The following is a 72,089-nucleotide window of genomic DNA, read 5'->3' as shown; positions in this document are numbered from 1 at the left end:
ACATTCTTATCCACAGTTCAATGACCATCATTATGAGACCAAGTTCAAGAATTCGACCCTTCATAAAATCTAATGGTAACATGTGATTGGAATGATTGCAAAATCTTTTGTAGATTTTCCAACTCACGTCTCAAAGTTCAAAGATAGCCTGATATGCCTTAATTTTTTTCACATCATCATGCTCGTGCCACCCTAAACCCTAAAAGTTTTTAGAGCCAGTCTCTTACTATATTTAAATCTGTCCCTCTCTTACTATTATTTAAGATATTATTTAAGTTTAATATTTATGTTTAATATAAACTTATAAATATTTAAATATTAAATAATACTTATTATTATTTTACAAATAAACTATAAAATACAATTAGATTAATAATAAAAAATCACATTAAAACTATATTATTATTAAGTTTAATATTGAAGTATAAATATAAAACTTTATGTTTAATATTTCTATCTAACTGAACTTCTCACTCTTAATCTCTCTCTTTCTCTCTCTCTACAAAAGTTATTTTTTTCAATTATTTATCTAGAAATTTTTTATTTCATGGCAACAAGTTCCACAAGTTTAGTGCACTATTTTATAAATAACTTGAGGGGAAAAAATTGCGCAAATTAAAATATATATAATAACAAAACATAATCATAATTGCTCGATAATAATAATTGGGGAAAAATTAGTGCGAAATAACTTGAGGGGGAAAAATGCACGATAATCATAAACATAAAAAAAAATTCATTCTAAATATTATTTGCCTTCAACAATATTGCCAAATTTTTTCATGTCAACATTTCAACAATATTTAAACATCAAATTTTTCAACATATCTAAAAAAAAAAATTCAACAAATATGCACATACTTATAAAAAAAAATTTCAACAATGCACATCTTATAAAACAATCATGTCAATATTCAACCATTATGCACATACTCATTCTTTAGTGCAAAAATTATTTTTACTGAATATTAAAAGATCTTAAAAGTAATTATAAATACTAACCTTAATTTACTCAGTCTTCCCTTAAATCAACTTCAAACAAACCAACATTCTATTCTCTACTTCTTGCTATTTATAGAAAAAATAAAGCATTAAAATTTTTCTTCCCCTTTCGCTGAGTGCTTCTACGACGAACCAAGTGCTTCACGGGTAACAATTCCCGTAATTAATTTCCCTGATTCTTGCATGGCGTCAACAATGAAGAAAAGTCATGCTCGACTCATTTACGCCAGATTTCTCACGTGTAGGGGTCTGGCAATGAAGAAAAGCACAGTTCATTTTCCTTAAAACACACATGTCCTTACGTTTTATATGGAAAACGTGAAGCTCTCCATCGCATTTTCTACGAAAAATGCAATCCTCCTTGTGATTTTCTTTAGAAACGGATCTCTTCACTTTTCTGTCCCTTTTAAATTTTTTTAATTTTCTGCTCCTATTCTAAAACATTTATAATGTGTCCTTTTAAAAATTTGCCTATATAGACTCAATACCATTAGTGTGTAGGTTTTCAGCTAATGGAGCTTACATTTGATTAGACTTAAGTGATTTAATGAATTTTATTTTGATTTGAGTCATAATTATGAATTGATAATTTAAACATTTAAATGATTTTTAATTATTTTAATTAATTTAGTGAATTTTAATTTAACCTGATTTATAATGATGAAAAGTATATTATATTCTAAAAGTGTTTTTACTTTTATTTTTATAAAATTATAAAACTTTTCTTTATTAAAATAATTTATGTATTTTCTTTAAAAAAAATTTTATATAAATTTTAATATTTTTATCAACTTTTATTTTATATATTAATATATAAATATATACTATATATATATAATATAATATATTATATATATATATATATATATGTGTGTGTGTTGTCCTGTGTGTGTGTTTATGCATGTGGTACTGTGCGAATGCAGCTTTTATTATGCATATTGAAATGAATTAATAAAATCTAAAAATAATATATTAATAAATTTATTTTATTTGTTTTAAATATTATATTATATAATTTTTAGTTCTTTCATGAATATTTATGATTTTATAGCAATTTTATGAATTTTTTAAATTATTAAATATGCAAATAATATTAATATATTCTAAAATATATATTATTTTTATTTTGTCATTAAATAAGTAAAACTATTTTATATTTTGCAATTTTGCTTTGTGGATTAAGATGGATTTAAAAATAATAATATTTATTTATTTAATATAGTTAAACATATTTATTAGCCAATAAAGGTATGATGATATCCTAAGCATTTGATAAAGAATAGATGGGGGTCATAACCTTTGACATGATTGATGGACACTTGGCAGCTCCATACTAGTGTTGATGTGGTAGCTAGGGCAAATGACTAAGATTATAAGCTTAACTTTAGATCTTGGGATTTTAATTAATGTGATTGAATAAGTATTGTTGATCTTATCTAATTATCAATGGCTCTGATGTTATTAATTCCTAGTAAGGAATATGTATATTAACATAACATTAAATTAGGAAAAGGGTCTAAAATGATCAACTCATACAAAGCAAGATGATGGTATCCTCTAATATATTGCGTGCAAGGTGTGTATGTTAAAATGCCCCTTCATATCAGTTAGGATTTTAATGAAGAGTGGTTAACTAACCAAAGCTCAATTTTGATTGTAATGCACTCACATAACCTTTTCTTATATGGGATGAGGACGTACTGAGAATCTTGGGCATTGCCTCCAAATAGATGAACCAACACCATTGCTAAAGTTCATCAAAGCTCATGGATCTCACATGCAAAGGAAATAAGAGAAGCTAGGAAGGGTCTAGGGACACTTAGAACTTGAACATGAAGTTATTAATATCACTTCTCTAACCTAGAGCCCATTACAATTAAGGAATTTATAAAGAGCTTATTGATAAATTAGGGTCCAATAAAGTCTTTCAAGGAAAATAACAACTATGGGGAGCCCACTAGGGTATTGTTAAGCATCCTAGGTCATTTTAAGAGTATAATTAAAAATGCATTGATTAAGTTAGCCTAATCTTGTTGGGACATCTCATGCACTTAATGGTTGAATTCACATAGCTTGTAATGAACTCTAAAGGTTCATCGGAAGCCCTGGACTAAATGACAAAGGCTAAGAAGCTTTGAATTGTGCAATACAAATTCAAATTGAGGACATGGGCTTCTCTTAGTCACCCAATCTAACTTAGATCCTCTTGGATTCATATAGGAAGAAAGTTTACTAGATCTATCTCAGCTTATAAAGGTCAAGGCTAAAATGATTATATGCCTAGTATAATTAATAATATAAATTTTATACTTAGTTGGGTTTAAGTCATCATAGGTTAAATTGGGTTAAATCGCCTAAGGCTGTGCTTAGTGAGTCCAAGAGTTTAATGTTTCATTTTTGCACTTAGATTTAGGCTTTGTTTGTTTGAGCTTTTTTTTGTCTTTTCCGTTTTTGAAAACGGAGGAATTTTTTTGTTGCTGTTTGGTTTGTCGAATCACGTTCCCAATAACTCCTTTTTTTCATTTTTCTGCTGTTTTGAGAAAGCTTTTTACATATGCTTCTCCGTTACAAAACTCCATTTTCTGAACTAATGTTTTTTAAAACTGTCTTTTACAAAAGCACCAAAAAAACAAATGAAGCCTTAATTAGTTTACATTAATTTAAACCTTATATTGAATTGGGCTAAGGTTGGGTTTTATTGGGCCAAGTTGGATTCACATAGGTCCGCAGAAGATGAGCCTTAGGGCTAATCTAAAGTTAAATTAGACTCAATGTGGGATTATGGTTGTTAGATGAGTCTTAGGGCTAAGTTAGACCATTAAGTTAACTAAGACATAGGTTAGATAAACCTTATGGTCTAGAATGTGTTTAGGTTAGGGTTAACCTTGTGTAGTTCCATTAGGATTCCAAATTAAGTTTAGTGATAAAGTCACCTAAAGTCTAAAGAGATATGAGTTTTAGTCCAAAAAGATAAACCATTATAAAATTTAAGTTAAATTAGGATTCAATAGAGTTTCCTAAGGTTTGTGGTTTTAGCAACAAAAGACCAACCCTCAACCACTGCATCTTAATCATCTCAATCTTCACGCCAAACTGAATAAACTAGTCATTCCACAACTATTGTTAAATCATAATTTCTTTAGGTTTAGTTTTGCACTTCTCATTTCATAATATCTTACGTTATATTTACATATTATGGTATGTTTACTCATCGAACATAGAAAAAAACATTAACACATGATTATGACTCCTTCGAGGTGCAGGTAACTATGACAAAAAATAAGAGCTTGAGATGTATTTGAATGAACCCAAGTTGGATAGGAATAGTGAGTTAGATATTCTGCAATATTGGAAAGTAAATCAATACAGATTTCATCATATCTCAAGAATGGCTCATGATATTTTGCTCATTTCGATCTCTACTGTCACATCTGAAAGTGTTTTTAGCAATGGTTGAAAACTTCTAGACCAATATAAAAGTGCATTGAAATATGATATTGTAGAAGCATTGATTTGCACAGAAGATTAGTTATACAATGAACACGATAATAAATTTGTAATACTACACATTTAAGGTTTAGTTTTGCTATAATTTAAATTTTAAAGTGAGCTTTCTATTAACCTATGCTACTGTTGTGGTTATAGATACAAAAGATAATGAGCTTGATGCAGTGACAAATAACATCATTGGCTTAGGTTTTGAGGGAAATTAAATGTTAGATGTGAATGATTCAGTGAATTTATCTTAAATAGTAGCTATATATTTTTTGGAAGTTGGAACAACTAATATCTTATATATGTAATTTGTAAACCTATGAAGATGCAGCTCAGTAGCTGCTTGTGGTTTTTTTGTGTTGTTACTACTTCTATTATTACTATTCTATTTATGGCTTGTTACTGCTTGTAGGTTTTCTATTTCAGACTTTCAGTCTTAAGGTTTTCTGGACGACACGATGTGCAGCTGCTATTTTTTGGTTTTCTATAACTCTATTGATTGGAAAAAACATTGTACTAGTTTTAGTGGTTTGTTATGCTCATAGGTTGAGAAAATGGTGTGCTACTGATGTTGGTTGGAGAAAATGACTTGTGGTCAAAATGAGTCTTTAGTTGTTTGAGACTATGAATCCTGATATAATGATAGGTTTTGTTATTTTTTTGTTTCTTGCAACTGGTTTTTCTGACCTTATTTCAGTTATTTGGCCGGTAGGCATGCCATAGACTGGCTTGGAGCTTGGGTCTTGTTTTATGGTTCTATTTGGTTTTTTATTGTTTTTCTCATGTTGGTAGTTGGTTGGAGAATTGGAGCTAATTGAGTGATGGGGTTATTGGGTTATACTGGTAATATGATTGGAGTGTTGGACTTCCGACTTCTGTTATTAAACTTATTATGCAGTAACTACAGTTTTTGTGGTCTTTTCTTTTGATGATGAAGATTTTCTTTTTTTAGATGGCAATAATGAAGAACCTGGTGAATTTATACAATAGTAGCAATACAAAAATATAGATGCAACCAGGTTATAAATTGGGGAAAGGGGATTTATTTGCAATGGGCATATAGTACTTCATTGAATAGATACTAAAATTATTAATTCCATATTCCTAATTTGTAATCTTGGAGGGGTCATTTCTTGAAATTATTGCAGATGCGATTCTTTGTTAGGTTCATCATGAGCTAGCTAACACTCTAACAGTCTAACACAATGAGGCTTGGTTGTGGCTTTTATTTATTTTTATTGTAGGTTCATTGGTGAGATATTCAAATGACTGACTACACATGCAATTATTCAAAATCATAAATTCGTTTGTATTTGTAAATTGTAATGTATTTTTGTATTTACAATTTCAGAAAATTATAATGATTTTGAAATTTGTATAAATGTATCGTGTAATGTATTTTTAAAATGTAAAGTATTAATAAAATTTTAATTTCTTTCATTTATTTTTTATTGCCTCATTGAATTTTGATTTTTTGAATTTATACAATGTTCCTTTTTTTAGATTTTAAAATTTGCCAAAAAAAAAATAAAAATATCGGGTTGGCAGGTCATGTTGACCTGACCCGGATTTAGCCCGAGTTTGGTTCGGGTTCAGTAAATGGACCCGTATAGCTAAATGGGTTGAGTTCAGGTCAACCCGTTTAGCCTCGGGTCAGTTCGGGTTTGACCCAAACCCAATCCGTTAACCCCAATTGAAACCCCTACCTTTTGGTAGTGCAAAGATAACCTTGATGGAGTTATGTTCATTTTGACTTATCCTTAAGAGAGACATTGCTTATAATATTGATTAGTATAATACTTTCGAGTTGGATAAAGTACAAAACATATTGTGTAATTATAGCACTGGAACAACTAATATCTTATATATGTAATTTGTAAACATATGCAGAATGCAGCTCAGTAGCTGCTTGTGGTTTTTTTGTGTTGTTACTACTTCTATTATTACTATTCTGTTTATGGCTTGTTATTGCTTGTAGGTTTTCTATTTCAGACTTTTAGTCTTAAGGTTTTCTGGACAACATGATGTGTAGCTGCTATTTTTTGGTTTTCTATAACTCTATTGATTGGAAAAAACATTGTACTAGTTTTAGTGGTTTGTTATGCTCATAGGTTGAGAAAATGGTGTGCTACTGATGTTGGTTGGAGAAAATGACTTGTGGTCAAAATGAGTCTTTAGTTGTTTGAGACTATGAATCCTGATATAATGATAGGTTCTGTTATTTTTTTATTTCCTACAACTGGTATTTTCTGACCTTATTTCAATTATTTGGCCGGTAGGCATGCCATAGACTGGCTGGGAGCTTGGGTCTTGTTTTATGGTTCTATTTGGTTTTCTTTTGTTTTTCTCATGTTGGTAGTTGGTTGGAGAATTTGAGCTGATTGAGTGATGGGGTTATTGGGTTATACTGGTAATATGATTGGAGTGTTGGACTTCCAACTTCTGTTATTAACCTTATTATGCAGTAATTGTAGTTTTTGTGGTCTTTTCTTCTGCTGATGAAGGTTTTCTTTTTGTATATGGCAATAATGAAGAACCTAGTGAATTTATACAATAGTAAAAATACATAAATATAGATGCAACCAGGTTATAAATTGGGGAAAGGGGATTTATTTGCAATGGGCATATAGTACTTCATTGAATAGATACTAAAATTATTAATTTCATATTCCCAATTTGTAATCTTGGAGGGGTCATTTCTTGAAATTATTGCAGATGACGATTCTTTATTAGGTTCATCAAGAGTTAGCTAACACTCTAACAGTCTAACACATTGAGGCTTGGCTATGGCCTTTTTTTTTAGGTTCATTGGTGAGATATTCAGATGACTGACTACACATGCAATTATCAAAATCATAAATTCGTTTGTATTTGTAAATTGTAATGTATTTTTGTATTTATAATTTCAGAAAATTATAATGATTTTGAAATGTGTATAAATGTATCGTGTAATGTATTTTTAAAATGTAAAGTATTAATAAAATTTTAATTTCATTCATTTATTTTTTATTTCCTCATTGAATTTTGATTTTTTGAATTTATACAATGTTCCTTTTTTAGATTTTAAAATTTGCCAAAAAAATAAAAATATCAGGTTGGCGGGTCATGTTGACCTGACCCAGATTTAGCCCGAGTTTGGTTCGGGTTCAGTAAGTGGACCCGTATAGCTAAATGGGTTGGGTTCGGGTCAACCCGTTTAGCCCCAGGTTAGTTCGGGTTTGACCCAAACCCAATCCGTTAACCCGAATTGATACCCCTACCTTTTGGTAGTGCAAAGATAACCTTGATGGAGTTATGTTCATTTTGACTTATCCTTAAGAGAGACATTGCTTATAATATTGATTAGTATAATACTTTCGAGTTGGATAAAGTACAAAACATATTGTGTAATTATAGCACACATTTTCTCATTCCCACATGCTTTAAGATCTTTACATGGAATTTACCCTGAGAAAATCTCACATTATGTAGTAATTTTACTCTATTAATTTTGATACTTGATGTTCATTAGAAGATGATACTTCATTTCTTATTATAAAATATATGATGCATCTCACATAGTGTCCATGATACTTTAAGAAGTAATTCATTCTCATGGTCAACTAAAATGATTGTCTTTGACCAAGATGCATGATGAGCGCATTTCTAGAAAATTCTACATAGAAAGTTTAATATAAAACTTTTATTCTCTACAAATACTATCCACAAAATGGTGGTCAAATTGAAGATATTAATAGAAGTATAGGAGATCTATTTAGGTGGTTAGTGTTAACCATATTACCAATTGATATATTGTTCTTCAAATGAGAGTTATCCTATAATAATTTTCTTAATTGGTTAACAAGTATATAAGTACCTTTAATGTTGTCACTAAGTGTAAATTATGAAAACCTACTGATCTAGTAGACATGTTTTATATAAGTTTAGTGCATTTAAAACTTCCATTGTTCAAAATATAATTTACACCATTAAATTCAACATAAATATATATTTAGCTATAATAAGTATTAAATTGATGTTTATGCATGTAGGCAATACATTGAATTTAATAATAGAGATTTGGGTTAAGAAGTTAACTCTCATGAAATAAGAACCTCATAGAGTTGTGAGGAAGATCAATGATAATGCTCATGAAGTAGATCATTCTATGAATTTTTAAATCTCACCAATGTTCAATGTAAGATTTAGCATAATGTTGTTGGAATATAACATATATTTTGATTCCTTATGTGTATAGTACTAACATGGAAGTTATTACTCGATCAACACCTTTGCCAACCTGTCACTTAAGATCCCACCTTTTGGAACATATTTTGGATAAATAGCTAATTGCCACATTAGATGGAGGAATGAGAATCCAATGATTTTTGGTTTGCTATTGAAACCTCTCACCTCTTGACTGATTGATGTTTATGAGTAGCAATAATTAACATTTGTAGATGTACTTATATCTTCATACTCTAAAGAAAAATCTTTCGGGACAATGATATGCTGATGTGAATCTTAAGATATATATATATGTTGACATGAGCATTGTGCTAGCCTAGTCATTCCCTTGCCTTAGTTTAGCCCATTGACTTTTTAAACCCCTCTTAATCGCCCATTGACCACCACATCACCATTTAATTTATCTTATCGCTTAGTCATTTTGTTCCCTAGCCACCCTACATAACTTGGTCAGCCCCTCCCACTTTTAGTCTATCATGCATTTAATTCAAAATCAAAGAAGTCATTATGTTGACTAAAATCCTAAGTGCTTAACTTGGAGTGGGTTGTAATTGAGTCGAGTTATTGCTTAATCTAGCCAAATTTATTTATTTTATACTTAGGTTGAACTCGAGCTTGAGCTCATTTGCTAAGCTCGAGCTTAGCTTGAGTGAAAATATATAAGTTTCGAGTAGGGCTACAAACGAACCGAGTCGAGTATGTGAGTGTTCATGTTTATGTTCATTTAATATCAGATTGTTCAAGTTTGGTTCATGTTTGTTCGAGCTTTATTGTTTGTGTTCATGTTTGATTCATTTAAATTAATGAGTGTTCATGTTCGGTTCATGTTCATTCATTTAGTGCTTATCGAGCTTTAAACAAACAAACATGAATGAGCTATAAATGAGCTTTACTTTTAGATGTTCATTAACTTAACTAACGAGCTTTATCAAGCTTCCTAACAAACGATTACATCGAGCATGTTCGTGAATATATTTAACAATTTTTTTTAACTATCAAACAAACATGTTCATGAACATATCTATGAACAAACACATTTATAATAAAAGCAATTGTCTATGTAACAAAGGCAGTGATTTATAAGCAAATCTTATCTTCACAGAATTTTCCTAACAGCAACATTAATAATGGCAATGATTTATAAATAAATAGCCATAGAAAGCTACAATTACTTAGATAGCAAGTTATTTTTGTCGAGCTTATTCACGAGTTCAAAATCGAACACGAATTGAGCTTTTATCGAGCTTCTATTCAAGCTTAATGTCGAGCTTGTTCACGAACTTCAAATAATGTTGTTCACGAACATAAATGAGCCGAACGCAATAGTGTTCAAGTTTGTTTATTTAAGAATTGAGTATTTAAAATATTGTTCAAGTTTATTTGTTTAGTTAATTAAACGATCACAAAAGAGCTTTAATCGAACTGAACAACGAGTAGCTCGTCGAACGTTTGGTTCGCTTGCAGCCCTAGTTTCGAGCTCAACTCAAATGCTCAAGTTTAATAAAAAAGCTCAAGCTTGACCCATTTTTTAGCTCAATTTATTATTTTAAAATATGAATAATGAACAATTAATTATTTTAATAAAAATATTGATGTGTCAATTATTACTAATCATGCTTACTCAACAACCTAGGCCAAGCTAAGCTCAAGCTTGAGATTGTATACTATATATTAAGCTCAAACTAGAACTAGTTGCTCAATAAGCTTGACTCGTGAGCACGTTAATGAGTAAAATTTAAGCCGACTCACAAGAGACTTGGCTCACTTACACCTCTAACTTGGAACTTTCTAGAAGTTCTTGGTAACTATGGTAAACCCTTTGAAGCCCTCTCGACAATTCATTTCTCCAATTTTTCATGATTGACTAATCCCTTCTCCTTCATTTTCCATGGTGTGGCTCACTTGATGGTCTTATTTGTATAAATCATATCATTTGTACGATGGGATGATGATTGACCTTCAGAAGAACAACTTAAGTTGAGAGTTCTAAATCATTAAAAGGGACTTTCAAGGAAAGAAGATCCTTGAAATGAAGACTTGTTCCTTTAAGCTTACTTCATTTATCTCCACTTAACCATGAATTCACAAGAAAAAGAGGAGAACGAAATGATGCATTTTTTATTCAAATTCAATATTAATCAATTATTTAATTAAAAAAATCTTATTTATAAGTAAAAATATCTTGAATTTAAAAAATTAATTTTAATTCAAATTTAAATAAATCCCCAATAACCCTATCATCTAATTTTAAAAAAGAAATAATCCTAAAATTGAGTACTTAAAACTTAAATAAAATCCTTTAAAAACCCAAAAACACTAAATTAACTTAAAATTAAAATAGATTAGTCTTAATACAAGTCTTTTACTGCATCATTATGCATGCAATTGTACGAAATTGATGTCAAAAGCGTAAATTATTCAAAATAATAAAGTTTCATCCGAGCATTCAAGTATTTCATTCTGGTTAGCCATTATGGAAGAATGCAAATCACATTTAAATTAGACCCGAGTTATCAAAAAAATTACAAGCATGCCTAGCTAGCATCACACCCCCTTTCAAAAGCGTAAATTATTCAAAATAATAAAGTATCATCCAAGCATTCAAGTATTTCATTCTGGTTAGCCATTATGGAAGAATGCAAATCACATTTAAATTAGACCCGAGTTATCAAAAAAATTACAAGCATGCCAAGCATCACACACCCTGGTGAACTGACAAAACTGCCCCTACATGATATGTTTTGAAAAATAATCTGTATTGTTTTTTGTACAAATTCTTCAATGGGAGCCATTAGCAATCTTCATCATTAGCTTAGTGATGACATGGGTTAATATTCCAATGGGGCAGGAAAGAAGGCACAAGGTGACCGAATGCCGAGTCTCCACATTGCTCTTCAATCCATCGAGAAATACCTGTCTGGCAAAATAATTACATAAATTAAAACAAACAATTGAGCTCTGGAACGCAGGAAGAACAAAACAGTCAAATACATTCACCAAGGCTTCGTTTGGGACGGATTTCTTACTGCTTCTTAAAGCCGTTTTTTAGCACAAAAAATTTATAAAAACGGCTTTAAGAAGCAGTAAGAAAGCCGTCCCAAACGAAGCCTAATTAAGGTTTCCGGGACAACTTTCTTACTGCTTTATGAAGTAACTTTTTCATATAAAAATTTTAAATTCAAAAATTTTTTGTACTAAGAAACTGCTTCATGAAACAGTAAGAAAGTTTATCCCAAATAAAGCCTAAATTTGAATATATGTTCAATTTAATCGTTTGACTCTTCAAATATGATCTAAAATAATTCATCTGTTATATAATTTTGGATCAAATTTAAATAATCAATGGATTAAATTGAAAGCATCAAATAGTTGGGGATAAAAACGGCCCCTCATAAATAATCCAAAGATCATAATGACCTCTTCTAAGTGTTATGGAAGGAACCTTGCAGCATAAAGATCTACAACAAGTAGGTGAATCCATGCAGAAGCCATGGTCTTCTCATTTGCAAACATCTTTGCCATTCCAGGTAACTGCAGGAGAATGGCATATTCTAAGTAAGCAAGTGGATGTTTATGAGATTGTTTTGTGTTTCTACGTTTTCAGGAATTTGTTACTTGAAATAACAAGTATTTGAATATAATCCCAAGATCCATGAGAACATTAAAAGTAATTTCCTACCTCAGGAAGCAAGTATTTAGTAGCAAAAATCACGTTTAATGTTGAAGGAGTCCATGAGAGATATAGAAGGTATCCATACAGTATGGCAAGTGCAGCAAAGGGAATATTGCTGTCCATAACTCTCCTAGTCTGCAATTTAAGAGAATGTTTTCTGTAATGATAAGAAAAGGATCGTTTTTTCATTGAAGGAAACAGATAAATTATGTTAAGGATTTACCAAAGTAGATTTAGGTACAAGAACCATGAGTGCGTAGAAAGGAAGAACAACAACCGTTCCCCAAGTGAAAGCAGTACTTGCAATTTGCGAACTTGTTATCACTGTAATGAGAATAGACTAAATTACGCAAAGAAAATGGGAAGAAAGAAAATGTTTTGATGGACATCCACTGGAGAAATCATTTGCCCTAAATCTAAAAAGTAGCAGGTAAAGAATAGTTCGGGGAAATAGTAAACCATACAGATGATTAAGACAATGCAATTTCTATAAGTTGAGTAATAGCTATCAAATCATTTCAAGGACCTGCAACAATCTAAGAGCACTTTTCATTCTTTGCATGTTGCTAAAAGAATAAGTAAAGATGTAATATATGAAGTAGGAGTAGGGGGTTCAAAAAAAATCCTACGCAATCACACAATTTGTTATGAGTGTAGACGGGCAGATTAAGCCTCTCTTTTGTTTTAACGTGGGCAAACTCAATATATAAAAAAAGTAAATAATAAAAATTATATATATATACATATATTTCATCAGCAAAATTCTAAGAAAAACTATTTCATTATAATAATTATATTAATAAATTCCTAAAATTCAAATTGTGGACGCCATACGTCATGCGTAATTGCTCACGACACGGCGTAGCTGGCGCGCGCCAACTTGAACATGTGTGCCGCGCCGCGCCATGCGACATGTCGTGCGCTATTTTGCGCCATTGACAAGTATGAAGGGCTCCCATCCCTTGGCTCATAGCTTTGGTCCATTTTGGATCTGGTACTTCACACAACTAAGAATATATATTGAGGACAAATGATTAATAGTAAGTGTATATGAGTTTGATAGTCTTTGGATGAAAACATGATTGCTAATTTGGTACTTTGTTTTGGCTTTAGGATTAGGATCATAATTGTTGGAAAAAGATAGTGATAAACGAGATAATTACAAGAAGCACAGATAAGAGAGCCTTTGGGATTGCTTATAATTCTCTGAACCTGTGGTCGGAGCACAACCCTTGAACCTTCAAGGAAGCTCCTCTGAACTCCAATCTCTCTAGTATTATAATCAATCCTCCTGAAGGGAATTTCAGCGCTCATTCTTCTCCCAGGAAACAAAGATTGCTGCCCTCCCCGTGCCAAACTACACTGCATCATGGTGTTAAATGAAAACGATACCTGCAAACAAAATTTACCAAGTGAAATCATGTTTAATTCAACAATTCCCAAAGTAAGAAATCTCCTGCAACTTGAATTTCATGATTCTTTGTGGGCCAAGTAGCAAGGTTTAAAATAAACAGTAGATACAGTCACACAGTTTCATCAGGAATTGGGCAGGACTAAAGTTTCTCAATCCAGTTAAAACGGCTTATCCTAATCCACAAATCGCAATCCCCTGTTTTTTTTCTGCATAATATAACCTCCATCCCTCATACAAAAACTGGGATCGGTGAATTCATTAACCATTATTTAAGCTAATTTAATCTAATATCGGGCAGAAGAGCGAAAATTTCTACAATAACAGATGAAATAAAACTCCAACAAAAAATCAACAGGTTGAGAAGACAGCGAGGGTGGAGGCGATGACCTGTGAACACATGCTGAACAACCAGAGAAGAAAACGTTTGGAAAGAGGCAAGCAGAAGAATTGAGAGCAAAGAATCAATGCCGAAATCTTCCCGGCTTCTCCATCTATTTAAAACTGCTAATGCCAGGCCTTCAAGATGATGTAGAGAGATATAGTGGAAACCGGACAGTGCATTAGGTATCGTATCGTGACTTTTGTCTGTCTCCATCTATCGCCCCCTAACAAAAGAGCCTTTCACGCATACTTAACCAGGTGGAAGACGACAAGAAGATCAAGGGTATGATCTGGTTCTTCTGAATCAGATGGAAAACCACATTTTTCCCGCAACTTCGGCATTTGTCCTCATCACTCATAGAATCTGTAAGAAAGCGCCAGTGAACAGATGGCGGAGACGCTTCGATCCCGCTACGGGGTGTAAAATGAAGCAAAATGGTCTATTTAGAATATTCTGATAAATTTTATAGAATATAGCATATTCGGTTTTGGGTTAAAGTGTAAAATTAAAAAAATTTATATAGTGCGGTGTAAAATTAGCTAACTTGCCGGATTCGGTTCCAATCCATTCGAACCCAATATGTTTAATGAATAGGGCCAAAAAATGAATCTCAATGTTTCTTTAACTTTTTTCTTTTGTTTTATTTTTTTTTTTACTTTTCTTGAACTATATTATTACACATTGATGCTTCGTTTGGGACGGTCTTCTTTCTACTTCTTAAAGCAGCTTTATAGTGAAAAGCCAACCTTTAATGTGAGTATTACTGAAAACTTGACAAATTTTTTATCTCAAATTGAACGATAAGATCTTGATATTATATGGTAGATATATCCTAAAGAAAGATCCTTTATCTCCCACTCACGAAATTGAAGTACATCATAAGTGATTGTGGTGGATAACTTTTTGGTGAGATTAATGGCTAGCAAAGGCTATGAATGAGAAGCGTTCTGGAATTTATGGTGGTTTAGAGAGGTATATTGGTAGGAACGTCAAAACTAGTCTAATTTAGAAGACCACTTTAAGGAGTGACTTTTATGTAAGATAAATGGTTGGAAATTATGATGGAATGTAGCTTAGGATGTAAATTTGTGATTTGGAGTTAAGGGTAGGTTTTGTTGGAGTTTAAGGCGATGTTCAAATGCAGAAAATAAAATTAGGTCAAAGTGTTCTCTAATTGGACCAATGGCTTTGTGAAAGTGTTTAGAATGGTTTTATAGCTTTGGTTGACGAATTATTGGTCTTAAAAGATGTATGTGAAGTGGAGAAAGAGTTGTGAAGTGTTTAAAGCACATGTTTAAGAGGAGTTATGAATAATATAAAAGAAATAAAGACAACTATCTAATTACACAAAAGAAAAGGCTTACACTTAAAGCTACCAAGCACCAATCAAATGAAAGCACTTCCCTACAAATTTATTTCATTCTAGAAATTGAAAATTATAATGCATATTAATACATAACTATAAACCTTACAAGACTAACCTTTGGAAGAAAAAAAAATTAAGGAAACGCGTGAGGGAAATTGGGCTTAAAGAGGGGTTTGGTGGACATTAAAGTGGAGTTCTAACTACATTTTTTTTTAAATGTCTTATACATACCTAATCATTTCATGGCTGGCCATATAAGCTTGTAGATGAAAAATAAAATATAAATTACATTTATAAATATTTTGACTATGCGTTGTTTATTAGGTTCTTGATTAAGATCCTTTAATTGGGCTTTTCTTTGATCAGTTCTTTGAGCTTTGTCTTAGATCTAGTAATTAGGCTTTATTCAGATGATATTTTACATCAACTCCCCTTGGCTCAATTAAACTTTGCTCTATATAGTTAAAATCCAAATAATATGCTACTAGTTGTTAAGTCAAAGTCTCCAAGTCAGTACGAGTCGGTCATATATCATCACTATGTGATTTATTCTTTCAATAAACTAGAAAATTATGCTCAACATCTAGCTCAATTAGTGCTTTCTTAGTGATGCTAAAAATCAATCTATAAAATGAGGGATTTCTATAAGTGGGGAATTATATTTCCTTAAAATTGCTATAATAACTCTCAAGCTTTTAGAGGTAAGCTCACCATAAGAAAATTCTCTTAAATTGTTTAAAAGTTCTAGCCATGGGAATCTTCCTAGTTTTCCTATAATATCAAATATGATGGTAGTGGGTAGCCTTTTCATGAGATTAATGGCTAGAAATGACTATGAATCTTTAGTAAAATATTTATAGAGGTATTATAAAGTTTATGGTAAAATTTAGAGGGGTTTAGAGGGGTGTATTAGTAAGAATGTCAAGACTAGTTGTTATAACCCTTAAATTTTAAAAGAGCTATTTGATTTACAACAGAAGAAACAATTTTATGATTCATTAAAAATTCAAATCACAAATCATCTTTCCCGCAACATAGATATTATTGTGTTTTAGTTTCAATAATTTTTTTCATAATTTTTGGGCTTATGTGAAATTACTTAATAAATTAACACTTATCAGTTCAAGTGGGGATTTTGGGATCATTAGATATCTGTTTTGAAAATCAAATTCACCTTAGTGTTTTGGACATACTTATCTAATTTATGAATATTTTTCAGTAATTTTTTATACTCAAATTTAAAGATATAAAAAGATTTTTGGCTAAAATCATAGAATTATCATATTTACTTAACTATTCTTTTAATATTTTATTATAAAAAAATCTAAATCCACTTATATATTCAAAGGCTTTTTTTTCATTCATTTAATAGGGAACAACGAGCTGGAAGGAGAATTAAGGGAAATTTTAAGAGAGAAAAATAAAAGGTAGGTTTATGAGGTCATAGAGTCGTTTTTATCCTTCGGCAAAGTTGAAAATTATGTTCATCTCGAGATTGGTCACATTATATCTATCTTAATTTTAAAAAATACATAATTTTTATCAAAAAAATTGTATTAAAATTTTACTTCTATTACCGAAAAATGTGGATAACTTTTCACTGCTAAAACTTTTATTGCGTAATTTTTTATAAGTTATAGAGATTAAGATTGAGAACTTTTTGAATATTTTTTTAAAAAATTTTATCAGGTAATTTAAAAATTATTTAATTTTTATCAAATAGAAAATAATCTGGATATTAAAAAAATAGTGAGGTAGTATAATTAATATCTTAAAATTGTATTTTACAAATTGGTTATTTATTGAAAATGTGTAGTTTTCCTTAGTAAGAATTTATGTTGTCCACCATTATAGAGAATTGTATAATTCTAACCCACGCTCAATTATGCTTTAATTGCTATAATACGATGAAAATTATGCATATGTAATTAAATTATATATGTTATGAGAGATAACGGGTGAAAATCCTTTGAGATTTTATTTAGGTCAGAGAATATTATGATACATATAAGGCATGTTCTGGTGGTTATAAGTAATATTCTGATACATACATGTATGTTATGGTGCTATAAGCACAAAAGAGAGTCATAAGGGATTAGAATCCATTGACACTACAGGGAAATCACGTGTTATCGGCGGACAAAAGTTGTTAAAAAATGCTCAAAATTCTTTAAAAATTAGTATTTCTGACAGAATTTTTTCAACAGTAAAACGCGCATCAGAAAAGTCACACCAGTGCAAAATAGGCCACCAGAAATATTTTCGGCCAAATATTTTGAGCCGACAAAAAAAAAATGGAAAAACACACAAACCAACGCGGCTGCACCAGCCAGGCACACCGAAACTTGCGGCCAGCCCGCCCCCGCCCAATGCGAATGCCCCAGTCATTATATGGCCAGATCAATTTAACAAAAATAATTAATTTTAAATATTTATTATAGTCATTATTTAGGAAAAATTAATTTTGGCCAGAAATTCCATCAGAAATAAATTTGCCAAAAAATGAATAAAAAATTCGACTAGAAAACCGGCAGAAAATATGTCAGAAATGTTCAGTCGGTAATCCGTCGGAATTTTTTCCGCCAGAATTTTTGACGAATTTATTTCTACTAAAAATTATGTCGGAAATGAGTTGTTTTCTTGTAGTGTGAGATTATTCCTGGGTTGGAAAAATTTGATGTGAAATGCACTATGATAGGAATTTCAATTTATTTATCTACTTAGTATTATTATTTAAATAATTAGATAAACACTATGCTCTTATTATATTTTTCAATATAATAATTTATTAGACTACATTTAACTACTTTTAGATTTTTAGCAAAATATTTAATTAAAGAATTTAGAAATTTAAATTGGTTTATATGACCTACTGAGCTATTATAGCTTAATGTGATTTTGCTTTTGATTTTTAAGATTTGGAAAAGGGAATTAGCTTATTGATTAGCAGTTCATGATCAGATCTGAGTCTATAGGTATTTCTCTATTTTAATTTTTATACAGTCATGGCTAGTTTATTATTCAGTTATGTAGCTTCTATATGTAGCAATGTATTCTTATTTTTATATTTTGATGAAATTAAAGAAATCTTGTGAATAAGTTTATTTTCAATACTTGAATGTTTTAATAGTTTTGTATTCTATTATTTATTTAAAATGAATATTGGAAGAGAATCTAAAATATTTTAAAACTAGATATTGGAATTATCCTGTCACAGTTTAACACGATATGACCTATCTTGATTGGGTTGGGTTGTGACACTAGTACAATGTGCTCATTTGGAATGTCACTTTAGGGAGTGAGAATTGGAAATGATGGTGGAAGGTTAACTTATGATGTGAACTTGTAATTTGGAGTTGATGATAACATTTGGCAGAGTTTAAAAGAACATTGAAATGTAGAGAATATGATTAGGTTTAAATGTTCCCCAGTTGGACCAATAACTTTATATAAGTGTTTAGAGTAGTTTTATGATTTTAGTTGTTGGATTATTAGACTTAAATGATTCTTATGAAGTGTAGAAAGAGTTGTGAAGAGTTTAGAATAGGTGTTTAAGAGGAGTTATGAATAACATAAAATAAATAAAGATAATTATAGAATCTCACCAAGAAAAATGCATACACTTAAAATAACCAAGTACCAAGCAAATAAAGAGCACTTCCTCATAAAATTATTTCATTCAAAAAATTGAAAAATTATAATGCATATCAGCCCATATTTATGAGCATTTTAAGACTAACTTTTGGAGGAAAAATAGAGGAGTAAATATATGGAAAGAGGAGGTTGGTGGACATAAAAGAGGAGTTCTAATTACCCATTTTTAATGCCACATCCCTATCTAACTATTTCATGGTTTATCATACAAGCTTCTAGATAGGAAAAAATAAATAAATTATATTTAAAAATTATGGATTCTTTTTTGGACTCTTATAATTGAGTTTTTTATCTTTTTTTATTTAGTTTAAGCTCATGTAATTGGGCTTTTAGCTTAATTATCTTCATCAATATGATGTGCTACACATTAAGAGTGGAAAACTTCTTCACCTCTAGCAAGTACATATACGACTCAATAGAAGAGTAAAAATATTATTACCAAAGAATTTAAAAAACCTCTTAAAATTTTAAACCAAAATAAAGACAAAGTGGCATAAGCTTCTCATCCAAAGGTGGATTACAATATCTTGGCTTACCCTAGAAAGTTATCGACACCTATGAGTTATTAGGATGCTCTTATGTTATTCCCTTAGAGTTTCCAATACTATTAAATATGTTGCTCAAATCTTAGGTACTCTAAGCTCATTTTGTTGAAAAAAGGATGAAGTGGAAGATATTTATTGTAATGATCTAAAATTGCAAAAAATATTTTAAAAATAAAAATCTAAAAAAATTAAAGTAGAGCACAACGGTGATATACTAGCAAGCGCAATGGCAATGTGAACCCTAGGGCGTCGGATGGCAATGTGGCAGCGTTGGTCTCTCTGCTCCACAATACAGATTTTTTTTTATCATGGGTAGGTAACTTGATTCCTATCCTTGCTTTTAATGACTTCATTATCTTAAATTTTATTTCTTTTGAATTGATAAAATTATTTTTTTTCTCCTTATTTAAAGAATCTTTATTGTGCAACTTTTAATATATAGTAAATATTATTATTCTGATCATTTGTATTAAAACATTTCATGATTTCACTACGTGGATTTATTATTATGAATTTCTAAAGATTTTGACTATTCTATTGAATTATATATAATGGCATGCACTTCATAATATCTACTATTCATTTCATACAAAGATGTTGAATAACATACATATTGGTATAATTAATACATGATGAATTTGACATTTGTATGTGAGCAAGGAATGCTTGATGAAAATAGTGTAATAGATACATGTTGGCTATTAAAAATAAAATATCTTGTACATAAGGGTGGTTTGATGGACTTTTCTTAAAATAACAAATTATGATATAATCCTAATTGTAGCTTATGATTGATTAACTGAATTATGTCGACGGGTAGAGAGTGATAATTTAATTTTAATGATTTATTAAAAGTCACTTGTGAAGTGATTTAAGATTTATGAATGATGATGACAAGTTAAAGATTGATAACCAATTGATTGATAATTGGGGTTAAAGATGTTGAAAACATCATATAAAAAGTTGAATTCCTGCCTTGCAAAATCATATAACACTGATGTATATTACTTAAAATGATGAATAAAGAACTATTTAAGAGAAGCAAATAATATGAATAAATAGTTCATTTCTTATCATACTAATTATGGAGATTTATAGATTGAATAAACTAATACAACATTCATGTGACATCACCCCTGATAGATATGACACATGTAAATTCATGATTCATTTAACTAATAGAAAGATAATATAGAACAATACCAATTACAAATTTATAGAGTTTATATAGATTTTAGTGACTTGTGATTTACAATTGTTTATTGTTTACTAATTATTTTGATTTATATTGTTTATTGATTGACAACTATATTCTTTTAAATTTTGTACATATCATGTACTAATTGATTAATACAGGTCATATTGATTTTATTATATTGCATTGGTTGCTTTGGTAGGTCTGACTGACATGTTGGACTTTGTAAGCTCACTATTGTGTCTTGATTGATTTTAGGTATGGAAAGGGGACCAATTGAGTGAGATTGTTCAAAGTCATATATGTAGGTTTAATTGTCATTTTAGTATATTATTTTATTCTTTTATAATTAGAATTACTTAGTGATAACTTGATGTTTTAGATTAAATTTCTAATTATTTATAAAATTTTTGATTGCTGATGTATTTTGATAGATGATATGCAAATGTTTTTGTTGTTTTAATTAATCTAAAGTGAAATTAGTAGCTCTGCTAGATTAATTAGAAAATAAAAAAGATTAAATTCTTCCAATTTAGATTCCATGATATTATATTAACAAAGATGTTTAAAATGTTACTTTTGTATGATGATTTTTGATTGAGAATGACATATCATGACCATCTTCTTTATATAAAAGCACAAATATACAATAATTCATCAAATAATATATTTGTGAATTACGGGCAACCTATCAATATTATTAGTGATTTATGATTCATATCTAATTATTGATGCTCACTTACCATGCTTAGTGAGTGCTAAATTTCAAGTGCTATTAACCATTTGTTCAATCACATTTTCTAGGGTATGACATTTTCCCCTCTATAACATCCAAGTATCTGGAATGTAAATCACTAATAAATACTTCCACAACTAGCTTAATATTAGTACCATATGTTAATATTTGGAGTATTAAATAATAATTTAAATGTCAACTACTTGAGTGTCATAGATGAACAAATGGTATGTTTCTAAAAAAACCAACTAATTAAATGAGAGAACATAACATGAGAACCTCATTTGAATGTTTATTATTTGAAAAATATGTAAACACTAACACAAACTTAAGTTGAATAAGATTCAAATAATATTTTATAACAAATTCAATCCATATCAAAATATAAAAGATTAAAAATGTAATATAATATTCAAATTTTATTCGAACAATTTTTACATTTTTGTTTGAGGCAGAGGGTCAAATGCTAGGTTCAAATTCCATTCGAACGAGGTTACAAAAAAATATGATTATGGTTTAAAGAATGTTTGAATAGTATATCATAAGCTTGGACAAAGTTTCAAATTTAATGAGCAATTTTGGGTTCAAAACATATGTTTTAATCTATTTGAAAAAGATTCGACCATTAATCATTGGTTCTTCTCATGTTTGTTTTCGGACTTAATGTTCTCATTTTATCTCATTCTCATTATGACTCAAACTATCTGCATTGAAAATAACAATAAATGCATTCTAACCTAGATAATGATGAGTACAAAAATAATATTGAATAAAAGGTTTGTGAAGGGATCATGCCTTCATGGTGATTATACTTTAGAAGAGATCATAATGAAGTGCTTTCTAAGACCGCCACATATATAATATTATTGATAGAAAGAAATCAGAGTGATTTTTTTTCTTTATTTGTTTGTGAGATCGATGGATAATTATAAATGTTTAAATAATAAGAGCTTATTATAATTTGAGATAAAGATTTGATTAGAATTTTATGGACCTCCAGAAGGACATCGCTCGGTAGGGGATAGAGCGCCGATGATACGACCGCACTATCCCTAGGGACGAAACGATCGTAGGCCTTCACATTATTCGCAAGTGGGCCAATGGAAGGACATATTAGATCATACATACGATTAACCATTAAGGATAGTGGCTTTTTCTTACACACCTCGATGGATAATAATATGCATGACTTGATTAGATTAATGAGGTTTTCTCCACCCAATACATCAGCTCGAGTGGGGTTTATTTGATGTAGTATTTGGTTTCCCACAGGCGCAAGCCCTCATAATTAATTACATCTTAAACTGGGGCCTAAAAAGGCTCTTAGTTAATATCCTACATTATTATCTTAGATGGGATTAGCATATATGAAGGAGACTAAGAAGTTCCTACTCTAAGGAAAGGAAAAGTTTAGCTTGGCTTAGTAAACTGGAGAAAAGGAAGTTCCAACTCACATCAATATCCGAAGAGACTAAGGTAATAAGAATATTTTGGAGAAAAGAAATAATATATTCATATCATACAAAAGAGAAGGATGGAGGTGGTGTCATCCATGTGATAAGTATAAGCAGGATTTATAGCCTCTGAATGATAGAGGACTCACCCACCGATGAGGCATGCTATGAGACATCAATAGTAATAGCCTTGAATTGTAAATATAGGGTGGGTTTAGTGTTCTATACACAACACTAACACTTGTGTCATAGCTAATGCATTATAGGCTTATATCATGCCTAAAAAAGAGAGCTAACTAACCACCTAGTCGTATTAAATCCATGTTTTTTAGTCTTCACGAAGATGGGTAGGTTGCTAAGCTTTTGGAAATTAAGGATGACAACTTGAGAAGTTCCTAAGTGGCCTTGTACTTATATAGAATAGAATGTTTCTAGAACTAATACAATTAAAATTTTGATTTAATTAGTTTCTAATGCAATACATGTTAGTTGAAGTTTCTAAATCAGGTATGCTTGAAATTTTAAAAAGGCTTATAAAAATAATTTTTTAGAAAAATTAGGCTTCCCTAGGTTTAGCATCTCATCCCTATAGGTCGGATTATTTTAACTCTACTCGTGGACGGGAAAGTGTCTTAAAGTAAGGAGAAAGAAGATGCATTAACATATACGCATCGCAAACCTGCTCACGATGACATGTCGCCCTTATCCCTAAATCTCATTCATAAGTCTTTCTTTTATTTTCTATTACATTCTAGAATTTAAATTTGATTATGAGTAAAAAAAATCATTTCCTTAAAAAAACACTTAACAAAATCAAGCGCACAAACATGCAAGAAAGAAACCTATAAAAATAGATAAATTATATGACACAACATAAAATAAACACAAACAGTACTTCAACACATCACATTTACACCCTATTATCCATTAGTAAAAGAAAGTCATAGAAAGATCATATAAAGTACAAACATAAAGTAATGGTGACCAAGCCCACCAACAATAACATGGCATTCTAATCATACTGAATGATCAGGCCAAGTCTTAAAAATAAGGCATTTCTCTTGAGACCCTTTGTCTTCAGTTTTATAACGGATTGCCCTCCTTTCAGTCTTCGCTATGGTTCTCCTTCAGAGAGTTATCTAAAAATGAAACATCAGTTCCCAGGGTCAAGGGGTTTTAGAAAGCCTTATTTTTAGAGAACTTTCAAATTGATACATCAAATACAAATTACATCATTGAAAAAAAAAAATCTAAGTCTCCCTTACATGGTTATCCTTAAGCAATTAACAATAAAATATCCCAATCCAGTTATATATATAATATATAGTATATATTATATATTATATAATATATATATATATATATTTATATATAGTACTCATGTCAGCCACACTTAGTCATACTCTTATTTATTTGGGGGCTAAGCGGCTGAAGCATATGTAGAAATTATATATATGATTTATTTATTATTTTAGCCCCCTTTATTAGTGCTGCATGAGTATAACCACCTATAAAAAATATCGTCATTATCAAGATCGCCCATAATATATGAGTAATCTATCATACATCACATCAAAAAGAAAGTATAATAATAATAATTATTAGTATATTAATCATCATAACAAATTGAAATAACCAGCACATGCTAATACAGACAGCCACATCACAGAAATAATAAAGGTAAATACTGACTTAACATAGAGCTAGAAGTAGTGCCATAACAAGTAATTCTATGTATGTGTAGTAGATTGTGTGGTTCTAGATATATCCTATTTTAGTTAATCAGTTCAAGTTGTTTGTGATCTAATTTGTTGAAGGTCAGTTTGAGTGGAATTTAGTTTCCCACGGGCACAAGCCTCCGTGATTAATTACATCTTAAGTTGAGGCTTAAGAAGACTCTTGATTAAGGATCCTATATTATTCTCTCAAATGTGATTGACATATAAGAAGGAGACTAAGAAGTTCTTATTCAATGGGAAGAAAATATTCAACTTGGCTTAGTCAATACATATGGCTCACATCAACATCCGGAGAGACTTTGGTAATTAGAAGAAATTAGGAAAAAGAAATAATGCACTCAAAGCATACATGAGATAAGGATTGAGGTGATGTCATCCATATGACGCAGATAAGCATGATTTATAGTCTCTAAAGGATAGAGGACCCACTCACCGATAAGGCATACTACAAGACACCGATAGTAGTATCCTTGAACCCTAAATCTAGGGTGGATTGAGTATTCTACACACAACACTAACACCCGTGTCCTAGCTAATATATTATGGACTTATATCCTACATAAAAAAGAGAGCCAGTTAACCACCTAGTTGTATAAAATTGATGTTGTCTGGTCTTCATGAAAGATGAATAAGTGGCTAAGTTTTTTGAAATTAAGGCTATTATCTATAAAAGTTTCTAAGTGACCTTATACTTATGTAGGGTATAATGCTTCTAGAACTGATATAAGTAAAATTTTGATTTAATTAATTTCTAATGCAATGCATACTAGTTGGAGTCTCCAAATCAGGTATGCTTAAAATTTAAAAAAGGCTTGTAAAAATAATTTTTAAAAAGACTAGGCTTTCTTGGGTTCATCACCTCATCCTCATAGATAAGATTATCTAAACTTTACCTGCTGGTGTGGAAGTATCTTAAAATAAGGAAAAAGAAGATGTATTAATATGTATGCGATCCCAGATAATTCTAGCTATTTCCTAGATTGTTAGCTTTTTATGTTATTTAATTCTTAGAATTTTAAATTTTGATTATGAGTAGAAAAACTTTTATCCTTAAAGAGCTTAAAATTAGGTGCACACACATGTAATAATAAAATTTATCAAAAGTAGGCAATTTCTATGACCCAAATAAAGTAAATACATCAATATAAATATATCCACCACAAAAGAAAGTCCATAGCAAGTGTCATATAAAGTATAACCTAGGATATGTAGAAAAGTAATAGTAATTAGGCCCCACCAATAATAATCTAGATTATAATCCTATTTAATAACACAAGTCTTAAAAATAAGACATTTCATCTTGACCTTCATCTTCAAGTCTTTCTTCGGATCGCCTTCCTTCGATCTTTGTATGGTTTGTACTTCAGGAGAGTATCTAAATGAAAAGAAATTCCCTGTAAGGGGTTTCTTTTCCCTTTGAATCCCTTATGTTTGAAATGCCTTATTTTTAGAAACTTTCACAACTTGATACATAAAATACAAATTACAACATGAAAAAGAAAATCTAGACTCTCATATATGATTATTCTTAGCAGTTAAAATAAAACAACCCAAGCATTATATATATATAATTTATTTATTTATTATTTTAGCCCCCTTTATTAAAAGTACTCATGCCAATCACACTTGGTCATGCTCTTATTTATTTGTGGGCTCAGTGGTTGAAGCACCTGTAGTAAGTATATATTTGATTTATTTATTACTTTAGCACCCTTTATTAGCGCTGCATGAGCATGATCACGTGTAAAAAATATCGTCAGTATCAACATCACCCCTAGCATATAGGTAATCTATCGTATATCATATCATAAAGAAAGTACAATAATAAGAATCATTATTATAATAATCATCAAAACAAATCAAAATAATTAGTATATGTGCCACATGTAAAGCATCACATCACAAAAATAGAAAAGAAAAATATCGGTCTAACCTAGAGCTAGAAATAGTACCATAACAAACAATTCTAAGTGTGTGTAGTAGGTTGTGTGATTTTGGATATGTCTTATATCATGTAATTAATTCAAGTTATTTGTTATCTCATTTGTTGAAGGTTAGCTCGAGTGGGATTTATTTGATATGGAATTTAGTTTCCCACAAGCATACGCCCCCATGGTTAATTACATCTTAAGCCGAGCCTAAGAAGACTCTCGATTAAGAATCCTATATTATTCTCTCAGATGTGATTGACACCTAGAAAGAGACTAGGAAGTTCCTACTCTAAGGGAAGGAAATGTTCAACTTGGCTTAGACAACACACACCGCTCACATCAACATCCTAAGGGATTAAGGTAATGAGAAGAAACTAGATAAAATAAATAATGTACTCAGAGCATACAAGAGAGAAGGATGGAGGTGTTGTCATCCATGTAACACAGATATACATGATTAATATCCTTTGAATGATAGAGAACTCACCCACCGATGAGGCATACTATGAGACACCATTGGTAATAGCCTTGAACCCTAAATCTAAGGTGGGTTTAGTGTTCTACACATAATACTAATACTCATATTCTAGCTAATACATTCAAGACTTATATCCTACCTGAAAAGGATTGCCAGCTAACCACCTAATCGTATAAAATATATGCTATCTAGCATTCATAAAAGATGGGTAAGTGGCTAAACTTTTAGAAATTAAGGCTGATATCTATAGAAGTTCCTAAATGGCCATGTACTTATGTATGGTAGAATGCTCCTAGAACTAATGCAATTAAAATTTTGATTTCATAAGTTTCTAATGCAATGCATACTAATTGAAGTATTCAAATCATGTATGTTTGAAATTTAACAAAGACTTATACAAATAATTTTCTTAGAAAGATTAGGCTTCCCCAGGTTTAGCACATCATCCTTATAGACCATATTATCTGAACTCTACCCGTGAGTGGGAAAGTGTCTTAAATAAGCAGAAAGAAGATGCATTAATATGCATACGATCCTGGATGATTTCGTCTATTCCCTAGATTTAACTTTCTATGTTATTTAATTCTTAAAATTTTAAATTTTGATTATGAATAGAAAAATTTTTATCCTTAAAGAGCCTAGCAAAATCAGGCGCAAACACATGCAAGAAAGAAACTTATGAAAAGTAGGTAATTTTTATGGCACAAACAAAGTAAATACATCAATATAAATATATCCACCATAGTAAAAGAAAGTCCATGGCAAGTGCCATATAAAATATAACACATGATATGTAGAAAAGTAATGGTGATTAGGCCCCACGAACAACAACCTAGATTCTAATCCTATTGAATGAAATAATTCTTAAAAATAAGTCATTTCATCTTGACCTTCATTTTCAAGTCTTTCTATGGATAGTCTTCCTTCAGTCTTCGTATGATTCATCATTTAGTATCTAAATGAAAAGAATTTCCCAACAAGAGTTTTTCTTTTCCCTTTGGATCCCTTATGTTTGAAATGCCTTATTTTTATAGAATTTCACAACTTGATACATCAAATCCCAGTTTCTATAATTTCTCTAAGTTTTCTAAATGGGTCCTTAATTATTATCCTTAAAGTGTTGCTATGTTAAATAGGTTTAAATCAAGTTTTAATGACTAACCCTTAGGGTAACATAAAGGGATAATGCAATAAATCATAACACACTAGAAGAGCCTAGGCTAAGTGCTTGTACATTATACACATGTAAAATATATAGACAAAAATAATGAATAGTATTTATCATTAAATTTGATAACATCTAAGTTATTATATATAATCAATTTAGCGAACGATTAATTAATTATATAATTAAATAGAATATTATTTTATATTAATTATTATTTAATAGACTTTTAAAAATAATTAATTAATATTACTAATAATTAATCAAATAAATTTGTTGCAAATATATTAATAAAAGATAAATTTGTATTAATAGTTAATATTATTTAATAAAAATGACCTATAAAATGGTGTTATTTATGGTTTATTAACCACATAGAAGTTATTATTTATAATCATTTAATAATTTATAATTAATTATTAATTTAAATTACAAGGTATTTAATAATTAAAATAATTTAAAATATATTTAATATTTTAAAATAATTTTATTTTTAAATTAAAAGGGATGATTTTCAAAGAAATTTGATATATTGTACTTAATTATTAAATACAAAAAGGAAATTTTGAAATTATTTTAAAGCTTTTTGTTAATTAAAATTAATTAACACTAATTAATTTTAATTAACAAATTCTGACAGCGGCAGCGCCACATGGCTCCTTCCCATTGGTGAGTTCGAAATTGCGTCACGGCACCAATCATTGGCAATGATTACACTATCGCGAAATCATTGCCACTGATTGCTATAGCAGTGCGTTCCATGCAGCTTTACTAATCTGTGTCACCTCGAAGCCTCGCCTGTCCGATCTTCCGCTAACCTGAATGGATGGTTGTGATTTCAAAAAATTGAGATTTAAGCGGTCAAGCGGACCGCACGATTACATAAAATCGCAGCGCTGCTTAGTCCGAGCCGTTCATCAACGGCCCAAAGGTGGGCATCTCATGCATGCCTAGCTCTGAAGCCCTAAAATAATAATTGCTTTGTTCTCTCAATCAATGTGATCAAATTTAATGAAAAATTTAAACACATGTAATATGCATGAAGAGCATTCATGGGGAACCAAAATCACTGTCTAAAATTTGATGTATGAAAAATTATTTAGATATAAGTGTTCTAATATAGGGTTAGATTTATACCTCGATTTAATGGATGGATTAAATCGTTTATGATGTCTTTGAGCTTGTTGACTATCCACGATTAATCTTCCTTCAAGAACTATGGTTTGAGAAGCCTTGGATTGTCCACTTTAAGCCTTGGACGATCTTCAAGTAAGGGTGGTCGGAATCCGATCGCCGGAGGCCTTGACCGGTGGGGTTAGGCTTGAGAGAGGTGGAGGGAGATTGTGAGAGCTTGGAGAGAGAGAGAGAGAGAGAGCAAGAGCAAAAGTCCTTTCAAAGTTACCATAACATGCCTATTTATAGCCCTAGGTTTATGATGGACGGTTGGGATTGCTCCTAGGGCCAATTAAGAGGTAATTAGGGCTCCTTAACTATGGTTTGGCTCAAGGAGACGGTTTTGAAAGCTTTAAATGCATTAAATGGGGAAGATTTGACCTAAATAGGTCAAATTTGACCATACAAGGCTAGGGTTGACCAATGCATGGCTTGACCAAGTCAACATGGTCACTTAAACCCGAGTAGGTGGGGGATTCAGCCAAGGATGGTTTGGAATTTATTAGGATTCAAATGAAGGGGATTTGGGTTATTGGGTCAACCTAGGTTAACCTAAGACTTGGGTATGGGTTCAGTAGACCTGGTTTGACCCATTGAACTTAATGGGATGGGCATTGGGGTTTGGCTTGATCAATTTGACCAAGTCAACCCCCCATTGACCTATAGTTTGATGAAAAACAAGTTCAACAAATTCTTCAAATAAAAGTATAGCTGGAAGATTTGTTTAACTATAACTATTATGAATCATATAAGTTCAAATTTTTCTCAAAATTTTATTATTAAAAATCATATACCTACGTTAGATTAAGCAATTCATTTTAATCTTGTTGCGTCCAGGAGTATTCGCGGTAGTAGAGAAATATAAAGTTTATCGTCTTAGCGTTGTATGAAAATCTGGCATGCAATCAGATAAGAGAGAGGGTATAACATTTATGAGACACCAAGAATTTTACGTGGAAAACCCCTGAAAAGGGGGGAAAACCACGGGGCCTAGCCCAGTTTGAATGAATTCACTAGTATTGCAGTCGATTACAAATGAAGCCCTTCCTTGGGAGAAGGCCTTAGCTTGATGTACATTTTATAGGGTACATTACATGATATGAATACAAAGAATCATTATTGATATGTACGTTTAGTCGGGAGGACCGTAGTCAGCGGGCGACGGAGGTCGGAGGGCTTGTAGTTGGTGGGCGACGTAAGTCAGGAGGACCGTAGTCGGCTGGAGATGGAGGTCGGAAGGACTGTAGTCGGCGGGCGACTTAAGTCAGGAGGATCATAGTCGATGGGCGACAGAGGTCGGAAAGATTGTAGTCGGTGGGTGACATAAGTCAGGAGGACCGTAGTCGACGGGCGAAGGAGGTCGGAAAGACTATAGTCGGTGGGCGACGTAAGTCAGAAGGACCGTAGTCGGCTGGCGACCGAGGTCGGAAGGGCAGTATTCGGCGGGCAACGTAAGTCAGGAGGACCGTAGTCGGTGGGCGACCGAGGTTGGAAAGACTGTAGTCGGCGGGCGACATAAGTCAGAAGGACCGTAGTCGGCGGGCGACGGAGGTTGAAAGAACTGTATTCGGTGGGCGACATAAGTCAGGAGGACCGTAGTCGGCGGGCGACGGAGGTCGGAAAGACTATAGTCTGACGACGAAGATCAGAAGGACAACGTCAGGTAGAAGTCCAACAATGGAAAGAAATCCATCTTCGCGTAGACGTCCAGCGAAGTCCGGCGTCGGGTAGAAACTTGGCGAAGAGTGAAGGTCCGACGTCGGGTAGAAGTCCGACGTCTGTTGGTGTCAGAAGAGAACTCCGGCTTCACTTGGGCGGAGTTTCGGCGTTAGGAGGGAACTCTGTTGCAAATTGGGAAGAATTTCAGCATCACGTGGAAGTTGGGCAGAATTCCTGCGTTCTCCCGAATATCACGCAGAATCCCGGCGTGTTAGGGCGGCAGGATGAACTCCGACGGTGGTCGAGGAGGAGAGGATTCTCCCTTTCCCCTTTTTCTTCTTCTCTCTCTTCACTTGAGTCACTCTTGTGAAGAATGAGGGCTCTATTTATAGTTTTTTTGGAGTGGCATGGCTTGTAAATATGTGTGAGATCAATGGCGAACAGGGAGTGGTTGAATGGACGGCTGATATTGAATCCTTTGATCATACACCGTTCGTCAGCCATTTGAAGGCCTTATTGATGTTGTAATCCGACGATCTTGGGATCGTTGGATTCGTGTCGTCGAGCCGTTCGATTCGACTATAAGCTCGCCAAAATCGGAGACCGTTTGGTAACTCAAATTGTGATTCGAACCTTCCAACAACGCTTAGGTCCTTGATTTGGACTCATTTGGGCTCGGATTGAGTCAAATTTGGTGTCGTTGGGTTCGTATTTCCGAGACGCTCAGTTTGACTGTAAGTTTTCTGAAATAGAAGTTCAAGTGCTCCCGGATTTAATTTTTGAAGTTTCTAACTTGATTTTTGCCTCGAGATTCTTGCCCGATCAAGATAATTTTTGCATGAAGTATCAAATATGTTGATTGAAAATTTATATTGTGAACTAAAAAGTTGAATTTAAGCTTTATACGATGAATTTATGAATTTGTCTTAATTAAGTTAGATATAAAAAAAAATTCGAGATTTGAAATGTACTTTATGTCAAGATAAATTTTCAAATTGGATCGGATATTCTAACCCAAATTTTTAACGATAATATAAATTGCTCGGCCAGTCATTCCCACAAGCATCCAAATCAGAGCTTTCCTCTCGTTTCTCGGTCCCCCGAAATTTCTCGTGCCCTCCGATCTGCGTCAAATCCAGCCGGCATGGATGCCCCCACAGGCTCCCACCCCGCCGCCGATGCCCTCGAAGACAATTCCAACGGCTCTTCCGCCCCCGCATCCAACCACGGATGGCAGAAGGTAACTTACGGCAAGCGCCACCGTCGCCAGATTCAGCCGGCCATCCCCGCCGCCGGGGATCAGCTATCAAATGGCGTCTCTCCTGTCGAGCGCCCCAACGTATTCGCATCGGTTGAGCAGAAAGCTCAGGAACGCCGCCGCGCCATTGAATCCGCTGCCGTTGCTGCCTCTGAATTGAGGCCACCGGCCGCAGCGGCTGCTTCCGACGAGGATGACGACGATAGCGGAGCAGAGGGAGCTGGAGAAGCGGGACAGGAGAAGGGGGAAGAGTTAGTGAAGAAGGTCAAGCAAAAGAAGCCTAAGAAACCCAAAGTGACGGTCCACGAGGCCGCCTCTAAGATTGACGCATCAGATCTCGCTGCACACCTTGCAGAGGTGTCGGTGAGTACTTGGCTTGTTTTTCTTATGTTATTACCTTGCAATTAGAGCTTAGATCCGCCGTATGGTTTTCCCTTTTATCCGTTATTCAACGATAGTTTAATTTTTTTAGATCTTTATTCTGTTTCTAGGTTTCCTATGAGTCGCAGAATGATATCCAGCTGATGCGATTCGCTGACTACTTTGGGCGAGCATTTTCCGGTGTCAGTGCCTCGCAATTCCCATGGACGAAGATGTTCAAGGAGTCACCTGTTGCTAAAATCATTGAAGTGAGTCCAAAGTATAATTCTGCATTTTGTTTGTAGTTTTTCTTTAATGTATTGCATTTATTATGCATGCTTTATTATTTATGCTAAATTTAATTGGAAAATTAGTATTGTTTTTTTTTTTCTTTAAAAGCATTTGCCTTTGATATGAATTGTTGAAGGAGATGGTTACTCTTTCCTGTTAAGTGGTAAGGCGGACATTGTAATTGGTTAAGATTAACCTGTCAGTGTAAATTCAAATTAATTTCATGTTCTATTTATATTGGAGAGATGCATGGATATTTTTGAGTGCCATTTGCGCTGAAAAATCATGGTCTTCTCATTTGGTTTTTGGTTTCTTTTTCTTGCAATTATCATTTTAAATTTCCTGTGCAAGTCCACCTTAAATGATAAAATAGCAATTCTTTTGATACAGTTTGGCTCTTGTTGTAAATATTTGGTAAAGAAAATTTATGCATCCTACTTGATTATAGGACTGGCTGGATTATGTCATTGTAATATTCCATTGTGTAATTTGTTGTTTCAGTTGTTGACTGAAGAATCTCATCTTTTTCAATGCAAATTTTTTGGTGCTTTTGATGTTGTATTTGCAACTTTCCTTTATTTGTGCGTGACCTTCACCAATAAATGAACAATACTACCTTTGAAGTGAAGACTGCCAGATATAATAGCATTATGTGGGCTTGTTTATAACAAAGAACTTGATCGGTTCATTAGGTCTTGATGGAAGTGATTTTCCCCAAGAAATGATCATTACTGCCTTGGAAGTGGAGACTTCCATTTAGCGTTATGTTGGCTAGAAGGCTACTTTATAATAAATAAATCGAGAGGTTCATTAGATCTGAATGGAAACATGTTTTTTGCAAGTACTTGTTTTATTATCTCTCTTTTAAAGGAACTGATTATTTTGGAGTATGCAATGCACTTTCTATTATTGTGGTCCTTGAAGCATTTGTGGTTAGCTTGGTTGCCTGTTTTCCATTTTATTTCTATTATTCTTTGTTTGCGTCTTTTTGTACTCCATTTTGTCTTTTTGTATTATTGTTTTTCATTTTTTAGTTCAGCTTTTCTTTTATTTTCTTATCCATTTTTTATTTTGAGGAACATAATCCATTCTATGGTTTTTTTTGGCTTTAGAATTAATTATGAAATATTATTTGTAAGAAAATTTCCATGTAATTATCTCATGAAGGCAATGCTTTGTGTTATTATTCAACAATGAAGGAGCATTCTTTTACTCAGGTTGGTGAATTACTATTAACTTAGTGGTTGAAACTTAAAATACATATATGACACGAGACATTGCTATAATTTCTCTATAGTCTTTTCCATGTTCCATTGAAATATACACAAAGATGTGATTGCATGAATTTTATTATTATTATTTTTCATTTTAGAGGTATTGGTTACCATAAGAGATTTTCTTTTTTGTTTTCTAACGTTGCCCAAAAAATGAAGATAGTGTTTGAAAACTTGTACTACAAAACTGATATTGGTAGTGCCGATTTGGTTTGGAGTAGATAATTTATTCATTTTAGGAATTCTTTTCATTGCTGGAAATGTCAGTCACTGACCAACAACAATTACTAGAATAATAGGCTGGACTGAATATTTATTTTTTATATCACAGTGAAATAACTAATATATGTGGAATTTGAAGATTTTTTACTCCACAGTCAACCTTTAAGACACTAGGGCGTCTTTTTCTTTCTAGCAAATTTAATTGGAAACTTTATTTACATCTCTTTCCTTTGAAACAGATCCCTATATGTCATATTTCGGAACCAGTTTACAAGACTTCAGTTGATTGGATTGCTGCGAAATCACCTGAGGCTCTTGCTGATTTTGTTTTGTGGTGCCTAGATTGCATACTTGCTGATCTTGCAATTCAACAGGCTGCTGCTAAAGGCTCTAGAAAGGTTACACAGAAACCTCCTTCAAAATCTCAGGTAATACTCATTACTTTACTGTCAATTGCCTCTCTTCTCTGACACGAGCACTAATCTTTCTTTCAGTTAATTTCTTAAATAGCTATCATTCATTTTTGGCCAGCTGAAGATCTGAAACTAAATTATAGCTGTGTAAATTTAGCAACTATATGAGCTTGTTGATTTAATTAACCAATTCAAATCAAATTTTTGTGTGTTCTGTATCTTTTCTTTTTTGTGTGAAATATCATCTTGGAATTTATTTCTTTCACGGTAACACGTAATGGCTTTGTGGTATAGTGGTCTTAACAAATAATTGTAAAGGCTAAAAGCGGTTGGTATTGTCCTTATCCTTTTCATTAAGAGGTAATTGATATTTATTTTACCATGGATCTCAAGCAAACAATGCTACGAAAATGCTCAAAGAGAGTTTTTAGATTTTTTCCCCCCAAGTACTCTAAAAAGAGAACCAGGATCATCGGAATTGGTTGGATGTTTGCCCAACAGTCTGTGAAACTGTGACTGATAAGCTACCAAGCCCATGTAATTTTGTGTATTATCTAGCCTCTTTATCTGCGCTAATAAATTTCTAGATAGGATTGTAATGTATTCATATCCTCTAGATTTATTTTTGCATGCTTATGTAGCAGATGTAGCTGTTTTAAGGTTGAGTAAACCAATAAATGAATAGATTTGCCAAGCGTGTACAAATAAAAAAAATTTAGGGGATGTCAAAGAACTGAAAAACTACATGTAGTTATGCATATATATATAAAGTATGTATGTGTGTATGTATATATGTATGTGTGTATTTATATATGTATACACATATACATATATACATACACACATACATATTCATTTAAAATTTAATGGAGCTATTTTATATTGATTAGGCCAAGATCATATTTGACTGAAAATTGATTTCGAGCTTAAGTGAGGAGTTCAAAATTGACTTGAATTGATTTCTAGTTGGGTGAAATTTTTAGCAAGTTTTGATTATTTTGACCAGCCCTAGATGGGACATTCTCATTTTTCCCATTTTTAACCACTAGTAACCATGGACAATGCTTTTAACACCCTTATATGAAGCTCTTTCAAAATCTATTTTCAGTCGTAGAAGCTTCAAGAAAGTAGAGAACTTTATTCATTATACTTTCTTATTCCAACCTATTTCTTACTTGAACTTGCGATTCCAACACATCTAAAAGGCTCTTGATGTAAACAGTGTCTAACCTGATTAGAGCCGCCAAACACTATAAAAAGTTGGGACGGATGTGCTGTTGAGAAAGAGAAGATTAGATGGAACAAAGAGGGCATTTAGTAGATGGATGTAAGAACATGATGAGCAGAAAGTGGAGTAGGGAATTCACTCGAAGGAAGTAACAAAGTTTAGAAGAAGGAGAGATGGTGGTAGAGAATCAATCAAAAGAAGTAAAGATGTGTGGTAGAGAATCAATCAACAGTGAATGAAAAGTACAGAAAAAAAGAAGAAGAAAAAGGAGGAAGAAAGCATAAGAGGGAGAATATTGTTCTGCTGCAGTTATTTATTAAAGATCAAAACGTTTTCAGTATAGCCATTTTCTTCTTCTTTGAAGTCTCGTATACTTTGTGCTACACTTTTGAAAAGTTTTTGCCGTGTCCCTAATGTTGCAAATCAGACAATGTACTCTTTTTTGTAATCCTTGCAGAGCTGATATGCTGGTTATAATTTCTTGTTTCTTCTTGTTTATGCTAATTCATGACTTAATCTTTTATCGTTCCTGTGTTTCATAAACCTGCTTTTGGCACCAGTAAAATTTGATGCTGTTTAACTACAGCAGTCTGAGTCCTGACAGATATGTGGGGGGTCATTAATGGTTGAATGACCATGGTTAAGTAGAATAATAAAATATTATAAAGGTACAAAAGAACTTCCTAGTATGAAAAAAAAAAAAAAAAACGCACGCACACACATTACTTAAAGAATTATGATGATAGTGATACTTCCTTTTTTACATTTTCCACTACTTCCGGTAGTGCAAATACTAGAATATATTGGGTGGACTTAACTAACATTAAAAAGTGACATTAAGGTTAATGTGCTTGAATAAATTTATTTGGAGGCCTAGTTTTATCATATGATTTGATTTGATCTTTAATTCAAATGGTTTAATTAATATCTGTTGTAACCTTGCTTAACCAAAACGGTTACTTTTGATTTAGATCTAGCTCGTCCGAGTTTGTTCTATGTTCATATGGCTTTTATCATTTGGGCTTACTTATTAACTATAAGAGTTTTGGATTCACAGATTTTGCATGATTAGATCCGTTTGATATTTCCAGACTTTTTTGGTTTTGCTTTTGAATCTGAGATCTTTACCTACACGACTTATCATACGTGATGCTAGTCTAATAACCCATTATCTAGCTCGGACATGGTAATTAATTTCATGTAGATTTCCACCATTAACATGTTGCGTCTCTTCCCTTGCACGGTTGTATTTAATATGTGGATTACTTCAAGGAATTTCTGAGCTTTCTTAAGGCTTGGGCGATCACCCCTTGTATGGAATTAAACACATTGTGAAACAATGTTCCACTGTCCTTTCTTTCTTATGTGTATTGTTATGCTTAAATCAAAGTGTCATTCTTGTTCCTATTTTTTATGATTGGCTCCTCCATTGAAGATATGTGAAGGTCGTTTCAAGGAGCATTGCAAAATTTCTTATTGCTTTGGCCTACCCCTCATTGCCACGTGCGAAAATTGCTTACTTTTTATTTCATGCCTTCGTAGATCTATATATACAAGTATCATGTAAGCCTAAAAATCACTAATGAATTAATAAAAAATTGTTTCTTATTTGCAATTGCATTGAAGGGCTTTGTGACTTCTTTCTCTTTTTGAAGTTCTTTGCTAAAATCTTTAACTTATCATTATGTTTGTTTGTTTTTCCTCTCTCAACCTCTCAACTCTTGAAATCCTAGCATTGGCCGGCCATTTCAACCCTAATATAATAAGATGATTTCTTTAAAACGCTTTAATTGAATCCCACAATTCAATCCCTTAAGAACTCACCCTTAAAAAACCATTAGTATTGGCACATTCAAGAGTGGTGTGCCCTCCTATAATTGCGATCAACTATCTCCTTGTGTATTCAGTATGTGGAGTTTCCAAGCTCGCTCACTAGGCTTGTCCAATTTATGATGAAACAATGTTTTGCTCTCCCTCCTAATGTGTACGGCCTACCTCATTAAATCAATTTCAATGTATGCCTAAATCAATGACCACTCTTTTTCCGATGTTGCATGACAAACCTCTCCATTAATGACATGTGAAGATTGTATCTCGGCATATTCATAATACTTCCTTATTAGGTTTGGTAGATCGCTTTTCATGTAAAAATAGTTTTATTTCTATGTAATACCTTTGTAGTTCTATAAATAAGTATCATCCCAGGACATGCTAAAATATATGAGAAAATGATCAAAATGATCCATTGACTCTTTATGAAGGAGCAAAATATTCTCCAACTTTATTAAATGATCATTTTTGCCCCTCAATTATTTAAAGAAGAATCAAAATAGTCCTATGTTGCGGGACCAAAATAGTCATTTGGTATAGTTGGGGACTATTTTTAGTCTTACATAAATAGTCAAGGGACAATTTTGATAATTTTTTCTAAAATATCTAGTTGCAACTTTTTAAGAATGCTTCGGGGCATACCTAGAGTTATGAAAACTTCCTAGCAACTACAACAGTGGAATCTTCATATGATAAAATCCTATCTTTTGATGTAATGGTTGTTGTTCTATCTGCTTCTGATTTGGTTTGTACTCAAAAGTTGAAATCTACTTTAAATATTGGCTTGGAATTAGTGCTTTTGCGGCTAATCCAATTTTCATGCCTACTTTCATGATTGATGATCCAATTCCATTAGGAATTTTTGTCATGACTATCTTTTTGATGTTTAGGGATATTGGTGATCCAAACACTCTTTCTGTTACCTATGATATTAGCTGATGGTATAAATGAGTCGAGTTGAGTAGAACTAGAGCCACTCGCGACTTGATCTGAATTTGATTAATTAATCAAGTTTGAGCTTAATTTTGCGAAGTCAAGTTGGCTCTCCACTGGACTTCTTTATTATAAATAAGAGAAGAGTATTCTTATTTAAGCAATTATTATAAAACATGATGAAAAAAATAAGAAATTAAATGAGAAATAGTGAGAAATTACTTGAATTATGGAAGAGAGATAATTTTTAAATATTTTTAGTAACTAATATTATTGTATTCCAATATATTTTAAGTACATTTATATTAGTAATTTTATGCACTATACGTTGAGTCAAGTTTGAGTGGGCTCACGAGTCAACTTGAATTAGTTGCACTCTTAGTTTTAACATTTCTAGCATAGAGGAGCTTGTTGATAGGAGGTTTCAAATTCTATATGCTAAGAGGGGAATAAGTAATAAGAAAGTTTTTTTGTCTCTCTTCTAAACATACCATATACCAGGCTTCAAATTAGAAAGTTTTAATGTGGCCACTGAGGATTTTTCTTTTATGTTGGCATTGTCAACATATTTTATTTTTAGTTGTTTTCATCTAGCAATGCTTTATTATTTGCACTCTTTTCATTTAATGATAATACATTTGGTTTTACTTTAAAAAAACCACTCCAATCCAATCCTCTAATTTAATCCCTTAATCCACCCACAAATTTATTTCAATGTCCATTCCTTCCTGTTGCAACACTGTCGCTTATTAGAGGCGTTGACAAAGGTTGTTGCTTGAAGGTGGTACCTACTTCTTAAAATGTGCTCTTTCTTGCTTTTTAGTTCTGCATGAATCATGCATGGTTATTTGTGAAATTTTTTGATATAATCAAATTGCATTTGTTTTTCCAAAGTTTTCTACCCATTATAGATGCATTAACTGGCCCACAATCTTTAGTACTGCCCCAAAGTCTTTAGTGTTAGCCTAAGATAAGGCCTCCATGCATGTGAATATGAAATTAATAGCATGATGCTTCCACTAGAGTGGCATGTTTTATGACCTTTAGATTATGAAATGCACCATAATCTCAAATTAAGTACAATAAGTAATTAATTCAAATGATAACTACAAATTGAATTAATTATTTTTTAGAAATTTAATTTTAGTAATGAGTTACCTTTTGAAATTTATATTTAATAATGAACTTATTTATTAAGGTAACTAATTACATTACGTGCTTTCATCAATGTATACTGGGTGTTGGATTTTAAAAATTTGTATTTGAGGAATCTTAAATTTTGATACAAAGTACGAATTTTGAAGCACCTCTAAAAACATTTAGTCAAATCATGATTTGCTTATTTTGTCCAAATTAATATCCAAACATGTTGAATTGGCTAGACTGAGTCCAAACACACTCTTTTAGCCATCTAACTTAGGCTTGGATTGGACCCAAACTTCATTAACTAATTTTGATGTGTCTCCATTGGATTGAAAAAAAAAATATCCCCTCCCCCCCAACCAAAAAAAAAAAAAAAAATAACCAAAAAAAAAAAAAACCTAAGTTAGAAGAGCACACCAACAACCTCTAGTGTCGTTGACGTGTTTTATTTTGTCGCAATATATCAATAATCAAGGATCTCCAGATTAATGTGGCTTCCATTCTCAACTCTTCGTGCATCATTGTCTCAAGATGTTCCTTTTGGGATTAGGAAGGCTTCTATATCTTTTTTATTCAAGTTGATCTCCAAACCCTAATTCAACCCATTAGGATTGAATTGATCATGCTGATTACTTTCAAGGTTTAGATATGCCAAACCAATACCTGTGAATTCAAATGTGGCTTAAAATAAGCAAGATTATCTATATTATTAAGGTGGGATCTTTATTCATGCAAAATGAGTTCAAAATAATCAACCTTGGCACAATTTCATGCTATGTCATCAAGGATGCCAAATTTTGAAGAATTTGTAATAATTTGCTTACATTTAATTATTTTTGGGTGATTGTTCTTATTGAGTTGTAAGTGAATGAAGATTAGATAGTTTTGGTTATAGTATGATTTTTAATAATCAGGAGATTAATTTGGTAGGTTGCAGTTTTCAAGCTTTAATGCATAAATATAATCTTTCCATTATTAAAAAAAAAATATAAAATAAAATCTTTCCATTATTGTATTATAGCCAAATTCCTCTCTCTCTCATGCTGCTTTAGATATCATCCCTCCCTCACACACACACACTCTCTCTCTCTCTCTCTCTCTCTCTCTCTCTCTCTTTGAGTCACATGCTTCTCTAGGAAATGACTAATATTTCTCTCTCCTTGTATGCAATTAGAGTCGAGATTGTGAAAATCGGGCTGGACATCGAACCGGAAGAATAAGAGGTTCAATGATTCAACTAGGGTTGAACCGGGGGTTGAGCCTAATGATGTGATAAATATTAAAATTATTTAAATAAGGACTAAAATGATATAATAATGATGTAATAATTATATAATCATATAACTTTGGGACTAAAAAATAGAAGAAATCTTGGAATGAGTGACCTCCTTTGATGTTACACCAATATGACAAAGCTGTGAGATCCGTAGGCCAAAGTGGATAATATCTCGATAGTAAAAAAGTTTGGGCTATTATACATATCATTTGGGAACTTCCTCTTGGTAATGTTTATATTACTTTTTAAGTTAGGATGAGGTAAGAACTCACAGGAAGTGATGGAGCCATGTGAAATTCTTAGTTGGAATTTCTTTATTAAAAAAATAAGCCTTTTAAATATAAATTAATTTGTCAAATTATAAATATTATTTAACATTTTATTCTTAATATATTAAATTAATTTGTTTAATTATTTAAATAAAAAACACTAGAACTGGCTTGTTTTAAAAAATTGGGACCGGTTCAGTGGTTCACTAGTTGAATTGGCGGTTCTTGCCGGTTCGGCCCATTTTGATATAAAGTCGGTTCTTAAGTTTGATTGGACTTAGCCATCTGACCAGTTCACGATTGAACTAGTCGAATCGGTTGGTCCAGTTTTTAAAATTATGATTGGTGGAGTCTAAGCCTCTCTTTTATTGGGCCATAAGGATCGGCCTTCCTTGTGAGAAATTTTTGGAAAGTAAACCATGCAACGAAACTAATAAGAAAAGAAAACAGCAAAAATATATGTTAGGATTTAATGTGGAGAAACTCAAAATCGGGAATAAATCACGGAGCCACACCAAACCAATAAATTCACTATGAAATTTGTAAGAAATAGTACAAATATCTTCTCTCACACTCTCTCCTTATCTCTCTTCACTTCACACTTTGTTCTCTTTTTAGAATAGACAAAGAGATGCACTTAAATTACACTAAGGTATACAACCCTTCAAGTTAAGTATGAAAAATAAGAAAGACAACTATTCAATTCGACTCGCAGCTCCACGACGCTGGTGCCTGGAGTGCCATGGTGCTCCACCTTTTGCCCCCGAGTCCACCTTGTAGCATTGTAGCGCTCTACTCTCTGTCTCCAACCATTGACCATAATGCCACAATGCTCTAGTGCACAACGTCGTAGCTTTGTAAAGCTGTACGGAAAAATAATTTTGGTGGGAGGCCAACTTATGACACCCCGACGAGCTCGACTGACGGAATTGAGATATGAGTCAATAGTACAATCTGATTGATTCAAACAATCAGATTCTACATAGAACTAACAGAAATACATTAAGGTTAGAAGTCTTTCATGATGGAAACACTAATTTGAGTTTCAGAGATCTATTGAATGATAATAATCTTATCGTGTAATTCTTTCAACCATCTTAATGGTACCTTTCATGTTTCTTAAGTCTCATAAAGAAACCCCAAACCTTTAAATGCAAGTATGCAATACTTCAAATTTGGGAGTTTTAGAATATCCTATGTAACACCCCACAGTACTTCTACTAGTACTGTCAGATATTACTAGTAGAACATTCATTTTCTCTTCATTAAACATTAAAAGTTTACTAATAGATCATATACTGAATACATGGAAGCATCTAAAATACAAGTTACTCCAAATATAAACTTACAGAGCCACTAAAGCCAACCAACTAATACAAGACTGAAATGTTTTCATACCTCCAAAAGTAGACTCACTAACAAATATAACTTTAACATGAAATGAAGAAACACTTGCATAAATTAACTTGCATCAATATTCTCTTTTTTCCTTTCCTATAACAACAGTCAGTAAGAAAATACTGGTGAGCTGTGAGGCTCAATAAACTATGCAATTCAATAACAATTAAAATGTAATAATATAATGAATTACAACATTGCTAATAATTGGATCAACTTATCATTATTTGTAAAGCATCAAAAACATTACAAAGAACTTCATCTTTTATGCCATTTGAGATAGATATTGAATAGTTAATCTTTTAAAAGATTTGGCTATACTTTAACATATTCAATGGAGCCCAGATAAACCTGGAATTATCACCATTAAATTTCATAGAGGTCCCTTTTGCCTCTTTAGGGTCCCTTTTGCCCCACCTGCTATACAGGTATCTATTTTCTTGGGTCCCTTTTGCCCTATGGGGTCCCTTTTGCCTCAACTACAATTTAGGTTTTATATTGGGTCCCTTTTGCCCACCTGATAATTTAGACATAATATAAAATAGCCAATCTTTACTAACTAAATATTCAGTAACCCTCACATTTTCATAATTCCTAACTGCTACATTCATTTAGCAGTACAAGTGTTGCAAGAAGAACTTTATAATATTTACATAAAAAAAATGGAATTTCTTTCTAACATATTATCCATGAGAATACAACAACATGCTTGATCATATGTCAATTGCTTATACATGATCCCATCCATGCATTCTCATAATTAGTAGGCAAATAATCATATTATATTGAATTTCTCAAATCATTTAAAATACATGATAATTGTACTAGAAATCACTAAAGTTACATAACTTACTTTTCTGCCGAGTGGTCTCTTCCAATTCTCTACATCGTACCCTTCTACGATTGTAAGTCACATTGAAACTTTCTCTTTGCATATGACCAATAAATTCCTTTCTATCATTGGTAGCAATTGATATACTTGTTTTAGAAATCCTTATTGTCTTTTTAGAAAGTTACAACATAACTAAGAACATACCAGAAATCCTTACCTTCATTCTTTCCTTCAATTTCTCCTTATATTGAAATATTTCTTCCTCCAACCTAATCTTTTAATCTTTCTTCTCCAATTTAATCTATTACTTTTCCTTCACTGTTTCTACCATTAGGCTGCACACATGCATCATTATAATTCATTACAAAATGCCAAAAATCAATTTATAAATTTCTTGATTACAGTTTTTCACTAATTAGATACACTTGAACACTGCTTAAATAGATCCAAACTTTCTTACCAGAAGTGCATGCTGCCTCTACCAAGCCAACTTTCAGTGGCAATACTGCTTCAACTCCGAACACTACTGAATAAGGAGTGGCTTTGGTTGGAGTCTTATAGGTTGTACGGTATGTGCATAGTGCTTCTGTCATCTTCGTATGCCACTCTCTTTTGTTTTTAGTGAGGATCTTCTTCAACAACTTCACCAGCATTTTATTAAAGGCCTCAACAAGTCATTTGCTCTTGGGTTGTATATAGACGAGTACCGTCAATCGATTTTGTGTCGATCAACGAACTTATAGATTTTTGTACTTTTGAAAACAGTACTATTATTCGAGATTATGCGGCGTGGTACACCAAATCTGTAGACAACGTTGTGGGTAAAAAATTGATCACATGCTCGGATGTGACTTCTTTGAATGGAGTTGCTTCTGCCCACTTCGAGAAGTAGTCTGTTGCTGCCAGAATGAAGTGATGTTCCACTGATGATGATGGATCTATCGGGCCGATTATATCTGTACCCCAGCATTCAAATAGCCAGGATGCTACTGTTGGGTGCAGAGGATTTGGTGGCTGATGTGTAACATCACCGTGGATCTGACATTCGTGACACCTCCTTGCTTAGTCAATACAATCTCTGATCATTGTCTGCCAATAGTAACCCATTCTCTTGATTTTAGCGGCTATTTTGGGACCTGACTGATGTGCACTACAAAGTTCTTCATTGAATTCTACTACTACTTATATCAGCTTTCTTGGCCCCTAGGCATCATAGCCACATTCGATTGAAAGCCTGGCGATACAGCGTGTCGTTGACGAACGCATAGCGTAATGCTCTCTTCCGAATTTGTGTGGCAAGAGATTTGTCTATTTGTAGTTTAATTTCTTTGAAGTAGTCGATGAAGGGTTGCCTTCAATCATCCTCTATCTCAACATCTAAGCAATGCAACCACGATTTCGAAGCTTGACTAGTTTTATGCCTTTTGGCCACATGATATCCTTCCGAATAATTTTTCATGATGATCTGGTGGAGAGGTTGAGGGTAAACAGGGATTGTATCTTGTTGGCTTGAATCTAGAATTCCTTCTGCCTTTGGGAATTGTAATAGAGCAGGCTCCAAGACCCGATGGTTATAAACTCCGATGAATATAGGCTTCTCCTCATTTGGCGTTTTGTTCTCGGAGAACTTGAACTATTTTAACATTTGGCACCTGCTTCAGGAGCTCAAGGGTCCGCCGGTGGTAATGAGCCAACTTAACCTTGCAAATCTTGTAAATACCCAAGACTTGATTTATCACAAGTTGAGAGTCGCCGAAGATTTTGAAGATTTCGAATTTTGACGTCAATTGTGATCTCCAATCCGACTATTAAAGCTTCATATTCGGCTTCATTCTTGGTCCGAGGTTCAGTCATACTGAATGAAAACTCATTATGCCTCCTTCTGGCGGTATGAGAACAAGACCGATGCCGGCTCGGGCTCTTGCAATATTTCAAGGTCGGGTAGGTTTAATCGACGATGCCCCGTCGAAATATATCTCCCGGAATGGTAGCTTTTTATTTTCTTCAACCTGCATGATTTATTCATCAGGCAAATCATCATTGAGTGGAGAGTCTGCCAGGATAGGATGTGTAACGAGGAAATCTGCCAAGGCTTGTCCCTTAACTGCCTTTTGTGGCATATACGTGATATCAAACTGCAGTAATAATATTGCCCACCTAGCTAGACAACCTGTCAACGCTGATCTTGTCATCAAGAACTTCAACAGGTCGATATTTGAAATCAACGTGATTCTATGAGGCAGTATGTAGTGGCGAAGTTTCTAAACTGCAAAAATTAACGACAGTCAATACTTTTCAATAAGAGAATAATGATTTTATGCTCCAATCAATCTTCGACTGATGTAGTAAAGTGCATCTTTTTGCCTTCTTCATTATTTTGGTCCAATAATGCACCTAGAGACTCTCTAGTGCTGCTGTGTACAATATAAAAGGCTTCACCAGAATTGGTGCTGCAAGAATTGGTGGATTCAACATATATCTTTTTATGTTATCAAATGCTTCCTAGCACTCTATGTCCCACTTGAAACGGACATCTTTCTTTATTAACTTTGAAAATGTCTGTCACCTACCCAATAGATTTGATATGAATCGCCGAATGAAAGTCAGTTGTCCTTGCAGCGAGCGAAGCTGTCGAAGGTTCCTTGGTGGTGGCATCTCCGTGATCGCCTTAATTTTGTTAGGGTCAATCTCGATTCATCGATGACGAACCACATATCCTAAGAATTTGCCGGAGGATACCCCGAAGGCACACTTGAGGGGGTTCATCTTTGGATCATATTTTCTGATCCTCTCAAATACGATTTTTAGATATTTTAAGTGATTTTTTTCGGCCAAGGCTTTTGACAACAAGGTCATCTACATACCACTCGACCTTTTGATGTATCAAATCATCAAATATATGAGTCATTGCCCGCTGGTAGGTGGCACCAGCATTTTCCAGGCCAAAGGGCATGACCATGTAACAAAAAATGCCGTTGGGCCTCTTGAATGGTGTATGCTTTTCATCCTTGGGCGCCATCTTGATTTGATTGTATCATGACGATCCATCCATAATCGAGAACATGTCATAGTTGGACGTGTTATCCACTAATAGTTCCGATACTGGAACTGGAAAGTCGTCTTTTGGGCATGCCTTATTGAGGTCCCGAAAATCGATACAGATATGAATCTGACCATTCTTCTTTTTCACAGAGACGATATTAGCGACCCAATCGGCATATTTTTCTTCTCAAATGAAGCTTCTATGAGCTTCTTCGTCTCTGCAATTACCTGTTCTTCAATCTCCTATCTCATTCTCCTTGGAGCTTGGTTGATGGGTGCTGCATCTGGTTTAATGGTTAATCTTTGAACTACTACATCAGGCGATAAGCTAGGTATCTCAGCATATGTCCAGGAAAAACAGTATATGAATTCACAGAAAAATTCTTTTATTTTTTCTATTTGCTCATCGGGTATGAGAGAACTAATGAAGGTTGGGCGAGGGTCTTCCTCAGTTCCCGAGTTGGCCCTTTTAGTTCATCCATAGTGGCTGCCTGTCCACCATCTTCCAGTTCTTCTGGTGCAAGCTTGGCCTCTAGGGGTTGATCATCATAATTATCAATTTCGTACGTCACCTTAACAACAACGTCATCGGATTAAATTTCCCTGCATGTGATGGCTCGGCAAGTCTCTTTCCGGAGGAATTTTTGTGAATTTTTGCTTGATGAATATGATACCCTTATATACAGTTATATCCTTCTGTCGTAATGGATGCGGATTCCTTCTATACCGGACGCGGATTCCTTCTATACCGAAGACGCAGATTCCTTCTATACCGTATTTTCACTTCTATTATGAATGAAATTTCCATTTTTAACTTATGTACTTGTTTGGGTGGTATATTTTGACCTCCAACTTTTCCTTCTTTTTTTTTTTTTTGGCTTGAACATAGTTTCATCTTATTTTCAATTCTCTCATTTAGAATTAATCTTGACATATTATTTCCATGTGAAAAATCATGATGTGGCTGAAGCTTGACTAATGTAAATAGTTATGAGTTTCTTTATAACCTTTGTATTGCTCTAGCATGGTTGTGATCTCTCTCTTTGCCTGCTAGAACTTGTTTAATGACTTGTGAATGCTTTCATATTAATGTCCTTGATGATTTCACCTTCTCCTTCCTCTCGTTTATCATTGCTAATCTTGTTCCTAATTTTAATCAACGTGATACTATTTGCTTTGGCCTAGTGGCCTCATAATTTTGTTCCTTTCCATAATTTCTCAGGAGACCACTGATCATAAGAGTGTTCCTATACAACCACCCTTAACTTTGAAATTTTCAATGAAATTTCAATCGTTACACTACAAGACATGCCAAAATGTAAGAGTTGAATCTCATTCTACTTGAAGGGTCTAAAGGCTCCTTGTCATTATTCTTTGACACAGCTCATAATCATCCTCTAAGTATATTAGATTCTAAAAGTTTCCCCTTTAGCTTCAAGTGGTGACTTTCACTATCTATCACTTTGTCTCAATGCAATTCAACAGGGGACTTCTATGGCGTAGCACTTTCTTGGAGAACTTCCTTGATATGGCTTTCCCTTTTTATGCAATTTGCAAATGTAAATGCAATCAATCACAAAATTATGATTACTCATAAATAAGGTCAGCACTTGAATTTCATTTTTGATAATAATTACATCAAATATACTTATTTTTAATCCATTGTTAAATAGCTTGCCAATTTAATTTGGCCATCCCATATGATGATCCTCTTGGTTGATAGAACTCATGCGTGCTTTTTTTGTTGTAAGAGCTCATTTTGATGATGCCCAATCTTTTGATGATGTTGACACATTTTGATTGATCAATCATTAATTAAGCTGAAGCTAATGAACTGCCCTAAGCAATGAATTGTATTTATATTAAAAACTTATTAGTTTCTTTTTCTTTATTGAAACATCCTCATGGCAATGAGATATCTCGTTTGAAGCCATCAAACCGGTCCTAACATTGTGTTTGGCCTCCCTGGCATATGGCTGACTTTCTTTTGTGCTCATCCTGTGGTCAACACTATTATTCACTTTGTGCTCTTCTTGGGTCATATCCCTTACCTCTTTGACTTCTACATGAACTTTGGACTTCTTTGTGGATATGTCATCAAGTAGATCAATATGAAGAGCTTCTTGATCCTACTCTATCTTCTTTTTCTTTTTAGTCTTGTTACTTTTAAAGATAAATTTGGACTTTTATGAGTTCTCTAAGAATTAGGAAATTCACATGTAAATATTTTCTTTACTCTAATTTTATTCATGTTGTATTGTCGGCACCACATAAATAACAATAGCTAATATGGTAGCCATCTAGTTATATATTTGCTTGAAGATGTAATTTGTGAAATTAGAAAGACTCTTTCAGTTCTTTCAAGCTTCCATTAGTTTTTATCTTGATTGATGGGTTTTTATTTGCATATAACTTCCTATTTTTGTCTTAATCTTGTACAAAACTATAATGAAATCCTATGGGTTGGAACAAGTGATTTGGTATTAAAGAATAGTATGGATTGGGGTATGGAAGACTTGTCGAGCTAGTAAGAAATACTAGGGCAAGGAAATTAGGATTTTAGAAAGGAATATGATCTTTCCTTTTATCTAATCAAAAAGTTAGAGAAAGAGCTGATGACTTGCTTTTGAGAATCATCCCCTTCAAGATTTTAGATGGCTATGAGATGCATGGCAAAGGGAGAGGGAGAGGGAGGGTTGCATCCCAAAATATCCAATTTATATAAATAATGGAACGAAATTCATGTTCCATAATAGCCCAAAATTATGAACTCTTGTTCTAAATATTTTAATTAAAATATGGATTATTATAACTTAAATTAAGGAATGCTCTCGTGGATCTCTTCCTAATGGGAGATTGACCATTTAGAAATAGGTGGAAAAACTAAATGATGCAATCAAGGTGTTGTGTGTGCTGTTTGGAATTTCAAAACAGTTTGTTTGAACTTCTCTAGGCTGATTTTCGGTTTCTATGTTCATTGGTTGTTATGTTTGATGCTTTGTTTTCCATTTGACTGTTGTTCCTTCGGTCCCTATTTGCTGCAGATTTTGAAGAGTTTCTAGTGGTTGTTTGGGTGGTGATTTAACTCCATGCATTAATTATTTTTTCCTTTTTTTCTCCCCTATAAATGAGGTTGTTTTGTGGCAGTTGTAGGTAGGACATGTGATGATTTTTGGAATGTAAAACCTGTTGGTTTATTCTAGCTTGCGAACTAGCCTCCTTTCTCCTTCCCCTCTACCATTTCGTCTCGGATTTCTACATCTTTTTCTCTATTCACGGTTTCCACCCTATCTATATCTTTCTTCTCTTAATATATAAGTTGTAAGGTATTGTGTTTTAGTATTGTTATATTATATATGTGTTTTTCCATGTTTATGGTAAGGAAGACTCTTAGTTTGCAATTCTAATATAATTTTTTTAGTTATACCAATTTGGTATTAGAGCACATAGGTTGTCGTGTGTGTGTCTTTCTTTCTATTTAAAAAAAAAAGGATAGTCAAAATAATCAACAAGTCGAAGTTTCAATTCAAGAGGAAGAACTCCCATTAGAAATAGCTTATTCGGAACATCATGGAAATTTTGAGAGCATTTGTTTAGGAGATGAGTATTCTCCACCAAGGGAGAATTGATGCAATCAATGTGCTATGTGTGATGTATGGAATATCCAATCAGTTTGTTTGAACTTCTCTAGGCTGATTTTTTATTTTTGTGTTCATTGGCTGCTGTGTTTGATGCTTTATTTTCCACTTGGTTGTTGTCCCTTCGGTCCCTGTTTGCTGCAAATTTTGAGGAGTTTTTAGTGGCTGTTTGGGTGGGGTGCTTTAACTCCATGCATTAATTTTTTTCCTTTTTTCAACCCTATAAATGAGGTTGTTTTGTGGCAGTTTTAGGTAGGATATATGATGATTTTTGGAATGTAAAACCTGCGGGTTTGTTTTAGCTTGCGAGTTAGCCTCCTTTCCTCTTCTCCTCTACTATTTCGTCTCGGTCTTCTACCTCTTCTTCTCTATCCATAGTTCCCGCCCCATCTGTATCTTTCTTCTCTTAATATATAAGTTGTGAAGTGTTGTGTTCTAATATTGTTATATTATATATGAGTCTATCTATGTTTATGGTAAGGAAGACTTTTAGTTTGCAATCCTAATATAATTTTTTTGGTTGCACCCCTAAGGGAGAAAATATTTGTAATTTTCTTGATCTTCTTCACATAAATCATTATGCTATCCTAATTTGACCTCCCACTCTTAAATTTTAATATTAAATTGTTGTTGGCAATTTATGTCCTCCTTTTCATATATTTGCACGTCAACCCTTATTAGAGTATCTTTACAACTTTTTCTTTAGACCTTGGATCAAGTTCCTAATATGTCACCAAGTAATTGGTGTTCCTACCATATATGAGCATGCTTAATTTTAGAGGTCTCAGTTATGATCATTTTTCCATCTTTTTTTTGCCTTACCATCAAAACCTTAATTTTTACTCTATGTTGTGTAGACTGTTAAGAGACATTGAACAAATTTTATTATTGTGATTTCTATTAAATTTGTATCTAGTTTCGAAGGTTCAACTAACCCTTTCTTTAGTACTTTTTTATATTTCTGCTAATCAATGTATTGTAGCATTTGGTTGCATGGTATGAAGCATACGAATATATCAATCTACTTTTAATTTTCTAGTTCATGAATATTCGTTTTGTCACCGTACTCTGCAACCCAATCCGATGTTGATACACTAAAGGGAGAATTGGTGAGTGTTGTTCCTCTTGAAATTTACTAGTAGAAAGTCTATAAAGCGGATGATGATTATAGTGTTGCCATTGAACTATGTGTATTTAATCATGTCATTCTTTTGCTTGATGCATATTTAATCATGTCATTCTTTTGCTTGCGGTTTACTGAAATAACCAAAACATGACTTTATAATGCAGAATTCTCTACCAATATTTTCTAAATGTTTTATAAGAAGCTTTTAAAATAGGAGCAACCTAGAAGAATGGATTCCCAGCGAACATAACTTACACTTATGTGCTTAATTCTTTAATATTTATTATAATAAAACGATCAAATCGATCCACATATTATTTAGGATTTGTTCATTTTGGCTTTAGGATTTTCTTATTCTTCAATTTAGTCGCTCGCTTTATCAAAAGTGTCAAGTTGGTGTACCAAAGGAAAAATGAGTCACATTGAAGGAACAAAAGAGTCAAGCTTAGATGAGTTGATGGGCCAAATTGGTGGAAAAAAAAATCTAGTCACAATGAGAACACTCTAAATAGTCTGAGGTTGAATTTGATTATTTTCTCTATTTATTAATGCCATTAATGCCCTATCCTGGTATGTCTTGTACTTCTTGCCGTTGACAATGTTTAGTAAGTAAATCCTTTTGTGGATGGTTCACCCCACTTATAACTTAACATGATTTCTGATCATGATCAGTAGTTGGTATGCCTGTGGGTTGGTTAATAAGAATGCTTTTGATAGGCATAGACCAGTCCAGCTGGCCCAACCCCCCCTAGGTCGGGGTCCACTACCTAAGGGAGATAGAATGAGGGTTGTTAAGTCCTTGTGTAATTTTTATGTTTGCTATAAGTAGAAGTTTGTATTAGGGTTAAGGCATGATGTTTGTTTGCTGAACTTGGGTTGATGCTTGGCATCTTAGGCTCTAGTGGCGCATCTAGAGTGGGAGAGATTGATCCTCCTCTCGAATCGAGGATCAAGTTTATCTTGGTATTTTCCTTCCGTTTCTCCTGATTATCACAATAATATTGCTGTTTTTCTGGTTTTGGTGGGGTTCTTGTAAAGAAATATTAGCGAAATCTTAAAATTGATAGGCTCCACTTGAGTTCTTCAAGTGTTTCCTATCAAATTGATATCAGAGAAGTTTTTTTGGACCGTTTTTGTGGTTTCCTACAGCAGATTTTTATTCCGAACCATGGTTTTTTGCTTTTTTTTTTTGTCAAAATCTGAATTTTTGAGTCTAACAAAGATCCGAGTAGCAATGGCGGCCAAGAAGGTGGATGCCTTGGAAGAATGACTTGAGGGGGAGATGTGCCAAATAAAAGCGACGATGGAGGATAGAATTTCTTCAGTGGAAGGCAAATCTCAGATCTTTAGGAGACGGTGAAGAAGATATGGGATCATCAAAACCAAACGATAGCATTGGAGGCAAGAGCATTGTGGGGAAAAATACGAATTTTGAAATTCGTAGGATGATATGGAGATCGTAAAAGGAGAAGGGAGAATATCCCATTTGGAACCTTCCCAGATGGAGGAGAGGTGAAGGTATGGGGAGAGGCGTGTATATGTGGGGTATGAGAAAATGGGTGTTAAGTGCAAAAGAAGGGAGGGGGATTATGGTAGACGAGGTGTTGATTTTGATGGAAGACGGGAGGAAATGGAAGTAGGGTTTGTGTATGAACATGGAAGAGAGAATTGGGACATTTGGGGAGGGCCATCCACTTGGGGAAGAAAAAAATTATGGAGGAATTAGGAGAAATGGGGGAGATGTGATGGTTTGGAAACTGAAGATGTCAATCTTTGAAAGGGAGGATGCACATGGATGAATTTATTAGGTAGAGAAGTACTTCGCCGTCAATGAGTTGACAGAGGAGGAGAAATTGACGACAGCTTTCCTATGTTTGGAAGGGAATGCGTTGGCTTGGTACTAGTGGAGAGACATGAAGGGGCACATATGGAGTTAGATGGAGTTCAAAGAATGCTTATTGTAATATTTTCAAACGAGCATGGGAGGGGACTTTTATGAGCAGTTGTTTTCCCTAGTACAGGAAGGCTCGATGGCAAAATATCGCGAGAGATTTGACTACATGGCGAGTCGACTAGATCGACTGTTCTGGAGGAAAATTTCATGAAGGGGTTCGAATCAAAGATCCTAACAGCAGTGAGAGTCATGAGACCTGATGACTCGAGAGAGGCTATGGAGCTAGCTCAACTAATAAAAGATCCAAAGTACCAAGAGAGGGGAGTCTGAGGCAACAGTTCATGTGGCTTTTATAGGATGACTACCACTCTCTTAGTGCCTAAAGGGCCTACTCCGAGCAACCTTCATGAGACCCCAAGGGAGAAGCATGTAGGAGGAAGGGAGTGGAACTTCTAAAGGCTGACTGAGAGGGAGGTGCAGGAGAAGAGGGCAAAGTGATATTCTTTTGATGTGATGAGAAGTATACTCCAGGACACAGGTGCAGGGAATGAACTCTTCAAGTTCTCACGATCTGTGATGATGAGTAAATTGAGGGACGTGGGAGTGAGACTGGGGTAGAGGAGAAGAACAAGCTACATCTAGATGTAGAAGAGGCCTCCCTAAACTCAGTGGTATGATTCACTTTGAGTCATGCCATGAAGGTGAAGGGGGAAATAGCAGACATGGAGGTGGTGGTGTTGATTGACATGTGGCTACCCATAATTTTATCTCCAACCAAGTCGTGGACCAATTGAGGTTGACATTGGTGGAGACAGGGTGCTATGGAGTGATGATGGGTACGAGGAAGATGGAGCCGGGTTGGGGGATCTGTAGGGGAGTAGTGTTAACCATATAGGAAGTTCAGGTGAGGGAGGATTTTCTTCCATTAGAGTTTGAGAGCACCGATGTCATCTTGGGGATGAAATGGCTACAGACCTTGGGGAATACCAAGGTCTATTGGGGAGTACTAGTGATGGAGTTGGTGGAGGGAGAAGTGTAGTGATCAGGGGAGATGCGGGACTATCCAAAGCCATGATGTCTCTCAAAACCATGGTGATGAGCATACATAAGGTGAGGGAGGTTTCTTGGTGGAGCTATAGAGACTAGAGGGTCAGATTGAAGGAGGTTGGAGACATTCCTCTTTCAGTACAACTATCGATTTAGCATTTTAGTGAGGTTTTTCAGCCGCCTCAAGGATTGCCACCGTCGAGGGAGCAGGAGCACGCTATTACCATGAGGGAAAGGGTGTCTCCCATCAGTGTCAGACCATATCGTTACCCTCAATTTCAGAAAGACAAAATTTAGAAATTGATCGGAGAAATGCTAGAGGAAGGAATTAACAGGCCTAATGTGAGCCCTTTTTCTAGTCCAATGTTACTTGTCAACAAAAAGGGTGGGAGTTGGAGGTTCAGCATGGACTATGGAGCTTGAATAAGAAAACTATGCCAAACAAATTTTCCATCTCAGTGATAGATGAGTTATTGGATGAGCTGAGTGGGATAGTTATATTCATCAAGAAAGAATTGAAGTTAGCTTGTCATTAGATCTGAATGAAAGGGGTGAATGTGACAAAGTCTATTTTCATAATGCATGAGTGACATTATGAGTTCCTTGTGATGCCTTTTGGCCTAACTAATGCCCCAACCACCTTCCAGTCTCTCATGAATAGGGTGTTCCGACCCTATCTCAGGAGATTTGTTCCGGATTTCTTTTATGATATCCTGGTGTACAGTAGGTCAGAGTACGAACATTGGGAGCACTTGAGGACGGTCCTAGAAATGTTATAGGAACACCAACTTAGGGCCAATTTGAAGAAATGTTGCTTTGCACAAACCAATGTGGAGTACTTGGGACATGTAGTTTCTCGGGAGGGTTTAGTCGCTGATCAAGCTAAGATTGAGGCAATGCTAAGATGACCACTACCGAAGAATTTGAGGGAGCTTAGGGGCTTCCTAGGCCTGATAGGATATTACAGGAGGTTTGTGAGGGGCTATAGCACCATTGCCTGGCCCTGACAGAACAATTGAATAATGATAGCTTCTTATGGGGGAGGCAGCCATAGTAGCTTTTGAGAGATTGAAGAAGGCCATGACCAATGTACTAGTCTTAGCCCTGCCAGATTTAAGTCGGGTGTTTGTAATAGAGACAGACACATTAGGGTATGTCTTGGAATTAATACTTATGCAGCACCACCGACCCATTTTTTACTTCAACCAGGTGTTAATAGCTAGAGCCAGGCTGAAGTCAGTCTACGAGAATGAGTTGATGGCGATTGTGTTAACCATTCATAAGTGGCGACTTATTTGTTGGGTCGACATTTCGTTATCAGGACGGGTCAGCGGAGTCTGATGTACTTGTTGGAGCAGAGGATGGTGATAGAAGAGCACCAGAGATGGCTGACAAAGTTATTGGGATATGACTTTGAAATTCAATATAGGCTTAGGATAGAGAACAAGGCGGTAGATGCCTCGTCTAGATATATGGGGGGAGCTAAAGGAGATGGTCATGTCGATATCAGTGAGGTTAGATTGGGGGGCCATTAAGGAGGAGAGTGCGCGGGATGAGAAGCTAGAGGATCAGGGAAGATTTATTGAAGGTTGGGAGTAGCCACTATGGTTTTTCTCTAGAGGTGGAGAGGTTGTTGTACTAGGAAAATTTTGTGATGCCGATGACATCAGTTCATATTCGCCAGCTACTCCAGTAGTTCCATGGGAGCGCTGTTGGGATCATTCAGGGGTGCAAAAGACTTATAAGAGACTCGCCTCAGAGTTGTATTCGAAGGGGATGCACAAGGATGTGGAGGAGTTGATAGCCAGTTGTGAGGCTTATCAAAGGAATAATTACATGTCCATGGCTTCAAGAGGATTATTGCAGCCCCTCGCTCTACCAGTCGGGTGTGGGAGGTGGTCTCTATGGATTTCATAGACGAGCTATCTCGATCGGAAGGTTTCACAGTGATTCTAGTGGTAGTGGACAGACTGAGCAAGTATGCTCATTTAATTCCCCTATGACGACACCCCCATATGACAGTGAAAGTAGCAACAACTTTCATTCGGGAGGTGGTCAGATGCATGGGATACCATAGTCCATAGTATCTGACAAGGATAAAGTGTTTCTCATCTATTTTTGAAGGAAGTTATTCAGGCTATTTGGGACAGTTCTGAAGAGGAGTATAACTTACCACTCGTAGATAGATGGACAGATGGAGGTGATAAATAGGAGGTTGGAAACATACCTACTATGTTTTTCTTCAGAGATACCTCGGCTTTGGGCCAAGTGGCTAGCATGGGCAGAGTACTGGTACAACACTTGGTATCATTTTGTTTCCCAAATGACCCCATTCAAAGTATTGTATGAACAAGATCCACCTCACCTGATACATTTTGGTCAAAGTAGCACTCCAGTTTCTTCAGTGGAAGAATACTTGGAGAAGAAGGATAGGGAGTTGGAAGAGTTAAAAAGGCATTTGTTGATGGCTTAGTATATTATGAAGACACAAGCGGATGGACATAGAAAGGACATCAAGTTTGAAGCGGGGATAGGGTGTTCCTGAAGCTTCGACCTTACATACAGAGGATGGTTTCTAACATGAGGAACGAGAAGCTGACTCCAATATACTTTGAAACTTATGAGGTACTAGAGAAAATTGGAGCAGTGGCGTATCGTTTAAGGCTGCTCCCAACCGCCACCATACATCAAGTATTTCATGTGTCACAGTTGAGAAGAGCTATGGGGGATCACACAATGAGTTCAGAGTTGCCAACAACATCTGACTGAATATTTGGAAGTGGTATTGGAAACCCTTGAGCTACAAGGGGTGCGCCAGGGCGAGGGAGGGATCAAGGAGGCGTTGATCAAGTGGAGGGGCCTTTCCGATTATGACGCTACATGCGAGCCTTATTAGAGGGTGCAACATCAATTTCCATCTTTCCACCTTGAGGATAATGTTACTTTTTGGGAGCGGGGTATGCATAGACTGGTCCAGCCGTCCCAACCCTTGGGCTGACTCAAGCAATACAACAAGCCGAAGCCTATTGTTTTGTAGGCTTCAAATCCCACCCCCTGTGGGGTATGAGGGCTGCTTAGTCCTTTTGTGTTATTTTTATGTTTGCTATAAGTAGAAGTTTGTATTAGGGTTAGGACATGATATTTGTTTGCTAAACTTGTGTTGGTGCTTGCGTCTTAGGCTCTTGCAGCGTATAGAGAGTTGGGAGAGATCGATCCTCCTCCTGAATTGAGGATCAACTGTATCTTGATATTTTCCTTCCGTTTTTCTTGATTATCACAATAATATTGCCGTTTTTGCTGGTTTGGTTGGGGTTTTTTTGGAGAAATATCGCTGGAATCTTAAAATTGATATGTTCCACTTGAGTTCTTCAAGTGTTTTCTTTCAGCTTTAAACTAGACAGGCAGCTTTGGATTGATGGTTAGGCTATGTTGCTTTCAGTTCTGCAAGATGTCGTGGTTCTACTAGAGTATGGAGTGTGCTAATTGTTCAATATGATAGAGGTATATCTGTATGTATTGTGGATGGCCCAGTTTTTTATTTGTCCTTTTATGAGGAAATGAATGGTTCAAAAAGCTACTGAGCTACAAGTACTTTTTGGCATGGCATATTCATGATAAACCATTTTCGAAAAAATTCTTTATAGTTTCTACTAAAGTGCTGTTTTTATTTTCACATAAAGTGCAATTGGCCATCATTTCAGCTTTATGATAGGATGAATGTTCCCATTAAATGAAGTCAGAAGAGTTTTCTAAGTTGGATTGAAACCTTTTTGACTTAGAAAACTGGTTGAATTGGTCAAACATTTAGGCAAGTCATTGCAAAATTGTTTTCTTTTGTCATATTCAATTGAAGTTGCCAAAGATGAGCGTTTGCTGATGATGGTTTTATTCACTTAACTTTTGCAGGTTGCAATATTTGTTGTACTGGCAATGACTCTTCGAAGAAAACCCGAGGTGCTTAGTAATCTTCTACCAAAACTAAGAGACAATACACAATATCAAGGACAAGAGAAGGTTCCTGTGATTGTTTGGACTATTTCTCAGGTAGAACGGCTAACATAGTCAAGAAAATGCAAATGAAATGTTTGAAAACTTTGGTTGTCACCCTATTTGATTAATACGTATAATGATAACTTCTGGTTTAGGCTTCTCAAGGGGATCTGGTTGTTGGGATGCATGCTTGGGCTCATTGCCTATTGCCGCTAATCAGTGGAAAAAGTGGTAATCCGCAGACGAGGGGTTTGGCTTTGCAGTTGATTGAGAGGTTTGCAATAGATCTATATTAAATGGTAAGTCATTTAAATTTTTGTTCAGTTTCTAAATATTTAGTCTTTTTGGCAGTATTTTGGAACGGCCGAAAGCTCGTCCTATTCTAATAAATGGTGCTGTTAGAAAAGGAGAGCGCATTGTCCCTCCTTTTGCACTTGATTTGTTGATGCGGGCTACTTTTCCTACCCCTTCTGCTCGAGTAAAGGTTCATTTTCATGATTTAAGTTTTCTTACTGTTTTTGAGAAGACATGGATCTAAGCATCCATGCTAAACTCTAACTCTAAACTCTAACTCTCTTCAGGCTACAGAGAGATTAGAAGCACTTTATCCTACCCTGAAGGAGCTAGCGCTTGCCGGTACTCCAGGTTCCAAAGCTTCAAAACAAGCATCACAACAGATATTTCCATATGCTGCAAATGCTCTGCAGGAAGGTAAGACTTGAGCTATTGCTTCTGCATATTAGGTTTTTCTCCCTTGCATTTTTACGTTTCTTCAAAGGATTCAGTCCTAAAGACCGTAGCCTCTTTATGTTATGAATACATTTTGATGTCTGTTTTGCAGATAATCCTTCGTTAACCAGAGAAGCTGCTAATATTTTTATCTGGTGTTTAGCTCAAAATTCAGACTGCTATAAGCAATGGGTGAACACTTACTGTTCCTTTTGAACTGTAGGATTGGTTTCTTATATGTTTGCCTATGTTCGTCTTCTATTTGTGTTTTCAACATTGTCATATTATTTTAAATCAGGAAAAGCTTCATTTGGAGAATGTGGAAGCCAGCATATCTGTTCTTCAGAAACTATCTGACGAATGGAAAGAACACTCAACCAAACTCTCACCTTTCGGTCCTTTGCAGGAGACTCTTCAACGCCTCAGGGATTTGGTAAAGAATAGCGCAGTGTTTTTCGTACTTCAATTCCCAATAAAATTCACGCGTAAAAGACTATAAAATGAGGTTTTATGTGTGGATTTCAATTGGAAATAATTTGTCTTTCTCCATACAGAATGAAAAAGCTTTGTCTGCGGCTGATGCTGGAGGCAATGAAGCCTCCGTCAAAGAGGCAGACAAGTATTGCAAAGCTCTCTTGGGAAGAGTAACACGGCGCTCCACTTGTATGAAGAGTGCAGTTTTTGTAACTGTTCTTGCAGTTGTGATTGGTTTCATTTTATCCTTTAACCTGGAATCATTGGACCGGAAAAAGCTCCATGAATTCTTTAGTTCCTTCCAATCACTGTGATATGATCTACAAGTTCAAGAACAAATAATCCATCCAAAGAACAGCAGAGAGAAGATTGTAGTTTTTCAGTTATTCAAGGCAAGATAAAACTGATTAAGTTCCTGAAAACAGTTGAACTTTCAGCCTCTAGTTTTTTTTTTTCCCATTACCCTTCTGGATTTTGGTAAGGATCCTCAGTGCTTAGCTACTTTTTTACTTCCCCATCTTCCTTTATTCTTACTTTGACAACAATTTGAACTTTCATTTGGTATTTAACTGCAGAGGTGATATCTCTAGCTTGCTTAATGCTGAAATTTTGTTTACCGTATGTTTACATATCATCTCTGATCTTTAGTTCTTTAATCAAGAGATCTTTTCCTTTACTTGCTTATGTGTCATTATTAGGGGTGTTAATATTTGATACGATCCGAAAATTGACCAAACCCAAAAATTTTGGGTTTGGGTTCAGCAAATCGATCCATTTTAAAAATTGGGTTGGATTCAGATTGATCCGGAAATCCGAACCCGTCCCAAAACCTCATTATGACACCCCCTAATCATAATGAGAATATAGTAGGAAAGAGTAACTGGAGATTGCTGTAGTACTCAAGATGCTTACTATATGACGAACGGACACCTTTCATAGCTAATTTTGAAGTCATATTGGGCGTTGTACACTCGTTAGCTTTGGTCACTTTTCACAGAGCCAATTCTGGTTTAAATGGCTCCAAACATTTTTTAAGTTATGAGTTGCTTGTAACAAGCCATCCTTTTAGTTGTCCAGCAAAGGCTGTTCGTGGTGAGTTGCTAAAGAAGCAATAGGAAAGTTGTCACTTTTTTACTACTTCGTAAATTTATTTTTTTTAAATTATTTTAAAAGCTGAAAGGAAGTCATCCCAAACGAAGCCTCAACTTCCTTGTTATTTTTTAAATTAAATTTTAGTATAAAAGTTGCTCCAATAAGCTATTTTAGAAAGAATAAAGAAGCCGTTTCAAATAAAACCTAAGTGTCATTGTTGTAATGATTGTCCACTAGGGGTGTAAATGAGTCGAGTCGAGTTTTGGCACTATCGAGCTCAGCTCATTAGTCGGAAAACGAGCTTAAGCTCAAAAGACAAGCTCGAGCCGGCTCGCGAGCTACTTGATTATGATTAGATTTCGCATTTTCTCATTTTTCCCGCCTAATTTTTCATTTTGCCCGCCTGGTCTTTTTGTATTTCAAAAAGTATAAATACTAGGATTTTTTTTAGCATGAACCTGCAACAACTCTTTTTGGGGAAAGTAATTAATAGTTTTTTATTCATACTTTTTTTAAAACCTCTCTACTATATTAATGAAGATGAGGTATAAGTTGTACTATAATATAGGAAGTCCTCTCATATAGGCCGAAATAGGTATATTTTTATTGAATAGCCATCCTTTTTTTAAAACTATAGTCCGAAACTCCTCTCAGCAGATTTATTTATTTTTTAAATAAAAATATATTAGCTAATTAATTTAATTAATTAAATAATTTCGACCTGGCTCGCGAGCCAAGCCTGAACCAGCTCGAACTCGAGCTCGTTTAATAAACGAGCTCGAACTCGAGCTCTAGCTTGAAGCTCGATAAGCTCAGCTCGCGAGTTCGTTAACGAGTCAAGTTCGAGCTGGCTCGGCTCACTTACACCCTTATTGTCCACCATCATGACTCCTTTCATCATAATAAAATATAAAATTTCCCATAGTCAGAATCAAGGATGTGAATAATATAATATTATTTCTTTCCCAAGATGAATAGAGTGCATGAAACGAGCTTTGCAACTTACAGGCACACAAAGTTCAGATAAATCATAATAATGATATAATGAAATTAAGGATTTATTTGGGACGATTTTTTTACTGCTGCTTAAATCAATTTTTTAGCATAAAAATTAAAATTTTTGTACCAAAATGCTGCTTTAAAATGCAGTAAGAAAGCTTTCCCAAATAAAAACTAAGGTTTTGTTTGGGATAAATTTTTTGTTATTTTTTAAAGTAAAATTTTAATACAATATTTTTTAGATTAGAAAATAATAAAAAAGCTACCAAAAAAAACCTTAAGTTAATGCTTTATAACAAGTTCAATATCATTGAATGAGTCTACATGTGTTTGTTGAAACTTGTTCAATATGAATTAGGTTGTTAAACCTAAGATTATGTCCCAGCGACTAACCAAGAGGGGGGGGGTGAATTGGTAATTAAAAATTAATCCCTCTTTTTGAAATTTAAAATCGAGAATTAACTTTAGTGAATTTTATATAAAGAGATTTTTCAACCACAAGTGAAAACAGAAAAAATTAAAATGCAGCGGAAAATAAAAAGGCACAAGATTTATAGTTGTTCGGTCAAACACGACTTACATCTACTCCTCGGAGGAACCCTCCGAGTATTGCACTAATACCACTAGTTCTCTCCTTTTGCACCCTCAGTAAGGCGGAGAAACCCTTACAAAACTCTCTTCCACCACTACCCGGTGCGACAGATAACCGTCGTCCTTTTACACTATTCCCAGTGTAGGCAGAGAACCCTTCATCCTTTCACACTCTCCAAGTGTGGGCAGAGGACCCATCGACTGTTCACACTCTCCAAGTGTAGGCAGAGAACCCTTCGTCCTTTCATTCTCTCCAAGTGTGGGCAAAGGACCCGTCAGCTGTTCACACTCTCCAAGTGTAGGCAGAGAACCCTTCAGCTGTTCACACTCTCCAAGTGTTGGCAGAGAACTGGATCTCTTTGACAGATATTCTCACAAAAAATCTAGAAGAAATAGAGAAAAGAGTGAAGTAATCAAAAACCACAAGTAGAGACTCTTTCCTTTGAGTACCAAGTGAAACATTTACTCTCCAGTATTAAGAATCCTCCTTTAAACACTCTCTCACACTCTCTCCTTGACTCTCCTTTCAGAAGGCACGAAGATCAGTAGGCAAAAAGATTAAGAGGCAATTCTAATTGGACTTTATATAGAAAAGACACAAAAAACAGTCCAAAAATTGTTGATTTTCAAGTCTGTATATAGTGCATCGTCCCGTACGATCGTGGATCGTCCTGGAAGAACTTACTTAAATCAGTTCCATACGAACCCAATGTATATTGGTACGAACTGATTTCGTACCCGATTATCATCAAGTACGAACTAAGTTCATCCGGTACGGTTTGATAAACTGCAGGAAGTTATCCAAATTGGAAGTAATAAAACATTTTCGTCCTGGGACGAATAGAGTTTGTATGGACAAAATTTTTACATAGAGCATTTCGTGGTTTCGTCTGAACGAAAATTTTTCAAATAGAATTTCATCCTGGGACGAATATAAGTTCGTCTGGATGAAAATTTTCCAGAGAGCTTTTCGTCCTGGCACAAATATAGGTTTCGTTTGAATGAAAATTTTCCAGAGAGCATTTCATCCTGGGACGAATATATGTTTGTCTGGATGATCAGGACTTAGAAAAATTTTCTAGCTTCCTGTTCATTCCATTGCTCTTTCGAGAGGATAACTGACTTGATCGTCCCGTACGAACATGGTTCGTCCCGTACGATTAGTATGAATTTTAAAGATCTCCCCAAGTGTGTGTGTACTAAGTTTCTTAATTACAATCACTCCCTCTCAAACTCAATACAATGAAAAGTACAAGCTTCAATTTACAAATTATCTCATGCTGAATTTTGATTTGAAGTCTTCATTAGTCTGAATTTCGATTATCCTGAAATGTTAGTCCACATAATAGCAAAAAAAATTCTTCTACAAAGTGTTAAAAGAAAACAAAATTTTAAAAACAATAATATTTGGACTCATCAAAATTTTACAAGTTGCAAGAATGTAAAACATGCAAATAGCAACTCTCTTAACAATCTCTCCTTTTTTTATGATGGCAAAATAATTATTGTTTGTATAAATTTCAAATTTTAAGAATCTCCTAAACTCCCTCTGAATTGATGAATATATGAAAGTAAGGAGGCATTTCACAACAATTTTATCTTTTATATTTTTCCTTTTTGATACAAAACAAAACAAGCACACAGATATGATACAAACAAGTACACATATACGATACAAACAAACACACAGATATGATACAGACAAACACACAGATACAATACAAATAATGTTTTCTCCCCCTTTTTGTCAACACCAAAAAGAGAAGAAGAAAAGGAACATAAATATAAGCAGTCATATGATAATCCTTTGATAATTGATCCTTGAAAGTGATTGAAATAAATATTGCAAATAAAATCAATTCATTAGGTAAATAAAATGATTCATAGAATTTAAGAAAATATATAACATTGATAATAAAAAAATATATCAAAAACATGAATCAATTTAGACACTAAGATAAAGAAAATCATTGCAAAAAAGGATGAATATAAAATTTGTATATTTCAAATGTCAATACAAAATATAAATGTACAGAAGATCAATTTGAATTAAGAGATTAAAAGATTGTTGAAAGAAATGACTACCACATGTGGCGCTTTGCGCATTTTTTTGAATAGTTGTGGCACATTTTTGTGCATCTTTTTACTTGTGGGCTTATTTTGTGCCTCCTTTTCAAATTGCGAACTATTGCGCATTCCTTTTGATTTTTGTACATTTGTACATTTTTCTAAAGTAATCTTGATCTTTCCAAAATCCATAATAAAAAATTTCAAATTTTTATATGTGCATCAATATTTATTGATAAGTGAAATACAAAATAAGAAAACATCACAATTGTAATAATAATATTAAATATTAATGTTGTCTAATAAGAGACATGAAATTGACATTCTTAGTTTTATCAAGTTATAAGCAAAACTTAAATTTAGAAAAATTAGATTTTCTAATGAATTCAATTTTGAGTTGCAGTTTAAGTTATAACACTTGTAGGATCAAAAAGGTTTAGATATTTTCATTTAGGCTAACACACATTTCAAAAACAAATTAAAACAAAACAAGATAACTTGTATTGATATCATTATAATGGATATTACAAACTATTGAATGGTATCAATACCACATAAAACTCAACATACAAAAATATCAAATGAAACAAGCACATAACTAAAACAAAATATATCACAATGTAACACATCACAAAACACATCAACTAAAGAAAAACATAACCAAGTACATGAATTACTCTGATGGACCCTGATCTGGAGGAGGAGGAGGAGGAAGTACAGTATTGAAGAAGTAAAATAACTGGTTATCATAAGCACGTTGGAACTAATATCATTCATCTGCGCTCTCATGTACCCCATGTCCTGATTGTACTAAACATCCTGCTGTTGTAAGTGAGTTTCAATTTGATCAAAATGAGACTCTATGCGATCAAATCTCTGAACCAAATCCTGATAATTTGATTCACTAGCATGTGCAGGTGCAGGTTCATGTTCCTCCTCTGAGTCATTAATAACATGTGTTTTACGTGGTTCATCTTTATTGAATATTGCCTTAAGAGATTCGTCGTTGTAGTATAGAGGTTTTTTTAAATCTTCAACTGGATGAACCAATTCATACTTCTTCTCTAAAATGTAGGCAACAAGATGTCCTAAGGAAATGTTCTTCTTTCTCTTATGGGTGACATGACCAATTTTAGAAAGTTCATAAAGATAGTCAAGGATTAGTTGGTCTTCATCTATAGGTTGCTTAGTCATAATCAAATAGGTTATTGTTGAAAGAAGATGAGTAATGTTGACTATATCACCAGCTTTAGGAATTATGGAAGTTCGAAGAACATGTTGAATAATACGAGCATTGCGAACAAGAGAGGACACTTTAGGCATATGCTCCTTAAATATAATTTTTCTAATCACTTTATTAATTTCACTCCAATCAAAATCAGTAATAGTGGTCATGGTATGGGCTCTAATTCCCTCAGTCCTTAAGTTCAAAAAGATTCCTACGTCATCCTTGGTGATTTCAACTTTCTTCTTAAAAACAAAAGACTTGATTACAGAATGGTCGGAGTTGAAGAACATGTTTGTAAGGAAATAATGAAAGGTCTCTTTGTTGTAGAGGTGGACTAGTATGAGGATGAGGCCAAATTGAGTTGAAGCAAACAAGTTCATTACCTGAAAAGTCAGTTGTTCCTGAATAAGAACTCTAGATGGGGTGATCTTAGCCGAGACAAATCTAGGAAAATATTCCTCATTTGCTTTGGACAGAAAATTATCGGAAGAGTTTCTTTTTGGACCCTTGGCTAGAACCTTTTGTCGCTTACTTGAACTAGCCATGGTTAAGATCTAAAGAAAGAAAGGGTTCTGAAAGGGATGTGTGAGTGTGACTGTTGAGTTCATAGCTGGTCAATTTAATGAATACGACTGTTCGTACAGACGAAATTATGTTCGTCCCATACGAAATTCAGTTCATCCTGTACGAAAAAATTTTGTATGGACGAACGAATGAGTCCAAAATGAAACAGCTTTTCGTAATCACACAACTTACGAAGCGTCCTTTCATATATACTTTTGACCAAATGATCGTACAGACGAACAGGTGTTCGTCTTGGACGATAAAAAATTTATGATCGTTTTAATGGCAGTTGAAACCATCACACACATCGATTCGCCAAGCATTCGTCCGGATGAACCAAAGGTTCATACATATGAATATAATATTAAAAACGACCTTATCCGTTCAACTGACATTCAAGCGTCCCGTCATTTCAAAATTTTGTCTGGACGATCATGACGATCGTACAGATGAAGTGAAAAATAAAAACAGAAAAACTGCACGCAAACGGTTCAAATCCGACAGTTGACACACTACACACTTTGTCCCTTACAAAAATATTTTCGTCCTGGATGAATGTCACTTAGTCTTTTGAAAACATGCACTCAATCAAAACTAAAACACAAACTCAACAAAAACATAATAGAAAAATGAAAACACAAACTCAAAATACAGAAAAAAAATTACAAACTCAAGGATACAAAAAAATACTAACAAGAAACACATATCAATGTTGCAGAAGAAACATTTTTATTAAGCATTCAAATTGATTACTCCAAGTCTTGCTCTTAATGCACTAAAAGTATCAAAGGCTAAAGATTTTGTAAAAATGTCTGCAAGTTGATTTTCAATAGAAACATGAGTGAGTTCAATTTCTCCTTTGGATACATGATCCCTAATGAAATGATGCATGATGTCTATATGTTTGGTTCTGGAATGTTGAATAGGATTTTTAGAAATGCAAATAGCACTAGTGTTATCACAATAAATTGGAAAAGTTCCTATAGTTAATCATAAATCAATCAATTATTGTTTCAACCAAAGTACTTGTGCCACACAACTTGCTAATGCAATGTTTTAAGCTTCAGCATTGGATAGGACTACTGAAGTTTTTTTTCTACTAGACCAAGAGACTAAAGAATTTCTAATAAACTGACATATTTCAGAAGTACTCTTTTTATCCACCCTACAACCTGCAAAGTCAGAATCTGAATAACCAATTATTTTAAAAGAAAAGCTAAACTTAGGATACCAAATTCCAAAGTTTTGAGTTCCTAACATATATCTTAAAATCATCTTTACTGCTATCAAATGTGATTCTTTTAGATCTGATTGAAATTTAGCAAACAAATAAACACTAAACATGATATCGGGTTGGCTAGTTGTCAAGTAAAGCAAAGATCCAATAATCCCTCTAAATTTCTTTTGATCAATAGATTTTTCCTTAGGGTCCTTATCCAACTGAACTGAGGAACTCATAGGTATACTAACATGTTTATTATTGTCCATTTCATATTTTTTGAGGATGTTCTTAACATACTTTGACTGACTAAGAAATATATCTTCCTCAATTTGCTTAATGCTAAAGCCTATAAAGTAACATAAATCTCCCATTAAACTCATTTCAAATTCACTAATTATTTTAGAAAAATTATCACAAAGATTTTTATTTAAAGATGTAAAGATGATATCATCAACATAAATTTGTACAATGAGTATATCCTTTCTAACTTTCTTCAAAAAGGGAGTTATATCAATACTTCCTTTTTCAAATGATCTTTCAAGTAGGAATGTACTCAATCTCTCATACCAAGCCCTAGGTGCCTGTTTCAATTCATATAATGCCTTTTTCAATTTGAAAATATGATTTGGGTATTTAGAATTTTTAAAACCTAGAGGTTATTCTACAAAAATATCATCTTGAATTACCCCATTTTAAAAAATACTTTTTACATCCATTTGGTACAGTTTAAATCCTCTAAAATAGGGCTAACAAAACCCTAATTGCTTCAAGTTTAGCTACAGGGGCAAAAGTCTCATCAAAATTAATCCCTTCAATCTGATTATACCCCTTAACAACTAATCAAGCCTTATTTTTAATGATTACTCCTGAGTCATTCATTTTATTTTTAAATACCCACTTAGTTCTAACTACACTTTGATCATTTGGCCTTGTAGTTAATTCCCAAACTTTGTTTCTTACAAATTGATTTAACTCTTCTTGTATAGCCAAAATCTAAAACTCATCCGAAAGTGCTTGATCAATATTTGTGGGTTCAATTATTGAAATGAAGGCTGAATGATTGACTTCTTTGTTTAATCCACGCCTAGTTCTTACACCCTCACTAGGTTCACCAATTATTAATTCCCTTGGGTAGTTTTAGAAAATCTCAAATCTCTAGGCAAAGAGTTTTCTATCTCCAAATTTTCTTTCAAATTTTCTTCCAAATTTATTTTATCAATCTTTTGGGAGTTAATCTCAATCTCATCTTCTACAATATTTATCTCTTTCAAAATTTCAGATTTATCAAATACAACATGTGTGGTCTCCTCAATTATCAAAGTTCTTTTCTTGAATACTCTATAAGATTTTCCAACACTTGAGTATCCTATAAAAATTCCTTCATCTAATTTTAGATCAAATTTTTCTAAGGTAGATTTTCCATTGTTATGAATAAAAACCTTGCAACCAAAAACATGCAAATATGACACATTAAGTGTTCTTCCTTTTAGCAACTCATAGGATATTTTGTTTAATTTAGATCTCACATTCACCCTATTTAGAACATAACATGCAGTGTTAACCACCTCAGCCCACAAATATTTAGGAAGTGAGTATTCTGCCAACATGGCTCGAGCGGCTTCTATTAATATTCTGTTCTTTCTTTCGACTACCCCATTCTGCTGAGGGGTTTTAGGTGCAGACAAGTTGTGATCAATTCCTTTCTCCTCACAAAAATCCTCAAATTTTTCATTCTCAAATTCTCCTCCATGATCACTTTGTATAGTCATAATTTTACATCCCAATTTTTGTTTAATCAAAGTCAAAAAGTTTCTAAATTCCTCAAATGATTCATTTTTATGAAATAAAAATCTAACCCATGTAAATCTAGAGTAATCATTCATAATTACAAGTCTGAATACCTTCTCTTCTAGACTTACAATTTCAACTAGTCCAAAAAGATCCATATGCAAAATCTCCAATGGTTTACTAGTTCTAAGATCCTTATTGGACTGAAAAGAGGACTTCACCTATTTTCCTAATTAACATGCATCACAAAGGTGGTCCTTAGTAAAGTCTAGTTTTGGTATACCTCTCACTAGGTTCTTTTGGGTAATCCTCATAAGGATGCTAGAGTGACAAAGTCTCATATGCCAAAGCCATGATTCATCAGAAATAATTTTTTAAAAAAAAAGTAGTATGAGTTTGAATGCAATTCAAATCTAGCATATACACATTGTTTACCCTTATACCATTCAAAACATCATTTCTATTTAGGCTTAATATATAGCTAGTAGGAAAATATTTTACACAATAACCTTTGTTACATAGCTGGCTTATACTAACAAATTATGATTTAAGCCTTCTACCAATAACACATTTTTAATTTAAAAATTCTTAAGATTTTCAATCATACCTGACCCAACCACCTTCCTTGTGGTGTTATCTCCAAGTGTAATCTTGCCTCAACTCCTAGCTTCCAGCGATTTAAATTATGCAGTATCTCCAATCATATGCTTTGAACATCCACTGTCCAGGTACCATATGCTTTCACGAGGTCTTGTGTGAGAGCGACCCTGCAAGATCATCAAACGCTGGACATGGGAACTCAAACTAGTTTGGGTTTTCCTTTTGGCAATTTATAAAAATATGCATCTATGATATGTCTAGGTTTATGCATTTTAGGTTTCCACACCAAATAAGTTTTTTCTTCAAAGTACATGTGTGAGCTATGTGTCGAATCAATCCATAATTATTAAATTTGACCTTTGGAAAATGATTCTTAAGTCTTCTACTATTCATTTGTCTATTTAGGGATTGCATAAATTTAGGATACAAAATAGGATTAGTGAAATCTTCAAGTTTAGGGTGTATCCTATTATCCTCGAGAGCTTTTATCATTAATTTGTAAAATGATTCATATCTTTCAAAATTCAATTTGTATAATTGATTCTATAAATTTTTCTCTCATATTCATCCTTAAAATTTTTAAATTCTTTTTCAAGTTCTGCATAGGATGATTTCAAACTTTTATGATTTTTATTCAAGTCATCAAACTCATTAAGTAATTTCATGTGGTTGTCATCAATTAAAGCATGATCTTTCCTAAGGATTTCATATTCCTTTTGTAGTTCCTCAAATTCTAAGCTCAGACTAATATGCATTTTGTTTATTTTCCTATATGCATCATGCATGTGTTCAAAAACTTTAAAAAGTTTGTCATAAGTTAAGTCACATACCTCTTCTTGATCTGACTGATCAAGATTATCGGCCATTAAGCACAAATTAATGACTTCCTCTTCCTTTTCCATCTCTGACTAGTCCGAAGTTGAGTTAGACCTGAAAGCTCTTTGGAATTTCTTCTTGCCCTTCTTAACAACTGATTTCTCCTCTACGTTCTCCTTGCTAGGTGTGGCTTTGAGTTTTGGGCAATCTATCTTAATATGTCCATGTTTCTTGCACTCATAACAAATAATATCATTTGAAACCTTGTCATTCCTATTAAATTTATCTCGATTCCATTGCTGGCGTCTCTTCTACTTCCTCTTCAGAAAACTTCTGAATTTTTTAGTCATCAGTACGATGTCGTCTTCATCCTCAAGTTGTGAGTATTCACTCTCAGACTCCTCCACTTTCAGTGCTATGTTCTTCTCCATTCGTGGTTCACCTGCATCAATCTTTTTTTGGCTAACTCTTTGCTTGTAAGCAATTAGCGAATCAAGAAGATTGTCAATAAAGTATATGTTTAGATCTTTAGACTCTGTAATTGTAGTAATTTTAGCATTATAAGCAGTAGGCAAACAATGAAGAATCTTATTAACAATTTCAGCATTCGTTAGTTCCCTACCCAATGCATGTAAAGAGGTGACTATTTGTATGAATCTTGTGTACATATCAGAAATGGATTCATTTGGTTTCATGCAAAATAGTTCATAATCATGCAACAAGATATTAAGTCTAGATTGTTTAACCTCATTATTCCCCTCATAAGTTATATAAAGTCTATCACATATGTCATTTTCACTCTTGCCAGTAGAAACCCACATGTAATCTTCTAATTTAAGTGCACAAAAGAAACTATTCAAGCATTTAAAGTTTAGTTGTGCTAAGTCACGTTCTTCTACTATCCAGTCCATAAAAAGTGTTTCAACTCCAACTCCATCAAATAGTCTAGTTGGTTTTGTATACCCTTCCTAAACTAAGATTTACATACGGTAATCAAGTGACTGTAAAAAAGTAGACATGCGTGTTTTCCAAAAATCAAAAGGAATATTGTCGAATAATGGAGGTTTAGTTATAGAGTAACCCTCAGGTGTATTTTGGTTTCTAGATATAGCCATCTACGTTAATCAAAAAGTAGTCTAAACTTATGATTTTTAAACAAAACTCTGA

General features: G+C 33.8%; 2 protein-coding genes across 4 annotated transcripts; one reads left to right on the top strand and one right to left on the bottom strand.

Moving 5' to 3' along the window:
* Positions 1-11,366: 11,366 nt before the first annotated feature.
* LOC110105516 (protein ABA DEFICIENT 4, chloroplastic) lies at positions 11,367-14,571 on the bottom strand. Of its 2 annotated transcripts, XM_020835049.2 has the most exons (6): positions 14,199-14,571; positions 13,561-13,789; positions 12,621-12,721; positions 12,404-12,532; positions 12,167-12,255; positions 11,367-11,641 (listed from the first exon to the last, which is right to left on the bottom strand). In XM_020835049.2, exons 1-6 carry the CDS (start codon positions 14,208-14,210, stop codon positions 11,503-11,505), a joined length of 699 nt encoding a protein of 232 aa, XP_020690708.1. In that variant the 5' UTR covers positions 14,211-14,571; the 3' UTR covers positions 11,367-11,502. The 2 variants fall into 2 exon arrangements, with proteins under 2 accessions (XP_020690708.1, XP_028547841.1); XM_028692008.1 differs by having other exon boundaries at positions 13,561-14,571.
* Positions 14,572-32,337: 17,766 nt separating this feature from the next.
* LOC110105514 lies at positions 32,338-60,576 on the top strand. 2 transcript variants are annotated; one of them, XM_020835047.2, is made up of 10 exons: positions 32,338-32,909; positions 33,038-33,175; positions 34,933-35,121; positions 58,669-58,806; positions 58,908-59,026; positions 59,104-59,230; positions 59,334-59,463; positions 59,594-59,673; positions 59,780-59,914; positions 60,036-60,576. In XM_020835047.2, exons 1-10 carry the CDS (start codon positions 32,433-32,435, stop codon positions 60,267-60,269), a joined length of 1,767 nt encoding a protein of 588 aa, XP_020690706.2. In that variant the 5' UTR covers positions 32,338-32,432; the 3' UTR covers positions 60,270-60,576. The 2 variants fall into 2 exon arrangements, with proteins under 2 accessions (XP_020690706.2, XP_020690705.2); XM_020835046.2 differs by having other exon boundaries at positions 59,104-59,236.
* The last annotated feature ends 11,513 nt before the right edge of the window (positions 60,577-72,089 follow it).

This window comes from Dendrobium catenatum, unplaced genomic scaffold, assembly GCF_001605985.2.
Source record: "Dendrobium catenatum unplaced genomic scaffold, ASM160598v2 original_scaffold_101791, whole genome shotgun sequence".
NCBI classification, from domain to species: Eukaryota; Viridiplantae; Streptophyta; class Magnoliopsida; order Asparagales; family Orchidaceae; genus Dendrobium; species Dendrobium catenatum.
Note: the sequence above shows the minus strand (reverse complement) of the source record. Positions and strands in the feature narration are given on the sequence as shown.

Bases quoted from the DNA above. Each gene is read 5' to 3' on its own strand.
- LOC110105516 (XM_028692008.1), bottom strand. From the start codon at position 13,819: ATGATTTCACTTGGTAAATTTTGTTTGCAGGTATCGTTTTCATTTAAC. The intron at 12,533-12,620 runs GTAAATCCTTAA...CTTAAATTGCAG, and splicing joins TTGTACCTAAATCTACTTTG to ACTAGGAGAGTTATGGACAG. The intron at 12,256-12,403 runs GTAGGAAATTAC...ATTCTCCTGCAG, and splicing joins CTAAATACTTGCTTCCTGAG to TTACCTGGAATGGCAAAGAT.
- LOC110105514 (XM_020835046.2), top strand. From the start codon at position 32,433: ATGGATGCCCCCACAGGCTCCCACCCCGCCGCCGATGCCCTCGAAGAC. The intron at 33,176-34,932 runs GTGAGTCCAAAG...CCTTTGAAACAG, and splicing joins CTGTTGCTAAAATCATTGAA to ATCCCTATATGTCATATTTC. The intron at 58,807-58,907 runs GTAGAACGGCTA...CTTCTGGTTTAG, and splicing joins TTGTTTGGACTATTTCTCAG to GCTTCTCAAGGGGATCTGGT.